Genomic DNA, 72,089 nt, shown 5'->3' with positions numbered 1-72,089 from the left:
GTCTATGATGCTGTGGTACGACAATATATTAAAGGGTTAATTGCAGATGTTCACAGTCAACTGAAAAATAAAAAGACTGCTAATCAATCAATCTGTGGGCTCCGTTTAGTAATATGATGGCCAGATATCGAAGTTTGTAGCTCGTTATGGATGGTAGAAACATGCATAGACCGTGTACGGCAGCTTCGATCGCGGCTTTCAATCTCCTTACCACTTCGTCCCGATGTACTGCAATCTCTTGTAGAAGATAAGTGGAATAAATATTAATAGTAACCCTATACAGTTTGCAGATAATTCACTTATCTATAATAAAGTACCTTCTGAAAGAAGCTGCGTAATTACTTCATCTACATCTGCATCTACATCTACATGGATAATCTGCAATAACATTTAAATATTTAGTCAGATCTTGATAAGATTTCAAAGTGGTGCAAAGACTGGCAACTTCCTTTAAATGCTCAAAAATGTAAAACTGTCCACTTCATAAAACTAAAAAACTATAATATCAATGAGTCATGGTTGGAGGAGGAGGAGGAGGAGATGATTAGGGTTTAACGTCCCATCCACAACGAGGTCAGTAGAGACGGAGTGGAACTACTGATACTATAAAAATATCGGAAATCCAATATATTGATATTTAAAAAAGTGTAAGGTGGCTATAATTTCGCACCTTACAACCACTCATCTACATACTTTGCCATGATCTACAACCACAATCAGATATCATTTCAAATGGCTCTGAGCACTATGGGACTTAACATCTATGGTCATCAGTCCCCTAGAACTTAGAACTACTTAAACCTAACTAACCTAAGGACAGCACACAACACCCAGCCATCACGAGGCAGAGAAAATCCCTGACCCCGCCGGGAATCGAACCCGGGAACCCGGGCGTGGGAAGCGAGAACGCTACCGCACGACCACGAGATGCGGGCTAGATATCATTTGATAAGTTGTACATCGTGTATATGAATATTTAAAGAGACTGACATTGTCACGTACGCCTTGTAAATAATTGTTAACGCTTTTGCATGAAAGGTGACGGAGTGTCTTTATTATCAAAACGGCGTAATGAATGATTGCCTATACTAGTAGAGGTTGGAAGCCCAGTGGAGATGAAACGGCTGGCGGAACTCAAGCCCTGGGTGTAAGGCCGGCACAGGTGTGTTGGTCCTGCTTAAACACAGGAAGTAGCAAGATGGACGTTGGGGCACCTGAGTGCTGGAGCATAATAGCGTCGTGGCCGGCTGTCTTGTAGCTGGACCAGAAGGATAACCAGGAACTCTGCAAATCTTGGACGCAGTTGAGAGGAATGGGGAAGTGTCACCTCGGAAATCACGCAGTCTGTGTTATTTCCAAGGATTTTTACTCAGAAGTGTACCATTGTACGAGTATTGGTATTCCCTCACAAACTTTCCGCACCGGACGACAAAAAACTAAAATATGGTTGGTCAGTGTTCGGAAGAATCTGTAGAGAGGGAGAATATTCTGGGGTTTCGAGAATATGATTCACCTTCTGCAGTTACGAGGGAGAGGAGCCGAGTGTTGCTGGGAAACCAGCAGTGGAGAGGAAGGGTCTTGCGTTTTCGAGCGCCTGTGTGTGACGGTCGCTCAGTATCAGCTTTGTTGGTACAGACGGACTTGCTGTCATTGCTCCCAGGAGAGTTTATAGTTACGACGGTTAGGCACTGTACTGTTGCGAGCTTATACGATTCTGGACTTCGCCGGGTTGGAAGTCGTTGTTGAGTACGCAGCGTTCAGTGATTAAGAGCACCTCTTCTGCCTGTACTTACGTTGAATCGTTGATTGAACTCTGTCCTTGTGGCTGGGTTTTCGCGTTTCTCATCTGTAAAACACAGAGAGGAGAAGACACTGAGGCTCTACACCACCGTAGATCATCTTTCAAAGTAGTGTCTTCTAGTGTTTGGTACGCAGATGATGTCAGTCATTTCGCGTTATTTATGATAGATCGCGTGGCCATAAAAAGGGGCAGAGTTGGGCAATTGATCAGAAATTTTAGTTATGAAATATAGACATTTGTAATAAAAGGTTGTTTTTTAATCTACAATAAATGTATAATAAGAAACAACGTTTATCATTTAGTAGTATTAGTTGCCTTAGTCACTCATTTAAGTTGAGGTTGTAATCTATATGTTAAAGAGCATTAAGAGATCCTGAGATATGTTTCAGGGGGTAGTCACACACGGCCAGATCATCATTTTAACGTTCAATATTTTTCCGTTGACCCCATGCATTTTACACCCGCCTGGAGTAGCATCTTGGAAGGGTTAGTTATCAGCTTTCGGTATATCGAACAAAAGTTTCGATATGTCGATATACAGACGAAATATCGACGTATAGGCCCTATTCACACGGGGATACTTACGTCTCCGAGCGACCGTCAGAGAGTCGCCGTGACTTGGATACTACGGGACACGACGTGCTAGTCGCCGAGTCTCCCAGTCTCTCTTTTGCGTTCATGCCACTGCGTTGCGCAATGTTCGAACAAATGTTTAATTTGAAATCTGTGGCAGAAATGGAGAAATATCCAGAACTATGCAGTTACAAACTGAAGGGGTGTTCAAGGAAGGAGGTGACAGAAAGAGCATGGCACGAAGTAGCCAAGGAGGTTAAGCTATCAGGTAAGTTCATTGTCAGTAATTAAATATTTAACAAAAATTAAATACGCCCTACTCACAATACTTTAAGATCCAATTTATTGAAAAATTAATCAAGATTTGTAAGCACCCACTAAAATGTAGTAAATACATAACTAAAACAATTTTAATTACTTATTAATGTAATGAAATAATAATCAACCAGTTGCAATAAAAGAAGAGTAATTTCTTTTATGCACCTGATTGTTTATTATTTAATTATATACAACTATGGTTGCTAAGGCTGCATAAAATACTATACTTATCAATACGTAAATAAAAACGTACACAGATTCAGTTATAAGTTTTACAGAAATATCCATTATAAACAAAAAATTTTGTAAAGAAAGACAATTGTAGTAGGTACTAATTATTGTTGATGCAGTACTTTTACTGCCATAGGAGGGAGGCACGAGGCGTCAGTAAATAGTTGGCTAAATAATTCCTTTCTTCATAAGCAGCAGAATGAGGATGAAGTGTAATGTCTCTCTTTTTCTGATAGTTGGCTTTTCGGAGTTGTTACAGTGTTGTTCACCACAATTGTATTGGATACCTTCATGTTTTCAAACGAAATTATGCAGAATGCACACGGATTTTATTATGTCAACCACTCTTTCTGCAGTTCGAGAAATAATAGGACTGCTCAGGACTTGGAACTTCTGTGGCATCGTTCCAAATGCGCATTCCACAGATTTTCTTCTTCTGCTTAATCTATAATTATAAATTCTCCGCACGGTAGCGAGTGTTGTTTGTGGGTACAGTAGCATCAAGTAGCGTGATAATGGAAACATTCGTCTACTACAAAGTAATGAGGGAAATCATTTTTGTCATCTGGTTATGTAGAAGGCATTGGCAAGTTTAATCTCTTATTTGTAATCCAGTGTTTGGTTGCGGAAACACGAAATATGCCTCCATCACTATTTCTACCTGCATAACCAGTTTCAGTGATAATGAAGAAACCATCAGCATCACTGCATGCCAATAACACTATGGAGTGGTACTGTTTATAACTGAAGTTAGTTGAACCCGTTCCGGGTAATTTTTCAGTGCGGATATGCTTCCCGTCCAATGCACCCAAGCAATCAGGCAAATTTCATAGTGAATAAAAACGTTGAGCCATAATTTTCCACTGCCCTTCGTTTGGAATAGGCCTGTAGGTTTGATTCAACACTTCCCAAATAATTCTGGTAGTTTCACGGACGATGCATGCAATTGTGCTGTGCCCTCTAGCAAAGTACAGCGACAGCGACGCAAAAGTACATCCCGTTGCCAGATACCTGCAAGAGGTAATACAGTTATAGTACTCTAACATCCATAACATAGGTACGTGTCTGTATGTTTGTATTTGACAAACTATGTGTGTACTACCACATTTTACATTGTTTATTAACTATTATGTTCTTTACTTATAATAGCTTTTTTGTGCAAGAAGAAGTGACGAAATTTACGGTCCGTATTTGTAGGCCATCTGAAGCCGCTGAGCAGTGGTTCCCGTAGAAGTAAGAAACCATATTATTTCTCTGAGGCGATGAAGTTCACACTTTTGTGTATCAAAACAGCGACTACACCTGAGAGAAATTTGTCGGGGGAAGCAGAAATTAGACCTACCATGTCACAGCAGTTGTGTGAACTATCTCACGACGAATATCCGCCAGAGGAGGAAAAAAATATCTCCATTCCCATATCACCGCCGCCGCCGCCGCCACCACTTTCTCACTTTTCTCCTTCTGTACCGGCGGTAATAATACTACTGTATTGTAATATCATCATCACTAGTAGAGTCACTAGACATTGCACTAATCGGGCCACGGTAAACAAAAAAGCGCGCTACATACGTCTTATGCCTACACCCGATGAAATTGATTTAATTTTATGTTCACCCCGCGAATGAGTTGGCAGTACGGGAGACTCGTGTTGTGGCCGTGTGAATATGGTCTTCTACTCGAGTCGTCCAGTCTCCCAGCTTCTCGGTTGTCAGGTAGCTGGAAACGTGATTTGAGTATCCCGGTGTGAATAGGGCGTAAAAGGTGTCCGACGGGTCCGTCGTTCGGTTTCGTCACATATCGGATTTGTTACTTCATGTCGACTTCCTTGTTTTTTTCATTCCTGCGAATGCCAGCGACCTAGCAGCTGTAGTGTCAAAATTGCATGGTGAAGCTAAACGTTGCAGTTTCTAATGGTAGCGCCGAGCGCCTATTACGTCAGCGTTTCCTCTCACATGTCTCCGCCCACCGTAAAGACCAATCATGTCATTTAGATTTTACTTTTTTAACTGCTGTGCCATTTCTTCACACCGGAAATCTAAAATTCACACCACTCCATGTTTTGGCTAATGGTACAGCAAGCTCTTGAGATGTGCAAAAAAGAATAGACAGTCTCTGTTGAAGAATAAGAAACCATTTTGCAACCGCCACACCCCAGTGCAGTTGGACTTATTTTGTGCCACATATACTTGCTTCACACAGTCAAAGAGAAAGACTGAACGTGATGAAAGCTCAAGAAGTTGTAAGACTCCTTCACACAGTGAAAGTAAAATTATGTTCTACTACAATTTAAAAAAAAACTTAAATATTTACCGAAAATTGTGAAAAATAACATATAAAATAAAAATATCGGCACTCGATATAGCCATTTTGATACCGATGTATCGGGGGTAAAATATCGCCCCGGTATACCGATATTTTATCAACAGGCCATAAACTCGAATTAGGGAAGGATCGAGAAGAAAATCGGCCATGCCCTTTCAAAGCAACCACCCCTGAATTTGCCTGAAGTGGTTTATGGATTCATGGAAAACCTAACTGAGGATGGCCCGACGCAGATTTGAACCGTCGTCGTTCCGAATGCGAATCCAGTGCGCCACCTCGCTCGGTCGCTGCTAGACTCGGCTAACGCGTACAAATACCTGGGTGTAACACTTTGTAGCGATATGGAATGGAATGATCACATAGGTTCAGTCATAGGTGAAACAGGGCGTAGACTTCGGTTTATTGGTAGAATACTGGGGAAGTGCAATCAATCTACGATTACTTACAAATTACTCGTGCGACCAGTTCTAGAATTTTGCTCAAGTGTGTGAGACCCGTACCAAGTAGGTTCAACAGGAGCTGTTAAACGCCTACAAAGAGAAGCAGCACGAATGGTCACAGGTTTGCTTGGTGCATGGGAGAGTGTCGCAGAGATACTGAAGAAACTGAACTTCCAGACTCTTGAAGAGAGACGTAAACTATCCCGAAAAAGTTTATTAGCAAAGTTTTCAAGAATCGGCTTTAAATAATGGCTCTAGAAATGTTCTACAACCCCTTATCCTGAGGATAAGATTAGAACAATTACAGCACGCACAGAGCATTCACATAGTCATTCCTCGTGTGCTCCATACATGAATGGAAGGGAAGAAACCTTAATGACTGATACGAAGGGACATTCACTTCATAATGGTTTGCAGAGTATAGATATAGATGTAGATGTAGAATTCATGTTGCCTCACCATCAGTTTCGTGGACCCAGCTTTCATTTTATTCTTCTCGGTATTCCAAGTATTGCTTGTTTACAGCGCGTAATAAAGACGGATAATTATTCTTCTCGATTGTTAACAATTCATTAATCATCTGTCGGTACTAGAGTCCCACTAGAACATGTCTTTATCCGAAATGTAATCGGAATAGCACTTCCCTACAAAGTAAGAAACAATAAACAAAGAATAAATGCATAGGGCTTGGAGGGCATATCAAGCTGGATTGTAGTCACATGTAGTCTTTGTTCCACACAGTAGTGTGTTTCAAAACATATTTAATCACAGACACACTTTTCACACTCAAGACCAATGTCATATCAGTTCGTAAATGTTGTACTACAATCCCATCGACGCACGATGTTGAAGATATCGTTTGGTAAAACACTGTGTCCTGCTGCGTGAAGATGTTCGTAACTGCCTGCTGCACATCCTCGTCCGACAGGAATCGTCGACTCTCCGAGGCCTTCTTCAAAGGTCCGAAGGCGTGATAATCGCACGGGGAGAGATCAGGACTATATGGCTGGGGATAGAGTGTCTTCCACTTCAGTTGGCTTAACTTTCGCGCTAAGACGTTTGCGACATGGAGACGTGCTATATCACAAAGCAGCAGCACCGCTTGGGGCATCATTCTACAACGATGGTTTTCGATTTGGTAATAACGTCGCCACAGTTCATGTTTCCGATTTACCACACGCACGTCGGAAAGGCACAAATACCACAGTAATCTTTTGCCTACACGTCGGTACTTACATAATAGCATCGGAGTCGCTCTTCGTTTCATGTAGGCTGCAGCAACGTCCTCAGACGAAAACTTTTGATCGCCCCTTATATCTTTTCGGGTTTTGCAGTTAAGAGTTCTGTTGGTTGTTCTATCCATTTGGTGGTACTAAAAAAGAATGCTTAAGAGATGGACAGCCGGCTGCGGTGGTCTCGCGGTTCTAGGCGCTCAGTCCGGAACCGCGCGACTGCTACGGTCGCAGGTTCGAATCCTGCCTCGGGCGTGGATGTGTGTGATGTCCTTAGGTTAGTTAGGTTTAACTAGTTCTAAGTTCTAGGGGACTGATGACCACAGATATTAAGTCCCATAGTGCTCAGAGCCAAGAGATGAACAGGTCATGTAACCAATGAGGAGGTAAAGAACAGAATCGGGGACAAAAGCAGTTATGAAACGTCCCCTTTGAACAATTATTCAGGACTGTGCTTAACCTGACACACAATATTTTTTAGCGCAACGCAATCTGACTTTCAAAATTCCCTACAAAAAAATGGCCCTGACTAACATTAAACTATACCTTTCACAAATCACTTACCTCACAAAAATCTTCGCTGCTCAAGCTACTGCAATACAGCGAGTGCCACTACTGCCAGCTAAATAAAAGATTCAAACTACGGAAGGCACTAACTACTGATAGGGATAGTTAGCAAATGAAAGATATTAATAGAGAACAAACAATGTATTTACCTTGATATCATCATATATAAATATAGCAGTTCATGACAAATTTCAAAACTCCGCCATCTCTCTCCCCACATCCACCACTGCTGGCGGCTCACCTTCAACTGCGCAACGCTACGCGCTGTTCACATCCAGCTGCCTAACGCTACAATGGCAGACAACAATGCAAACTAGCCACAGACTGCACACAGCACAACCATTGATTTTTATACAGAGGTGGCGTTACCAATAAAAAAACCTGAACAGCCTACTTACACAGTTTGTGGCGTAACGTGACTAAAAGAAATGATCGGTCTATAGGATACATTCTGAGACATCAAGGGATCGCCAGTTTAATACTGGAGGACAGTAGAGTTCACAAAAACTGTAGAGGAAGACCAAGAGATGATCAGGTTTGATTCCATAGGGTAACAGTTGTGCCCAGCGGCTGTGTTCATTTCAAGTAGTAAAGCGTATAGCAATCACTCGCACTAGATTGCGGCCACTGTGTGGCCATCTTCAGTGCTAAAAATATGTGACCAACCAGTTACAATAAGGCAACATGCAAGCCTTATTAAATGTATATTTGGATAGGCATTAAATGTGAATCAGTCATAAAATACACTCCTGGAAATTGAAATAAGAACACCGTGAATTCATTGTCCCAGGAAGGGGAAACTTTATTGACACATTCCTGGGGTCAGATACATCACATGATCACACTGACAGAACCACAGGCACATAGACACAGGCAACAGAGCATGCACAATGTCGGCACTAGTACAGTGTATATCCACCTTTCGCAGCAATGCAGGCTGCTATTCTCCCATGGAGACGATCGTAGAGATGCTGGATGTAGTCCTGTGGAACGGCTTGCCATGCCATTTCCACCTGGCGCCTCAGTTGGACCAGCGTTCGTGCTGGACGTGCAGACCGCGTGAGACGACGCTTCATCCAGTCCCAAACATGCTCAATGGGGGACAGATCCGGAGATCTTGCTGGCCAGGGTAGTTGACTTACACCTTCTAGAGCACGTTGGGTGGCACGGGATACATGCGGACGTGCATTGTCCTGTTGGAACAGCAAGTTCCCTTGCCGGTCTAGGAATGGTAGAACGATGGGTTCGATGACGGTTTGGATGTACCGTGCACTATTCAGTGTCCCCTCGACGATCACCAGTGGTGTACGGCCAGTGTAGGAGATCGCTCCCAACACCATGTGGCCGGGTGTTGGCCCTGTGTGCCTCGGTCGTATGCAGTCCTGATTGTGGCGCTCACCTGCACGGCGCCAAACACGCATACGACCATCATTGGCACCAAGGCAGAAGCGACTCTCATCGCTGAAGACGACACGTCTCCATTCGTCCCTCCATTCACGCCTGTCGCGACACCACTGGAGGCGGGCTGCACGATGTTGGGGCGTGAGTGGAAGACGGCCTAACGGTGTGCGGGACCGTAGCCCAGCTTCATGGAGACGGTTGCGAATGGTCCTCGCCGATACCCCAGGAGCAACAGTGTCCCTAATTTGCTGGGAAGTGGCGGTGCGGTCCCCTACGGCACTGCGTAGGATCCTACGGTCTTGGCGTGCATCCGTGCGTCGCTGCGGTCCGGTCCCAGGTCGACGGGCACGTGCACCTTCCGCCGACCACTGGCGACAACATCGATGTACTGTGGAGACCTCACGCCCCACGTGTTGAGCAATTCGGCGGTACGTCCACCCGGCCTCCCGCATGCCCACTATACGCCCTCGCTCAAAGTCCGTCAACTGCACATACGGTTCACGTCCACGCTGTCGCGGCATGCTACCAGTGTTAAAGACTGCGATGGAGCTCCGTATGCCACGGCAAACTGGCTGACACTGACGGCGGCGGTGCACAAATGCTGCGCAGCTAGCGCCATTCGACGGCCAACACCGCGGTTCCTGGTGTGTCCGCTGTGCCGTGCGTGTGATCATTGCTTGTACAGCCCTCTCGCAGTGTCCGGAGCAAGTATGGTGGGTCTGACACACCGGTGTCAATGTGTTCTTTTTTCCATTTCCAGGAGTGTACATACTAGTAAATGTAAGTAACAACGTTGAAAACACTTTATATCCACATCCTGCAAACTGGACTATTACGTCAGGGACTGAGTTCACACTGAGACCGCTGTTTACAATTACAACAGTGCACGCCATACCTATCCATGGGGATGGTTCCTTTGAAAGGGCACGGCCAACTTCCTTCGCCATCCTTCCCTAATCCGATGGGAACGACTTCAGAGTGAACTCAGCCTCTGACATGAATTGTCCAGCTGGGACTGTGTGATATACAACTCCTTTAAATGCTTTTACTTGCTTTTACTGGTATGTATTTTATGACTGACTTACATTTAAAGCTTATGCAACTTTACATTTAGTAAGGCATGCATGTTACCTTATTATAACTGGTTTTTCACATAGGATGTCAAATTAAACACCTTCAAACTTATTTTATTTGGCTACCAGTTTCAACGTCTTACTACGCCATCTTCAGGCCCCTGACCGACGTGTAGGAAGATTCTACCCTGGTTCTGATCAAAACAGGGGCGAGCAGTACCGGTATTAGTAGATTTTTGAAAATACCAGTATTGCTGGCCCCTGTTTTGATGAGAACCGAGGTAGAAACTCCCCACACGTCGGTAAGGGGCCTGAAGATGGCGTTGTAAAATGCTGAAGCTGGTAGCCAAATAAAATAAATTTGGGAACTAGGTGGCTGAAAGTTGTTTAATTTGACATCCTGTATCGAGCATCCGAGTCCGCATCTCTAAAAAGATGGACATACAGAGGTTTTTCACATGTCTTTAGCACTCAAGATGGCCACACAGTGACCGAAATCCAGATATGCAATAAATATCATTGTGACTGGTTGCTGTATCCTTTACTGCTTTACCAAGAGATGAATACAATAAGCAAGTTCAAAAGGATGTAGGCTGCAGTAGTTATTCGCAGATGAAGAGAGTGACGCAGAATAGAGTTGCATGGAGAACTGCACCAAGCCAGTCTTCGCACTGACGACCACATCAACACATACTGGAAATTTATGCAGATTTTAATCTGTATCGTTATTATAATTGTAACTCGAGTCGCAGCCTAAATACGAGGTCATGTTGAAAGGTAACACCTCCGAATTTTTTATGTGAAAACTCCCAAGGTCTTTTAAATAAAACAAACGTTGTTACCTTCCTACATCTTTGTTCTTCATGTCTGCATACTTGCAGCCCTCTGCAGAAGAGGCCTCCGAATAGTAGCCCGTAACAGTGCGGTGTGTAAGGTTACAAGTTTCCGGTCTTTCAATTGCAATCATGACTGTAATAAAATGGCAAACGTATTGTTAAACAGAACACTGGGAGGAGTTGTGGTCTAAATAATAATTGATTTATTCATTCTTAATTTCACATGACCAAAGACGGCTAAAGAAACGCCACACAAACATTTATATCTGACAAACGCTTTCAATAATTTGCGGTCTATGGTGAACAAAGTGATCAGCTGGGGATCAGCACACCACATTTACCGGAACTAATCGCTTTATATGACTTCATGAGTGTGAATCTATGGTATAGCCCAAAAACTACGCTACTACCAAGCATCTATACTCTACTATTCCATAAAGAAAAATATGGTTCCAGAGATCAGGGTGCTGAGAAGCATATATTGGAGCCCTACGCCGTAGCAGCAAATACTTTACCCTTCTGCAGGTCAGGCCGGCACACCACGATGCGCTCAGCGGCTGCAGTCATGGACGGCGGCTATCTGTTATAAATGGCGGGCGCCTGGAAAATATGCAAGTTCGCGGTCTCGCGTTCGGCTGATTCGGAACGCAGATACTTCCCTATGAGCCTCTGAAACCCCGGTGGATTCCAGTGTGCAGGTGGATCCGTTTGCTGGTCTGTCAAACCAATTTAACTCCATGACATGACTATGCATGACAGAATATGTCAAACGTTTAGATGGCTGACTCAAAACAAATAAGTACACCCATGCATCACTCACTGTGTGCATGATGCAAGAAGCAGTACCTCTGACGGTTCAGATGGTGACTGGCACAGGTTGTAAGTGGCACACTAGCAAAGGACGAAAGTCTCACTATCTAGGTAGAGATCTTCCGTTCTTCACTGGCGAAGTGCCAGTACAAGTGTGAGTTCTTCTCTTTCTCTCAGCTTTCCTCACCAGCTCGGTACGATAGCACATTTACATGCTTAGGCTAACCCACTTTAGCCCGAGCCAATCACGAGCTGGAGATCGGCATTCGAAGCTGGGAGATCGCCCCCTGTTCTGCATACACAGATTTGACCCAACGACTTTAAAAATTAATTGGGAAAAAAGAACAAAGATTCAGCTTCGCAGCCTCTTTCACACGTGTTTACATCGTGTCTTTGCTAACAGCATGTCCTGGATGGAACCACAGCCCTCCATAAAAAGATCGTTATCTTTCCTGTTGCATCCATTTCGAACTTTCCAAAGAACGGCCATAAAGTCGCTAAAAGCCTCGAGCCTTCACAAATATGTTTTGCAGCACAGTCTGGACGCCTGCACACCACTGCCCTGTCCCACGGAAATTCGCAGAAACTCACAGCCGTCTCATCGACTTCCTACCCGACAAGGGCCCATCCTCTGGTTTATTGCGTGTCATCAGTGCTCTGCTCATAGCTCCAGTGAGTCCTCGGCTCTTGTCAGCCTACCTACCGGCGCCACCCAATGTGTCTGCACAGTGAGACCAAGGGACTTAGCAGTCCGCAAACGCTCTCACCCAGTTCCGCGGAAAAAACGCTCTCCTCAGCCCCCAACCGCCGCACGCTTTTACTGCAGTCAGTTCACTCGGCACCCTCTTCCTTTGAATGCAGGTAAAGCTTACCGCTATTTCTTTACTAGAGCACACAGGCAAGAGCGTAAACTACTGCCAACCGTAGTCAGATCATACCCAGTAGAGCAACCAAGTAATAAAATTCATCTTCCCTAAGAACATTAAGCAGCATGACACCGTATCAAAAGTGAGAGTGCCCTGCAGTCTCTCAAGGCAACTATGTTGGTGCATGAGAAACAGCATGCTGTAATCGAGTTTCGAATTTGAAGAGTTCGTCTACATATGGAGCGCCCTCTCTTTCATTGTAACAATGCCAGACGACACACGAGCGCTTTGCTATCTGTAACAATCCGACACGATGGGTTCACTGCCATCAATCATTCTCCATGCAGTCCTGACTTGGTTCCATTCAAGTTTCATCGGTTTCCAAAACTTAAAGATCACCTTCGAGGACTTCGCTTTGATAGAAGTGATGAGCAGTTGAAACAGAGTTGAGGTTGTGGCTCCATCAACAAAATCATTCTACAGCGACTGTACCAACAAACTGGCCCATCTTTGGGAGGAATGTGTTCATCACCAGTGTGACTCTGTTGAGAAATAAATATGTAGAAGTGAAGATTAAAGATGTAGAATTTTAACAAAGTTCGTTTCATTTGAAAAGTTTTAAGTATTTATACAGAAAAAATTCGGTGGTATTACATTTCAGCACGCACTCTTATTTAAAATGTGATACCTGTTCAGTTATGTCGTTGATAATTACTACTGTCGACCATGTTCCTTATTTATGTTGGAAGGTAGGTCTCGAATGACATGTCCAGTCTAGATTTACGCATGAGCCGGATAATAACGCCAAATGGCTCAACAGGCTGGTGCAAGTCTTTCAGATAGGCGCCATTTCAGCGGCTTGCGTGTCCCCATCCCATCCCAGTAATCCTTATGTGAAAGTGAATCTATAGTTTAACGTGGAAGCCGAAGCACGCCTTGTTCTTCGTGAAACTTTACAGCGTTGAACAGTAAAAGCTAGGGTAAAACGCAGACTGAAGTGTTCCTTAGTGCGACTGGCATTCGACCTATCGATATTTAGATTTCCAGGTGCACACTTTGCCACTAGACCACCATTTTTAAATTCTTTTCCTTTTTTTCTTATTGCCCTTGAGGGTCCATTCTCCCTTATAGCCCATTTCGCTAGCCAAAATCGCCTTCGTCTGTGTCGGCTACTTCTACCACTATAGAGTTTTCATTATGAATCTATGTAAGTTGTTGAAGAGTAAATACGTCATCCACCCTGGACCCCCTGTAGACACGATTTGTGGGTCTTGAAATGAAATGAGTTTTCTCTTAAAATGAAAGAGAGTAACACATGGCTTCCTTAGCTGTTTTTTTTGTTTTTGTTTTTAATATTCGTTGCATTTCCATTGCTGCTTGAGTCACTGGTCTCCCTCACAAACGAGAAACATGCTGTTACGAAACTTATTATAAAACAAAATTCTAAGTCGCTAATTCCCTTCTGTAGTTTGTGGAAAGGGGGCTAAGGAATTGGGTGTACGGAAGGGAACGTATCCCTCCCGTTCAAAACAGCGGCGAGACTGGATTAATAAAAAGTAGACAATAGCCCCCCCCCCCCTCCACTTGAGTACAATCCACAGAACGTTCATACAACCACGCGAATGTGCGAGAAAAGTCCTTCTTCGGGATGTTGTTCAACTCGCGCTTCACACTCCCACCTTCTTCGGTAGTAGCGAACCATCAGATTCCCATTCTGCGCTTTGTCGCCTTGTGGTAATTTCGTATTGATATGCGTAGGTCTTGTCACACGTCATGATTTTTTCCAGAAAGAATTTTCCACGTTTTTCATCTCAATCAATTCGTGGCAGGCGTCGACACATCGTTGTTTTGGTTTGGGAGTCAAGTTGTGCCGGACATTACACACACTTTTCTCTTCATCAAAACATTCTGGAAAATTAAATATTTTAATGCAGTAAAAGCAATCTGGACCGCATAAAATAATTTTATTTTATAAACAGTGACCGGTTTCATCCAGGGTTTTATCATCTTCAGACCCTTACTTTGTAAACGAAGTAACATAAAAGTTATCAGAGGACACGTTAAAAATAGACAAGAGAAGAAAATGGTATAACTGCAACGTAAGTAGGAGAAGAAATACCCTTGCTGACTACTGGAGATGGTGGCACGGAGCATGAACCTCCACGCGTGACGTTCGGTTGCCATCATATAAATAACGAGAATCTGCCCACCGTTTGCAACAGACGTTAACGTAACCTCTGGCGTGCCACAGGGGAGTGTTATGGGACCATTGCTTTTCACGATATACATAAATGACCTATTAGATAGTGTCGGAAGTTCCATGCGACATCTCGCGGATGATGCTGTAGTATACAGAGAAGTTGCAGCATTAGAAAGTTGCAGCGAAATGCAGGAAGATCTGCAGGGAGTGGCAACTGACCCTTAACATAGACAAATGTAATTTATTGCGAATACATAGAAAGAAGGATCCTTTATTGTATGATTATATGATAGCGGAACAAACACTGGTAGCAGTTACTTCTGTAAAATATCTGGGAGTATGCGTGCGGAACTATTTGAAGTGGAATGATCATATAAAATTAATTGTTGGTAAGGCAGGTGGCAGGTTGAGATTCATTGGGAGCGTCCTTAGAAAATGTAGTCCATCAACAAATGAGGTGGCTTACAAAACACTCATTCGACCTATACTTGAGTATTGCTCATCAGTGTGCGATACTTACCAGGTCGGGTTGACAGAGGAGATAGAGAAGATCCAAAGAAGAGCGGCGCGTTTCGTCACAGGGTTATTTGGTAAGCGTGATAGCGTTACGGTGATGTTTAGCAAACTCAAGTGGCAGACTCTGCAAGAGAGGCGCTCTGCATCGCGGTGTAGCTTGCTGTCCAGGTTTCGAGAGGGTGCGTTTCTGGATGAAGTATCGAATATATTGCTTCACCCTATTTATACCTCCCGGGGAGATCACGAATGTAAAATTAGAGAGATTCGAGCGGGCATGGAGGCTTTCCGGCAGTCGTTCTTCCCGCGAACCAGACGCGACTGGAACAGGAAAGGGAGGTAATGACAGTGGAACGTAAAGTGCCCTCCGCCACACACCGTTGGGTGGCTTGCGGAGTATAAATGTAGATTTACGTCAGTGCTAGATTAGTTACCGGTAGGTTCGAGCAGCACGTAATTTTTACGCAGATGCTTCGGGAAATGAAATGGGAATCACTGGAGAGAAGGCGACGTACTTATCGAGGAGCACTACTGAGAAAATTAAGAGAATCCGCATTTGAGGCTCTCTGCCGCGAACGTACATTTCGCGAAGGTAAGATTAGAGAGATTAGGGCTCGCACGGAGGCATATACAGAGTCGTTTTTTCATCGCTGCGTTTGCGAGTGGGACAGAAAGAAAATGCCTAGTACTGATACAGGAAAATACTGTCTCTTGCGTAGTATATATGTAGATGCAGATGTAGAAGTAAAAATGTAGATGTAGGCAGCCAATGACAGTGAAATCCTTGAGCGGTTCATGCTCCGTGCCACCAATTCCAGCAGTCAGCATGGATATTTCTTCTTCTATTAAAACTGTAATTATATCATTTTATTGTTGTGCCTATTTTTTAAGTGTCCTCTAATAACTTTCATGTTACTCCATTCACAGAGTAACGATCTGAAGATGATCTAAAACTGATCGAAATCGGTCACCGTTATTAAAATAAAATTAGTTTATGCAGACTTGCTTGCTTTTATTATACGAAAATTTTAATAGTATTTTATGATCGCTGTTATTTCCAAGACATTTTTTAAGTTTCATCAAAATTCTAAGAAACATCACTTAGCAGTAACTTCAAAATCCGCTTATATCAATCGACCATTATACCTGTGATGTTATATGAATGTGAAACATTAATATTTAGAAAGAAAGTTGAAGAAGAACTGTTAATATTCGAAAGAAAAGTACGAAGGAAAATTTTTGGACCTGTATACGACGAAAATAACATGGAATGGAGAATAAGAACGCCGTAACATCGTCGAAGTGCTCAAGAGAAGGTTGAATTGAGCAGGCCATATAGCAAGAATGACAGAACAGACTACCTAGAATGGCATTCAGCAGAACAATAGATGGAACGAGGGGAAGAGGGAGACCCCGAATCAGATGGCGGGATAACATTCGGGAGGACACAACTAGGATGAACAGCAACAGCAACTGGACAAACAGCGTATTGGACAGGCAGAAGTGGAATAGGCTCATAGAGCAGGCGTATGGTCGATAAGGCCCTTGCCACATGTAAAGTAAAGTAAGTGATTTCCAAGAATTATATCTCAAAATATTCTGCAGAATATCTTGAACACTTAATGTAGAGATTTTGCTCCATTGAAATTTCCGACACAACGTGAACGCATTGGTACACTACTTAACGCTGCCTGCTTTAAAGTGACAGGTCGAATGCACATCTGTTGTTTTCAATTGCTAGTTCAAGTTGCCACCGTAGTTACGGCAATGACGTCACTTTATGCCAGGAGTAAAACGAGTCTCAGAACGTTTTGGGCGGATGGCGGTGGTAGGCTTGGGGCTATGACGCCGAGTAGAAAGCGGGCGAAAGAAAGATAACTCTTTAAGAGCGGAATCCAGTTTATGTTCCGTCTAAAAAATTTAGTTATTGATTACAATGTTTGTACAAAATTGTTAAGGCTTTCGTGGCCACTTGTTGACGAACTGCCTATTGGCTTCTGTCTCGGGTTCTTCGGCCGACGTTCATGTAATGATTTTTCTGACGTTTCGCCAGCACGAGTGGCTGGCGTTGTCAAAGCTTCACCCTCCATTGCCGGTGGTGAAATGGAGGCGAGCTCGCGGCCGCAGACTATATGTACCTGGCGCGCCAACGTCCGAGGGCTTCTCCGCGGTCATTTCCGGTGCGGTTCTCCTCTTGCTACATGCGACGGTCGTTCGCTGCAGTACGGGAAGCCAGGATCCGTTGACCTTAAGGCTTTCCTCTTTCTTGTTCAAACCGTTCGCGTGTTTTTGTATTTCCACAGCTTCTCTGAACAAGCGCGTGTGATAGTGCTTCTCTACAGCCAGAACTTCCGTGTCGGCGAATTTTATTACGTGGTCGGTCTCATTCAGTGCGTGCTCTGCCACGGCCGATTTCTCCACCTGCTCCAACCTGCAATGTCGCTTATGCTCTTTGATCCTGGTGTTGATGGATCGTCCAGTCATTCCGACATAAACGATCCATCAACACCAGGATCAACGAGCATAAGCGACATTGTAGGTTGGGGCAGGTGGAGAAATCGGCCGTGGCAGAGCACGCACTGAATGAGACCGACCACGTAATAAAATTCGCCGACACGGAAGTTCTGGCTGTAGAGAAGCACTATCACACGCGCTTGTTCAGAGAAGCTGTGGAAATACAAAAACACACGTAGAGATTTTGCTCCATTGAAATTTCCGACACAACGTGAACGCATTGGTACACTACTTAACGCTGCCTGCTTTAAAGTGACAGGTCGAATGCACATCTGTTGTTTTCAATTGCTAGTTCAAGTTGCCACCGTAGTTACGGCAATGACGTCACTTTATGCCAGGAGTAAAACGAGTCTCAGAACGTTTTGGGCGGATGGCGGTGGTAGGCTTGGGGCTATGACGCCGAGTAGAAAGCGGGCGAAAGAAAGATAACTCTTTAAGAGCGGAATCCAGTTTATGTTCCGTCTAAAAAATTTAGTTATTGATTACAATGTTTGTACAAAATTGTTAAGGCTTTCGTGGCCACTTGTTGACGAACTGCCTATTGGCTTCTGTCTCGGGTTCTTCGGCCGACGTTCATGTAATGATTTTTCTGACGTTTCGCCAGCACGAGTGGCTGGCGTTGTCAAAGCTTCACCCTCCATTGCCGGTGGTGAAATGGAGGCGAGCTCGCGGCCGCAGACTATATGTACCTGGCGCGCCAACGTCCGAGGGCTTCTCCGCGGTCATTTCCGGTGCGGTTCTCCTCTTGCTACATGCGACGGTCGTTCGCTGCAGTACGGGAAGCCAGGATCCGTTGACCTTAAGGCTTTCCTCTTTCTTGTTCAAACCGTTCGCGTGTTTTTGTATTTCCACAGCTTCTCTGAACAAGCGCGTGTGATAGTGCTTCTCTACAGCCAGAACTTCCGTGTCGGCGAATTTTATTACGTGGTCGGTCTCATTCAGTGCGTGCTCTGCCACGGCCGATTTCTCCACCTGCTCCAACCTGCAATGTCGCTTATGCTCTTTGATCCTGGTGTTGATGGATCGTCCAGTCATTCCGACATAAACGATCCATCAACACCAGGATCAACGAGCATAAGCGACATTGTAGGTTGGGGCAGGTGGAGAAATCGGCCGTGGCAGAGCACGCACTGAATGAGACCGACCACGTAATAAAATTCGCCGACACGGAAGTTCTGGCTGTAGAGAAGCACTATCACACGCGCTTGTTCAGAGAAGCTGTGGAAATACAAAAACACGCGAACGGTTTGAACAAGAAAGAGGAAAGCCTTAAGGTCAACGGATCCTGGCTTCCCGTACTGCAGCGAACGACCGTCGCAGGTAGCAAGAGGAGAACCGCACCGGAAATGACCGCGGAGAAGCCCTCGGACGTTGGCGCGCCAGGTACATATAGTCTGCGGCCGCGAGCTCGCCTCCAGTTCACCACCGGCAATGGAGGGTGAAGCTTTGACAATGCCAGCCACTCGTGCTGGCGAAACGTCAGAAAAATCATTAGATGAACGTCGGCCGAAGAACCCGAGACAGAAGCCAATAGGCTGTTTGTCTACAATGTTTGTGATATGAAATCTTAATATTATTAATAAACGAAAAAGGATGAAAACTAAGAACCGCGAAACTCGAAGACAAAACAAGAGATGGACTGGGGAGAGGGTGAGGGGGTGTCTGGAGAGAGCCGAGAAGTCTCTAGCCTAGGGCGCACAGTCTGTAAGCCCGGTGCTGTACACGGTGTTAAGTAACCTTATCGCCGAGATTTCGGGGGAGTGGGCTGGCAGCATTTGCACTTTTGCACGGGCGGCGGCTAGCGGGCGGTGGGGGCGGAAAGCGCGTCGCGTGTAATCTGGCTGGCGTCCAATTAGCGGGAGGAGGGGGCGCTGCCACTCAATTAGCCGCTCATTAGGAGGCCGCGGGCGGGGAGGGGCAGGAGGGGAGGCGGCGGTGGAGGGGAGCGCAGCTGGCAACGGTGCGGAGCGCCCTTGGGCGCGCGCCGATTATGTCAGCGGTGATCTAACTGCGGCCTTGGCCAGCCTGCCACCGGCTGTTCAACTCGCAGTCCTTGCCTGCGGCGCGCCCGCCGCGTACACACACGCGCGCCTCGCTTGCCACACGCCGACGTTTTCATCTGTATCGCGGCGCGCGCGCGCTTGTTGTGTTTGTTTATTTACAACATGCTCCATCACACACTATTTGTAATATTAGAAGCACGTATTTTGTGTACATTAGTCCTGTCGGTTCGCACTCTCTTGCAAATTTATGGTGTGCACTCAGAAATTATAAATTTTTGACATGTATACTACAACAGACTTTTAAGATGCTTCTGTTATTGTTTATTTTAACTGACATATAAACCGTGAGCTTTCGAACTCTCACTTTGAAAATATTGGCAAGAATAATACACGAGACTCATTAAGAACAAACCTGAAGACAATTTAGCTGAAGACAAATTTGGCTTCCAAGAAGGCAGAAGCACAAGAGACGCTATCCTACGCCTTCGCAATATAATTTGTAATTAGGCTGTTTAGGTTTTTATGTTGGTAACGCCACGTAGCGCTCTGTATGAAAATCACTGGCTGTGCTGTGTGCAGTCTGTGGCTGGTTTGCATTGTTGGAATTTTTGCTATTGTAGTGTTGGGCAGTTGGATGTGAACAGCGCGTAGCGTTGCGCAGTTGGAGGTGAGCCGCCAGCAGTGGTGGATGTGGGAAGAGAGATGCCAGAGTTTTGAGAGCGGACGATCTGGCCGTGTGTCGGTCAGAAAAACGAAATTGAACATTATTAAGGTAAATACATTGTTTGTTCTCTATCAAAATCTTTCATTTGCTAACTATGCCTATCAGTAGTTAGTGCCTTCAGTAGTTAGAATCTTTTATTCAGCTGGCAGTACTGGCGCACGCTGTATTGCAGTAGTTTGAGTAACGAAGATTTTTGTGAGGTAAGTGATTCATGAAAGGTATAGGTTATTGTTAGTCAGGCCATTCTTTTGTAGGGATTATTGAAAGTCAGATTGCGTTGCGCTAAAAAAATATAGTGTGTCAGTTTAGTGATGATCAGAATAAGTAAAGAGAGAAATGTCTCAGTACGTTCAGTTTTGCTCAACTGTTTGAAAATCAAATAACGTAGATTTTTCCAGCACTGTCATTTATAAAAATTTTCTAAGTGGATGTTTCAAATTGACGAAAGTTTTAGGATCAACGGAAAAAATTACATATCTTTCGTGGACTTCACGAAAGCATTCGACACTGTTAACAAGAACGAACTGATGGAAATTCTACTAGGCGTATTCGGAAAGTAAAGCCGATTAAGCGCGAAATGGAAACCACTGTGAAAATCCGATGGAATTTTACACAGGTGTGTTGGGCAGTGTCTTTAGTGTGCCTGTCGACCGCTTCACGTCGCTCTTTTCAGTTCAGAGCGCAAAGTGATCACGTAGAAATGACTAAAGCAACAGTGACTCCCGCCAAGTACAGTAGAGCGTCGATTATCCGAAGTAATTGGGGGACATGGGTGTTCGGAAATCTGGTTTGTTCGGATAATCGAACTGTACATGTTTATTTGCCAAAAAGAAGTACTGTACAGTAAATTTATTCATAAAAACAGGCATCTCTTTTAGTATTACAAAGTAACATACAAAGGCAACTTCAGTAGGAATATATAGTATGTGGCACAGTTTATTAAACAAAAATATATACATATTACATACGCATTTTGCATGAACAATACACACAGTATACAAAATTAACGTTTAAAAAAATCCTTTATTTTGGTCTGTCTAAGCAAACCTACACGCTTACGAGCAGCTAAGTCACGTGCTTTTTTCATTACAGATATCTGAAACTGGTCACTTTCATCTTGGGCTTCAAACAATCGCAAGGCAGTATCTAAACAAGTGAGCGCCTCAGAAGCTGTTGGTATACTTTCATCTTCACTTTGTGGAGCACTGATTGATGAGATGCTGGCGGCGTCATCTTTATCAGTGACGACGTTTACAATCTCGCTGTCCTGCATGATTTGGAGTCCTGGATCTGCATCACCGATATTCATCCATTCATGAACGTCTTCTTCATCACATTCGTGCAATCTATTTCTTTTAGCATACCGAGAATTTCGGACATATCATTCTGTTCGTCATTTTCATTCATACCTTGTGAATTTTCTTCTGTGTCCAAAATTTTATTCCAGGCTTTCTTCAAATTATCTTCCTTTACACTACTCCATGATGCGCTGATCATGTAGGACGCGTCTTTCAAGTCAATATTCTTATGATTTCTTAAGAGACTTTCTTCTCCATCCTCTTCCCTTTCTAACAATAACTTACGCAACAATTCTGGGAAACTGTGGGAAACTTGGTTTGGGAGTGAGGGGGATGATGGACGGTAGGGTGGGAGAGTAACAGTTGCGAGCGAGTACACAGTTCGGTTAAGCGGCCGTTCGGTTGACCGACGTTCGGATAATCGACGCTCTACTGTATGTGGATATGGTGAGAGATTTCGCGTCAAGCTATGCCGTCCACGTAAGATAAATGTCATGCGTTTCTTTCTTCAAGATAATTGTCAGCCACATTCTGCAGGGGCAATGAAGACGCCCCTGCAGCGTTTTCGATGGGAAGTGTTTGATCACACACAATACAGTCCTTAATTGGCTCCCTCCGTTGTTCATCTCTGCTCGCGTGAACCGCTCCCTACAAAGACAACATTTTTGCACAAACAACGAAAGGCAGACCAGCGTAGAGAACTGGCGGAAAGCACAGATGGCTGGTTTCTGTGCCGAGAGTACCGGCAAGTTTGTACAACGCGACGACAAATGTCTAAGTCGGAGCGGCGACTATTTAGAGAGGTAGCTGGAAGGTGTGGCTAACTGTTGCGAATAAAAATTTTTTGGTTTTCACTGTGGTTTTCATTTCGCGACCGATCGGACTTAACTCTCCGAACAGCCCTCGTAAAAGTGGTTCTGTAGACGAGAGGAGAGGAGAGGAAGGAGAGAGAGGAGAGAGAGAGATAGAGAGAGAGAGAGAGAGAGAGAGAGAGAGAGAGGAACAGCTAAAACATTGTACAAAGAACAAACATCGAGAATAAAGATAAAAAATGCACTAAAACAAGCTAGAATTCAAGGCGTTAAACGAGGATGCAGTCGGTCCCTATACCTACCCAACATGTACATATAAAAAGCAATAAATGAGTTCAAAGAACACGTCAAAGATATCAGAATCAATGGAGAAATAATAAAATGCTTAGGTTTGCGGACGAAGTAGCTGTGAAAGCTACGAGTAAAACAAATCTCCAAAGCATCTTAGAAATTATGGACACAGTACTGAGGGATGCGTAAAAAATGGAAATTCACTCAAAAAAAGACAGAAATACTCGTGTGTTCCAAGAAATCAGAAGAAATAAACATCAAAATAGAAGGAAACCAAATCGTACAGATATCCAGGAAGCAAAAACAATGTTACGAAAAATTATTCAAACAAGATAAGCACTGAAGTAAAGAAAAAAGGTAGTCAAGAGCTGCTTTTGGACCAAAGGACTTTATGGCTGTGAAACAGTAACAACAAGTGAAAACGAAATGTAATCTCTTGTAGCATCTGAGGAACAGTTGTACAGCCGTCTGTTAAAGTGGACAGACAAAACAACTGACTAGTAAATCCTGCAAAGAATTGGCGGAAACAGTTCGTTAACTTCCGAACGCAACTGATTCAATTTCTGAGGGTTGCTGTGGGCACTGCTCCAATAATTGTTTTTTAGAATTTCTTGTTAAATTTTAGATGAAGTATGCTTTCATATTAGTAAATACGGGTTACAGACATAATGGCCTTTAATTCTATGTGAACAGATAGTTGCTTGTTTTAAATTATAACTTCAGTCCTTAATGGGACCTCATTGGACATGAAGTAAAAGATGTAAAATGAAATTTTCTATGAAAGTGATACCTGGCATCCTTTTGTACATGGGTAGTCCTTTGGAAAATTCGGATCTGTGTAACGAACTGATGATAAACTGATGACCTTTTGGTTAGGTAGTGTCTTAAGTATTAACTTCATTTACTTACGACCAGCAAGCAACTTCGTTTCCTATTCGATTGGCTGGATAGGTGAGTCAGAGTTTCCGTATGCAACACATGTATCAAAGAGGTTATTTCATTTAACTTGCTTCAAAGTCAAATGCAGGTTAAACACACGCTACATATAGTTTATATTAAAGTAAATATTTTCTAGAACGTTTCTCTCTGTTCTTTTGCAGTAGTTGTGGATTACAATTAACTCCTACAAATTTCTTTATTTTTCTATACTGGATAGATATTGCGTGCTAAACGCTGTATTAAACCACACCAGGACTGATCATAAATTGAATTTTCCAAATAGCGTCTTCTCATTGTGAATGTCACGCAACTAATCATCTGGGACTACAGCATTTAAATCTGTGTGTTACAGTCGCTACTGAAAGTCAATTTATATCAAAAACGTTCATTCACAGGAACCAGGGGTTATTTCGTTTCTGCCTGTAGCTGCTACACACTAACAGTTGGACGTTATTTCGTAGTTACTGGACATATTATCGACTTCTGTCCCACATCACACACATTTGTTTTGGCAACATAAAATACGGCATAATGTCGTTTAATTTGCTTCACCGTCTTCGCGGTTTTGCCTCTCTATTGGAAGTGTCTCGCACCAGGACGCACTCGGGTACGGACCATGTGGCGTATGCAGGTCTTCGAGTTGTAGCGACCGTCTCCATGTGGGAGCACTGGACTCGCATTCGGGAGGACGATGGTTCAATCCCGCGTCCCGCCATCCTGATTTAGGTTTTCCGTGATTACCCTAAATCGCTCCAGGCAAATGCCGGGATGGTTCCGTTGAAAGGGCACGGCCGACTTCCTTCCCCGTCCTTCCCTAATCCGATGAGACCGATGACCTCGTTGCCTGGTCTCCTTCCCCAAACAACCCCACCCCAACCCTCCATATGGGAGCGAGTTAATAACTGACAGCACTTGGATACTTCGCAGCTGCGCGTTTAAATAGTCTCACACTCTCGATAACACATGACAAAGTTACGGACTTTGTTTGGTGCCTTTTTCACTGTCATACTGATTTCCCACCTGGCCCCAGAAGTAGCCGAGCGTTCGCGATGTATGTCGGGCAGGGCAGCTAGTGCGACGTCACAAGGTCGTTGCGTGGGCCCCGACTCAGATGAGGTGACTTTTAATGACCGGAAACTGATGTCACGTGACCCATTTATCCGTTAGTAGACGCGACGCTGTGTATTTCGTTATTTTAACCTTCCATTTTGTTCCTTGTCGCCCCACTGTGCTCTTCGTTTACACGCTTCCGTTGTTGTTTTCTTCCTTTGCTGTTATTCAATTGTTGCTGCTTGGTTTTGTTGATTTTCCATCGTTACTGCCGAGTTTACTTGGTTTTGGGTGAACATGAGTACCACGTTCACGAGTAATTCAGACGAAGTGCTGTGTCAGGAATGCAGTTGCGACTTTAAAATATGAAGAAACTTTATGCTGATGTGAGGACGTTTGAGAAATAAATCGAAATTAAGACTTCTTCATTTTGCAGGTTTATAAATAAACTAGATGAGAACCTGGCATTGCTCGGGTACGTATTTGTCTATTCTAGTGGTCCACTCGTCCTTCCCCTTCTCTCTGTCCCTCTCTTCTCGCCCTTCTCTCTGCCCATTTGCTACTCCCTTCTCTCTTTGGTCATCTCCTCCTCCCCCTCTCTCTCTCTCCATCTCGCCTTTCCTGTCTCTGTCCATCGGTTTTTCCCCCTCTCCCTGTCCGTCTTCACCCCTTCCCCTTCTCTGTGCATCTGCTCCTCCCCTCTCTGTGTGTGCTACAATTACAGAATTTTGTAGGTTCATTCAGCGGAATATGTGGATACTGTCTCTGTGGTGTAACCGCCAGACACCACACTTGCTAGGTGGTAGCCTTTAAATCGGCCGCGGTCCATTAGTATACGCCGGACTCGCGTGTCGCCACTGTCAGTAATTGCAGACCGAGCGCCACCACACGGCGGGTCTAGAGAGACGTCCTGGCACTCGCCCCAGTTGTACAGCCGACGTTCATAGCAATGGTTCACTGACAAATACGCTCTCATTTGCCGAGACGATAGTTAGCATAGCCTTCAGCTACATTTGCTACGACCTAGCAAGGCGCCGTATTCAATTGATAATTAATATTATGAAGCATGTACCGTAACGAGAGATGTTCTACAATTGTGGATTAAAGTTAAGTATTATATCAACTACGTACTTTATTTGCAATTTTCAAGATATTGTCCTGTTCCAGACCTCACGCCAGTCAGCGTGTAATTAAACGCGTGCATTTCGGCCTCCTCTAGAAAAACAGTGTTGGCTCTTCTGCCAACACTACAGTCTCCTAAATGTGTTGCCAGTAGAGTTAGTAGCAAATGAGTAATAAATTTAAACGTCATGACTGATGCGATAGTTTTACTGCACGAACAGCGGAAATGCAGCAAGTGAAAAAACTTTTTCCTTTCATCATTTTGTCGGGGCTACGACGGAGAAAAAGTTTCTGAAAGGTTGGAAATTATGTGCAAAGTTTGTTGCGTATTACTAAGTGTCCTCGTTTTCAAATACTGGATATCCTGCATAGTAGCTATACATCATGCAACGCGTACATTGTGTAACAAATAGTGTGAACGTGTGGATTAAACACATTAAAGATCGTATGAGCATTGTATTAATTACATTTAGTCATACTACACAATACATAAAGTACATATCAAACAATAAAAGCATTTTCACAAATATGATAAAGTTCAAAAGTCAAAGAGCAAATAGCTTCTTCAGACTGTAATTGTTTATATCCTAATTCGAGTAATATTCGTCAAATTAATAAATATCTTACACTACACACTTTCTAAAGTAGCGTATGTTCTTCCTGAGAGTTCAAGCAATCTCGTTACTAACTGTTATCGAAATCGGTTTAGTGGGTTAATAATAATAAATTCATGAGCCATGCATGATGCGGTAATTTTTCACGCATCTCAGTGTTTATGACATATATCCTGAACTATTTGTCGTACATGCTATAATGTCGCAGGTATATTCAGTGGTATATGTGAACACCGTCTGCAAAATGTGTCGGGAGTATTGTTTAGTAGCAAAGAAATAATAAATTAAAACGTCATGCGTGATGCGAAAATGAACAGCGAAAATATTGTAAGCGATAAACGTTTTTCCTTTCATCATTTTGTGTAGGGTGTCAGCGAGAAACTGTTTCGTAAAAGTTTGAAATTACGTGTAAAGTTTGTTAAAAGTCACTATACGCTCTCTCGTCAAATACTAGATGTATAGAATCTCACGATTCGCGCATCATGGCCTACACTTCTTTTTCACCCCTATTCCCACCCGCTTGATAGGTGGGTGTTTCTTACCTCCACAGCGACTGTTTCCAGACGGTAAGTGATATGTGTACCAAGTTCGGTTGAAGTCAGTCCAGTGGGAGATGTGCATATACGTACATAAATTTTTATAATATTTATGGCTATCTTTTTTCCGTAATCCGATTTTTGTATGAAATAAAGCTATACGATGCCCAAAGCTATACTTAAGTTGCCTGCGGGAACCAAATGAAAATTGTTCCGGTAGTTTTGGAGATTTGCGTGTTCAGACAGACGGAAAAGAAAGTTTTACTAAAACTTTAAGTTACAATATATTTTTTGTATCCGATTCTGATGAAGTAAAGACTGTAAGTTGCCCCAACCTATGCTGAAGTTACCAGTGAAAACTCCATAGAAATCCGTCTAGCAGTTTTGGAGATTAGCGTATTCAAAGACAGACATACTACGGTTTTATAGTTTCATTGTTAGCATAGAAACATTGTAGGAGACTAAAATAATGCCCCACAACTTACTTCCATTCAAGAAATTTGAATCCCTACCCGAGGAGCAAATATTTTTGACACGAAATTACATCACGTAATAAAATAAATTATCACTACTTCACATCATTTATGTTTACAAATCGTTAATGTTTACAATTGCCATGAAATAGAAAGCTGGAAGTTTGAGAAAAGATCTCTATGAACAGAAGTCGAATAAACAGTTATGAAAATTATGTCATGTCACATTTACAGCTGTTCATGGAAGTTGAAAACGAAAAACTCACATTTTTATTTTCCCTATAAAATCTGAATGAGTCGTCCTGACGTACGAATATGTATGACAGCCGAGATTCCTGTCACGATCTATATCCTTAACACAGATAGTGCACGGTATTTGTTATCTTGATTCGTGTTTTCCACGTATCTGAAATCTTGATGTTCAGGAGATGAACTAATTCGCATTTGAAATGCCGCCTTTTTGTTAGGAAAATAGCAATTAACAGGACTTACATGAAGTCGAAGACCTCGGGCACAACTGAAAATAAGAAAAATATTTTACTACTTAATCAGCACAGGGATCGGCCTGTTTTGTTTACTGTACATGAAGGGCTAAAGTATCGGATGTAAATGAGGGGCAAGTATAAACCTGCGACATTCCTGTTCATCGCACGTCTTCAGTGGTTCTTTAAACTGGCGTCAATGGTTGGTTGATTGAGTTGGGAGAGGGGACCGAACAACGAAATCATCGGTCCCATCGGATTAGGTAAGGAAGTCGGCTGTACCATTTGCAGGGATCCATCCCGGCATTTACCTGAAGCGATTTAGGGTAATCACAGAAAGCCTAATTTAGGATGGGCAGACGCGGGTTTGAACTGTCGTCCTCCCGAATGCGAGTCCAGTGTGTCAACCACTTCGCCACCTCACTTGGCGCCGCCAATGGTTCAAATGGCTCTGAGCACTATGCGACTTAACTTCTGAGGTCATCAGTCGCCTAGAACTTAGAACTAATTAAACCTAACTAACCTAAGGACATCACACACATCCATGCCTGAGGCAGGATTCGAACCTGCGACCGTAGCGGTCGCTCGGTTCCAGACTGTAGCGCCGAGAACCGCTCGGCCACTCCGGCCAGCGCCGCCAATGGTGAGAGCGTAGGGTAACCTGTCATTGCACCTAAGTGCGGACCGTAGGTGCAGTCAAGTGATGTCAGTTTCCGAGTACCGAATGTCAAAGCAGTGAAGTACGTACTGTCGCAAGGCATTCGCGCTCTTTGTGGCATTATCTGTCTTTGTTTATAGCGCCTATGACGAAACCAACATGTAAGTAACGTAACGGAAGGACAGTCACGCACTATATGAAGAGGAGACGTCAATTACGGTTTTTCTCGTTTGTAGCTAAAATTAAACATTGGTTTTACAAAATGGCTCTGAGCACTATGGGACTAAACTTCTAAGGTCATCAGTCGCCTAGAACTTAGAACTACTTAAACCTAACTAACCTACGGACATCACATACATCCATGCCCGAGGCAGGATTCGAACCTGCGACCGTAGCGGTCGCGCGGTTCCAGACTGTAGCGCCTAGAACCGCTCGGCCACCTCGACCGGCTATTGATTTTACAACTGAGCGACTTTATGTTTAGTATTTCACATGTAATAGTACAGTTTAAGTAAATTTCTGTGAAATGTTCAATATTACGTTTTAGTTTCTATTTTTGACTAGATGAAACGATGAAAAACAGTTTGAGAAATATATTAATAGCTTTTCTTATTTTTACAAACCACAGAATTACAATTATTCTGTTAATTTCCGTTTTTATTGCACTGTGAATCATTTCATTTGGAGCTTCCACAGGAGCATAAGACGATATTTCAGTTTGCCTAGAAACATATATTTTGGTGGCCTAATCTTAACAATACGTGTGAAATATTTTATTGCACTTTTGTAAAAACGACATCCATCTGTATCCATAATATCTGGTTTTTACACAAAACAAGCGTTTACATTTCATGATTGTGTCTTAATACTTCCCAGATACTTTTTTTTTTTTTTTTTTTTTGCTACTGCATTGTGCGCAGGGTCGGCAGGGTTAAGTACGGAACTGGCATGGTTAATTTTTAGGGGTGGCGGGATGCCCTTCCTGCCGCCACCCGCTACCCCCCCGGATGGAATGAGTGTACCCTAGGTGTCTGCGTCAAGTGTAAATCATGAAATATTGTGAATGTGTTACAAATGTCTGGGAGTCGTGTAACTGAGGCGGGACGTTGGGACCAGCCCGGTATTCACCTAGTAGGTTGTGGAAAACCACGACCAGGCTGGCTGGCACACCGGCCGTCGTTGTCAATCCGCCAGGCGGATTCGATCCGGGGCCGGCGGGCCTACCCGAGTCCAGAAATCAGCGCGTTGGCGCTCTCGGCTATCCTGGCGGGTTTATTCTTTCCCAGATGCTAAAGAACTGTAGTAGGAAATGTTGATGACAGAGAAAAATCTTGTAGCAATTATTTCGTCTCGAAATCTTTGTTATTCATCGAGTTTTAGATCTGAGGAGTGACATGAATCTAACTTTCAGAAATTTATGTCGCAATTTTTTTTTGTACTCGTAAAATGAATTTACCTCGGGAAAAAAAATTACTTCCTTTCACGTGACTTTCGATGCAGCCAAACGTTACGCTTAATTTTACCGTTTTATAATGAATATTTTAGTGAAAATACTGAAGTTAAGATGAAGGATCTGCTCGTATAGTGTTACGCTAGTTTGTGAGACAGAGAAGTGAACCAGACCACGAATAAATTCGCATGGAAGATTAAGGACCGTGGACCGGTACAGCGGCCAACCTGAGACAGGTTTTTAGTCGGTTTCCCACACTGGTTTAGATAAATACTGGGCTGGTCCAGAAATTACTTCTCAGAGAACAAGACACACAGACAGTTGAAATACAGTAACACAGAACAAAGACGATTCACGACAGCTAGCGCTCACGATTCCCTTCTTCAAGTTATCTTGATAACATTCACTCACAGTATTAAGTAAAAAAATAAATTTGCCAGATCCTGAAAAAGTTGACCCCCAAAGTTGCCAGACTTTCACCCCACACCACTGCAGTTCCTGTTTGCAGTGAATGAGCTTCAGTTGCATTGAGCTTCCTGTCCCATGTGATCGTAGCACCCTGCCACGTTTTGTTTGTTAGTTTTTACAGTTGTAGGATTCATTCTTTTATTTGCTGTTATTGGCATTCCTTGTTAGCGTTATTCATTGCAACTGTTATTCATTGTGTGTGGTACTGAACAATGTCAGCGAAAAGTCGGAAGTTATATATAAAAAGTTCGACGTCGTTCTCTCGGCCAGGGGAGTATTTTCTGTACTGGTTTCGGAACTCTCAGAACCGAGGTGATGCAAGATGTTTTTTGATGTGTGTAATTTCATCCTCTCTGTAGCCGAAGCACTCTGAAGAGAAGCTTTCGGGAATGTCATGTCCGAAGATTTGGAAGAAAGCTGTGAAACATCATGGAAATAGCATGGCAGAAAGAAGCTGTTTTGGAAAATTCAGTGGAGGAGCTGATAATTTCATTAAATGATAACAGTGACAGTGATACGTCAAGAATCCGTCTCAGCGACAAGAGTGATATCAGTGGAACTTTTCCATTATCCCAGTAGAAATGGAGCATAGGCGGATACAGCTACATGTTTGGCGTGCTAATTTTGCATCTGTAAGTACCCACATTACAAAATTATAGCACCGTAGGTTTTGGAATTTTAATAATAAGGCCTTAATAACAATTAATTCCAAAGGAAATTTATCTCAGGAATTCAGTCTGGGTCACACAAAATATATATTACTGTTGTAAGACGTCATGGTCTCCTGACCTTCATTGCTTACATATTCCGCCCTCACAATCATATTCCGCACATCAAGACGCTTCATTCGAACCCAAACCCGATAAGATAAAGTCAATGTTGTATGAATTCATGTAAACGATATGCAAATAACTAGTAAATCGCAAGTGCGCACCAAGATTGAAATACTCGAGGCTGGCATACACACACACATTCAAAACACAACGGTCGCAGGGGCTTTTAGTTCGGGAGAAGCAAACCGCTCGGCAGGAGGCCGGTCCCTTCAGAGGACAACTCAACCTATCTACGTCGGCAGCGACTGCCCGAAGAGCAGACAACGTTTGCCCAAGTGAAAGGAAGAATGACCCCGTGTTCGGCTTAAAAGCAAATTCCGCTACATTGTGTGGGAGCACCCAGCCTACGCATTCTTTGCAAACATAGCATGCAGTTTCAGAGGTTTTCACAGGGAGACAGCAAACGCCAAATGCCGATGCTACAGATTTCTGGATTGGTCACCTTAAACGAAACGTCATTCTCCCGTTTTAGAAGAGCAATGCCGATTGGCAGACGATATTCCTGACGCCTTGAGCTGAAGGAGTAATGGAACAGACCAAAAGATATGCCCCTTCGCGTCTGGCATGGAGAGGGGCCGTTCCGTTGTCACTCTTGGAGCGAGAACATGTAACGAGAGCGTGTGCGCTAATTCATGTACTCAAAGAGCGAGGAACAAGCCTCTCCTCAGTACTTCACTGGGAGAGCACCTCTGTTGAGAGTGAATAGGAGTGCAACTCTATACTGAGTCCTTGCGATTAAGCGTTGTTCACTGTGTTGGCCGCCAAACTTATTGTGTGGTGTGAACGGACAGAGTTATAGTTAAACACCGGCGAGCGAATTTTTGAGTGGCATTGCGGTGGACTGGTTATCTGACCAGTGTACCACGCCAATAGCTAGACTAGGGGCGAATATGAGTCCTTGACTTCATCAAGGTGTAGGGAGAGTTTGATTGGCGAAGGTCAATCCAGATAGAATGAGAGTTATCTTATTTGTCAGCAGTGAGCGGCGCAGACAGCAGCTTACGGTATTGTGTGGTACAGCTCTTGCGAGTCCCATATTTCCTCCACAACAGTACACTTCACTGCATTTCACATGCGACAGCCTCGACCGTACCTAGCAACATTCTAACGGATAATTATCCAAGTTGAGTAGGCGCGGCTCTCAGCCATTCTGCCAAGTCAATAGTAATCTTAAACTTTGTATGGAAATTTCGTTAGCGAATCCTATCCTTAAGAGGTAACGTCACGTTCCGAAAAGAACCCGGAAATAACTTGTTCAGTTCATAACCAAAAGTGCCATTGTGATTTCTCAGAATTTTTGCAAAATAAATAATAGTTTTCGTTAGTTTCATGTTTTTCTTACACTAACTAGCACTACTCCAGTACCCAAGTATCCCACTAGTTACGTAAGAAATTTTGTGAATTTTTGTGTCATTTCCTTACAGCAGACGACTCCAGTTGAAAGTTTTTCAGGCATTTCTCTTTAGAACGTTAGTAGCGTCTGTCTGACTTCTGTAGTAGTGTGGGGGTGGAAATTGCATCTTGCAGGAGCCAGATTAATCCTTTGCGCAGAATGGCAGAATAGCACGCATACGCTCACACTGTTCATAATACAACTGCTGTAATACAAAGGCCCTGTTGTTTGTATGTCTTTTGTTCCTTCTAAACAACAGAGTTTGGCCTATTTATAATAGTTTTCCCACCTTGATAAACACGCTTAATCTTATTCTTTGTTGTATTAGAATTAAATAGGCGGATCAGAAAAATTAATAACAGTTTCATTACAAACTTATGGCGATGGGTTGCTGGTGTCGAAACTCTATGGGTACCCGACTAGTATTTGATGAGCAAGTAAAATTGTCTTTGGTCATAGATCTCCGACATAATTCTGGTTTCGAACGCATGAAAGTATGATTTATTCTTACGATTTCATTCGCGTAATGTATTCATCTAACTTCAACAACAAAAAAGTCCCCCGCATGTCGAATTTGGTAACTTCGCGAGAAAATACATTTTCGTAAGCTGTCCGTATATCGTCTTAATAATTAGTTACCGCAGATAAACGTAAATAAAAACGTAGTGTAACCCTTTCAGAACACACTGATGAAATTTCCATATTTATAAAGCAAATAATTTGCCTGTTTGAATGTGTTGAGTTAAATGTGAAATTACACATGTGTTCCGTGCGGGATGTGGCAACGCCTCCGCTTGCTCCTGCCGAAGTGTCAATGCTAAGGTAATTGTGGACAGAGTATAGCACGGCAGATGCACTAGAGGGCGAGGCTGTGCCGGCGGCAGTACTCGTAGGGCGGTGGAGGCGCTGCCACGGAATCAAGTAGGCGCCCTCCTCTTGCCTTGTCGCGGCAGGCGCCGAATACAGACTAGGCGGTCTGGGTGGCGGCGTATGTGGGCGCACTGCCACACACTTTGTATCCACGCGCAATATACGCAGTACGTAACAATACTCCACTCCCAGCACTTACTGCCTTCAGCTAGCCCTTCTTTGCACACCTGCAGCACCGCCCGCTCGTGTGAACTGCCCAATTGATTCTCTCGCGGCCCATAGCAGTGCGGCTAACGCCGGGTGCTTTCCATCTCGCTATTAGTCCACTCAACGAAAGAAAGTTAGGGAAAAATCGTGTTATTGCAGATTTTTTTGCAATACTGGGACGGAGTGTCAGAAGTAACGTACTAAAAACCCAGATCGATGGTGTGTGTCTGTTGTCGTCTGAAGAATGACGTCTGATGCAAAAGTTAATACATCACGACGACACCACAAGTAAAAACAGTCGCTGCCAGACGCAGCAACAAATCGGGGACGTCGGCGTAGAAACGTCCCAGTGCGCCTTCTTACCCCACCGTAGCCGGAAACTTATTTATGGCCGAGCGCAGTACCGCTCAGCCAGTCTCTATGTAATAAGCGACCACTTGTAATCGTCGCTTACGACGACACTATGTTCTTAGCGCAGATCTGACTGCGTGCTAATAGACCTGTTATTTAGAACTTTATAACAAGTTACAGGCAATTGTACTCTGATGTGAAGCTAACATTCTGCAATGAACGAAGTGCCACCACACACTGAGTTGACAGAAGTCGAGCGATGACTCCTAATATCGTGTCGAGCCTACTGTTGACCAGCGTAGTGCAGCAACTCGAAGTGACATGGACTCCACAAGTCATTGTAAGTCCCCTGCAGAAATATTGACCTAGTGATGTGGAACAGTAGTTAGCACACTGGACTCGCGTTTGGGAGGACGACGGTTGAAACCCGTGTCCGACCATTCTGATTTAGGTTTTCCGTAATTTCCCTAAATCGCTTCAGACAAATGCCAGGATGGCTCCTTTGAAAGGTTCAAATGGTTCAAATGGCTCTGAGCACTATGGGACTTAACATCTATGGTCATCAGTCCCCTAGAACTTAGAACTACTTAAACCTAACTAACCTAAGGACATCACACAACACCCAGCCATCACGAGGCAGAGAAAATCCCTGACCCCGCCGGGAATCGAACCCGGGAACCCGGGCGTGGGAAGCGAGAACGCTACCGCACGACCACGAGATGCGGGCTCCTTTGAAAGGGCACGGCCGACTTTCCTCCCCATCCTTCCCTAATCCTATGGGACAGATGACCTCGTAGTTAGGTTCCCTACCCTCAAATCAACCAACTGACCAGAAATATTGAGTCATGCAGCCCCTATAGCTGTCCATAATTGAGAAAGTGTTGCCGGTGCAGAGGTATGAGCACTAACTGACCTCTCGATTACGTTCTATAAATGTTCGCCGAGATTCATGCACAGCGATCCTGGTGGTCATTTCATTCATTCGAATTGTTCAGAGCGTCCTTTAAACCAATCGCTAACAACTGTCGCCAGGCGATATGGCGCACTGTCATCCATAAAAGGTTCAACGTTTTTTTGGGGCTGTGAAATTCATAAATGGCTGCAACTCGTCTCCATGTAGCCGAACATAACCCCTCTATTCCATGTAAACACAGTCCACACAATTACGGAGCTTGCACAGTGTTTTGTTGACGACCTAGCTCCATGGCTCGAACCCTACCATCAGCTCTTACCAACTGCAGTCGGGACTCAGCTGACTAGGTCATGGTTTTCCAGTCATCTAGGGTCCAAGCGATATGGTCACGAGGCCAGGAGAGGCACTGCAGGCCACGTCGTGCTGTTAGCAAAGGCACTCGCGTCGGTCGTCTGCTGCCATAGCCCATTAACGCCAAATTTCGCAGCACTGTCCCAACGGATGCGTTCGTCGTAGCTCATACATTAATTTCTGCAGTTATTTCGTGCAGTGTTGCTTGCCTGTTAGCAGTAACAACTCTACGCAAACGCCGCTGCCTTCGGTCGTTAAGTGAAGATCGTCGGCTACTGCGTTCCCCGTGGTGAGAGGTAATGCCTGAAATTTGGTATTCTCGGCACTCTCTTGAGACTGTGGGTCTCGGAATATTGAATTCTCTAACGATTTCCAAAACGAAACGTCCCGTGCGTCTAGCTCCAATTGCAATTCTGCTTTCAAAGTCTGTTAAGCGCAGCTCCCCCGTCGGAAGTTCGAGTTTTCCCTCGGGCGTGTGTGTGTGTGTCGTCCTTAGCGTAAGTTAGTCTAACAAGGGGAGGCCGCCAATTGTGAAATTCAGATTCGTTTCATACTGCGCATAATAAAAGCTCATGGCCAGAGGTGTAATGTGGCAAAGCACCAAGATGCACTTCTCAACCGTTGTCGAGAAAATCGACAGTTAAAAGAAACCGTTGCGGTGAAATATTCTCTACGCTTAATGATTTTCTACAGCGTCATAGAGCAGCGGTAAGCGCTGGGGTTCGTAATCCGAAGGTCGCCGGATCGAATCTCCCGCCATGCAATATTTTTTTATTATTAGTTTTTTGCAATTCATATATATATATATATATATATATATATATATATATATATATATATATATATATATATAAACTATTAATGAATTGCTTCTGCAAGTTGGTGAAGGCGGATCGCTCTCCAATTGTACCGCCTCCATTTTTCCGTTAGTTTAACAGGGTGTACCAAAGCTGTCCCGTCCGCACTGATTTTCGACGATGTTATAAGTTGCGCTAGGGACCGCATCTACCTTCTTTCCAAGTTAGCAGGCAACTACGCTGTTATGGGGCGGCTCGTTTCGGCCCATTCAACATCTGTCCTTCAAGTGTAACGAGCGAGTAACGGAGTTTATATTTCATACCTGCCACAGCAAGTTTGTGTTCGTGGGGTCTCTATTCTAATTCGAACGTTTGACTTACGCTATACGTATTCGTTTCTACGTCTTCCGTTAACTATACGTGGTTAAAATCATGAAGACAATTAATAACATTTGTGAAATACAACTTTGTTTGCGGAAAACATAATGATGTTCGAAGTCGCCAGTTTTTCCACGACAAACGACTTTCAACAACTTATTATATGCTTAATTGTTGCAACTGATTGCATATGAATTACAAAAAAGAAATACTAAAAAAAAGTTGCATGGAGCGAGATTCGATCCGGCGACCTTCGGATTACGAACGCGAGCGCTTACCGCTGCACCACCACGCTGTAGAAAATTACTAAGCGTAGAGAGTATTTCACCGCAACGGTTTCTTTTAACTGTCGATTTTCTCGACAACGGCTGAGAAGTGCATCTTGGTGCTTTGCCACATTACACCTCTGGCCATGAGCTTTAGTTATGCGCAGTATGAATCGAATCTGAATTTCACAATTGGCGGCCTCCCCTTGTAAGTCAGATTAAGCAGTGTGTAAGCCTAGGGACCGAGGCCTCAGCAATTTGGTCCCGTAAGACGTTAGCACACATTTTCAAATTCCGAAAGTCTGTTAATTCCCGTCGTGCAGCCATAATCGCGTCGTGCAACACTTATATCGATTAGAAGTACGTTTATATTATGTAACTTTGTAACAGGCAGCAGGTGTTGACAGATGTGAAAATTACCGAACTATCAGTTTAGCAAGTCACAGCTGCAAAATAGTAACTCGAATTCCTTACAGACGAATGGAAAAACTGGTAGAAGCGGACCTCAGGGAAGATCAGTTTGGATTCCGTAGAAATATTGGAACACGTGAGGCAATATTTACTCTACGACTTATCTTAGAAGACAGATTACGGAAAGGCAAACCTACGTTTCTAGCATCTTGGAGAAAGCTTTTGACAATGTTGACTGGAATACTCTCTTTCAAATTCTGAAGGTGGCAGGGGTGAAATACGGGGAGCGAAAGGCTATTTACAATTTGTACAGAAACCAGATGGCAGTTATAAGAGTCGAGGGGCATGAAAGGGAAGCAGTGGTTGGGAAGGGAGTGAGACAGGGTTGTAGCCTATCCCCGATGTTATTCAATGTGTATATTGAGCAAGCAGTAAAGGAAACAAAAGAAAAATTCGGAGTAGGAATTAAAATCCATGGAGAAGAAATAAAAACTTTGAGGTTCGCCGATGACATTGTAATTCTGTCAGAGACAGCAAAGGACCTGAAAGAGCAGTTGAACGGAATGGACAGTGTCTTGAAAGGAGGATATAAGATGAACATCAACAAAAGCAAAACGAGGATGATGGAATGTAGTCGAACTAAGTCGGATGATGCTGAGGGAATTAGATTACGAAATGAGACGTTTAAAGTAGTAAATGAGTTTTGCTATTTCGGGAGCAAAATAACTAATGATGGTCGAAGTAGAGAGGATATAAAATGTAGACTGGCAATGGCAAGGAAAGCGTTTCTGAAGAAAAGAAATTTGTTAACATCGAGTGTAGATTTAAGTGTCAGGAAGTCGTTTCTGAAAGTATTTGTATTGAGTGTAGCCATGAATGGAAGTGAAACATGGACGATAAATAGTTTGGACAAGAAGAGAAAGAAGCTTTCGAAATGCGGTGCTACAGAAAAATGCTGAAGATTAGATGGATAGATCACGTAAGTAATGAGATGGTACTGAATAGAATTGGGGAGAAAAGGAATTTGTGGCACAACTTGACTAGAAGAAGGGATCGGTTGGTATGGCATGTTCTGAGGCATCAAGGGATCACCAATTTAATATTGGAGGGCAGCGTGGAGGGTAAAAATCGTAGAGGGAGCCCAAGAGATGAATACACTAAGCAGATTCAGAAGGATGTAGGTTGCAGTAGGTACTGGAAGATGAAGAAGCTTGCACAGGATAGAGTAACACAGAGAGCTGAATCAAACCAGTCTCTGGACTGAAGACCACAACAGCAACAACTTTGTATCTGTAATTGTGCAGTGTTTATTCTTTGTTAGTCAACGTCACTGATTTGTGACAGGAAATTTCAAGTTTGTAATCTTACATATGGAAAAGGATAAATGATTGTTTAAAATAATGAAATATGTGTAATTTTATAAGATAAGCAGTGTGTATTGAAAGCTGGTTCATGCTACGGGCACTGGTATTGTAAAATGTAAAAGATGTAGTGAAGTCCCTCCACAACGGAAGTGGCATGGCGCAATGTAATTGGTGGTTTTGTCGGTCGAACTTGGTGTGAACGATACGCAGTCAATGGCTATCCGTTGCACAGTACACATCGACGGTGCCAAGGGAGGCAATTGGAGGCAGCTTTGAATGGAAGTTTGCCTCGGATTCGGATTTGGCTGTTGCTTGGTACTCTCGGCAATAAGGAATGGCTCCAACAAGTTAAATAACCGTGCCAAGAACAAATTTTATAGAGCATTCAAACGTCAAGAGCCGTGAGTACAGTTAGCCGCCACGTCGCTTGCCACCACAATTTCGCCACTGCTCCACCAACTTCATGCATACAGATATGTGTGAGAGCATGGAACAGTTAATTTGTGTGAGTGATTTTAATAATAATCCAAATGCTATAAATCTGTATTTGGGACCGTACCTTCTATCCTGATCATGAACCTATGCACGGTCCCCTCCGAAGTGTTTATGAAACCGAGTATCCTGTTTCAAATGAACTAGTGATTTATTTATGTTTGTCAAATGTGCAAGGGTCAACAAAAGTGAAGTTAGTTAGAATTCTGGTAAAGTACTCTCAGCTTATTGCAAAGTATCGTTTTGCAAAATTACTGTGCCAGGTTGTGTATATGTTACTGTCTAAAATACCTGCTTCACTGGTGATGAAAAAGGCAAATAAGTTAAACTCGTTTGAAACGTGATTTAACCTTGTTTACTATCATGAAAGATTTTTTTAAGTTAATTGAGCTCAGTGTTGAATAATTTGCCTTGATTTGCCTTGAAAAGTAAAAAATAAACTATGCCAAGTGAAGATAGGAAGTGACTGTTTAAATTAAAGTTTGCTACTGACATAACCATAGAGTTTGACGAGTGATACTGTATCAGTTTATGGGTCCCCACCATATTCTTCTCATATTAGAAACACAATTCGAATATTATTGCTACTAAGGGAAAACAATTATAAGCAAAGGGATATGAACAGTGTAATTGTGGTATCATTTATCTTTATTTCTGCCGGCCGAAGTGGCCGTGCGGTTAAAGGCGCTGCAGTCTGGAACCGCAAGACCGCTACGGTCGCAGGTTCGAATCCTGCCTCGGGCATGGATGTTTGTGATGTCCTTAGGTTAGTTAGGTTTAACTAGTTCTAAGTTCTAGGGGACTAATGACCTCAGCAGTTGAGTCCCATAGTGCTCAGAGCCATTTGAACCATTTTTATCTTTATTTCTGGTTTTTACATGCTAGTTAAGGCAGAGGCCCCTCAGGTCCATCTTTAGTCCTGCGCTTCTCGCAGTAACTTTCAGTACTGGTTCAAGTAACGATCTTGAGTGTAACTGTTATTAGTATAAGTTTGGTACAATTTTTCCTTTCTATGATTACTAGTTTGTGTATTATTGGTAACTGCTGCCACCCACAGCTCAGAGTGCCCTGTGTCCGCTTGTATCCCGTGAGCTATGCAAAGGGAAATATTAATGAAATTAACTTCAATAACTAACATTCAATTTTCTTAAACATATATTTCCAAATTCATGTGCCTAATTGGGCTGGCAACCGTTCATTTTTTTATTCGTATATGAATTTTCCTACTTTCATTAACCCCCAAAGTTTAAAGTCTGTTTAGTTTTTCTGTTAATAGCACCATATTCCAAATTATAGCCCGATATCTTCATCCATTAGGCACACGCGCGGTCAAAATTCTCAAATCCTCTCAGAAGGTAACAGTAGCTTGTGTCACGGCAGGTTAGTGTTATACTTGGCTTTTCCTGTGATAGGACTTAATGTTCGGTAGTTAGGGAAGAGTGGCGTATAATGTATAACAAGCTAGTCTTACAGTCGGAAACCTTTTCACATGGATCACCTGACTAAAATGGCAGCTCCGTAAATGCACTGCCCTTTTGTATCTTGTTACGCGATACTACCGCCATCTGCATATGTTCATATCGCTATCCTATGACTTTTGACACATCAATAGATGTTATAAGTGTCAGCGACAGTATCCAATACATGTCACCTGTAGCGATGATAATTGTTTCCAAAGTTAAATATTTGCCATGTGCAAGTTTTAATAAATACTAATAATTGGTGTGTGTTGTAGTCTCTGCTCGACCTACTCCTGAATTAATCCTGACTTGCTACAATACAGCACAGCCTGAGCACTGGGGTGTGGGTGGGGGGGGGGGGGGAGACCTTCAAATGTAAGTTGTTTATGTATTCTCGAATAACGCCAAGCCCACGTGTTCTAGGGAAAATTTTCCCCAGTACAAAATTAAACTAAATTAAATTGCCTACAAAAAAGATCCTATTCGCTTTTTTCTTTAGGACTAATAGTTTCCGCGGTTCAAGGAACGGAAGAGTCGCATATTAATAAAGATATTTATCTGACGGTATAAAATTAATGTTTATCTTTAAGTGAAGTGAAATAAAAACAATTATAACGCAGTAGAACGGTACTGAGGGATAAATTGTGTTCCGTGGCTGTAACAGAGTGGAGGGAGGGGTAGTGGATATGTGGGGTAGAAGCGCGGGGAAAGTGAGTCCCGCATTGTGTACACGCATTTCCCTCATTCATAGAGCGGAACTGAAGACCGAGCGGTGCGCAGACAAGCACAAAGAGTGTTTCTTTTGCACGAAATGCGTTAACACTACATGGAATGCAGATATGTGTTACTAATAACAGTAACGCGCGAAATACACTACTGGCCATTAAAATTGCTACGCCACGAAGATGACGTGCTACAGACGCGAAATTTAACCGACAGGAAGAAGATGCTGTGATGTGCAAATGTTTAGCTTTCCAGAGCATTCACCCAACGTTGGCGCCGGTGGCGACACCTACAGCGTGCTGACATTAGGAAAGTTTCCAACCGATTTCTCATACACAAACAGCAGTCGACCGGCGTTGCCCGGTGAAACGTTGTTGTGATGCCTCGTGTAAGGAGGAGAAATGCGTACCATCACGTTTCCGACTTATATAAAGGTCGGATTGTAGCCTATCGCGATTGCGGTTTATCGTATCGCGACATTGCTGCTCTCGTTGGTCGAGATCCAATGACTGTTAGCAGAATATGGAATCGGTGGGTTTGTAAGTAGGTGTTTAGGTTTTTATATTCGTAACGCCACGTAGCGCTCTGTATGAAAATCACTGGCTGTGCTGTGTGTAGTCTGTGGCTGGGTGGCATTGTTGTTTGCTATTGTAGCGTGGGGCAGCTGGATGTTAACAGCGCGTAGCGTTGCGCAGTTGGAGGTGAGCCGCCAGCAGTGGTGGATGTGGGGAGAGAGATGGCGGAATTTTGAGAGCGGACGATCTGGACGTGTGTCCATCAGAAAGAGTAAATTTGTAATATTGGATATCATGGACTGATATATATATATATAATGACTTTTGGACACTATTAAGGTAAACACATTGTTTGTTCTCTATCAAAATCTTTCATTTGCTAACTATGCCTATCAGTAGTTAATGCCTTCAGTAGTTTGAAACCTTTATTTAGCTGGCAGTAGTGGCGCTCGCTGTATTGCAGTAGCTTGAGTAACGAAGATTTTTGTGAGGTAAGTGATTTGTGAAAGGTATAGGTTAATGTTAGTTAAGGCCATTCTCTTGTAGGGCTTATTGAAAGTCAGATTGCGTTGCGCTAAAAAATATTGTGTGTCAGTTTAAGCACAGTCATGTATAATTTTTCGAAGGGGATGTTTCAGGTTCAGTAGGGTAATACGGAACGCCGTGCTGGATCCCAACGGCCTCGTATCACTAGCAGTCGAGATGACAGGCATCTTATCCGCATGGCTGTAACGGATCGTGCAGCCACGTCTCGATCCCTGAGTGAACAGGTGGGGACGTTTGCAAGACAACAACCATCTGCACGAACAGTTCGACGACCTATGCAGCAGCACTGACTATCAGCTCGGAGACCATGGCTGCGGTTACCCTTGACGCTGCAACACAGACAGGAGCGCCTGCGATGGTGTACTCAACGACGAACCTGGGTGCACGAATGGCAGAACGTCATTTTTTCGGATGAATCCAGGTTCTGTTTACAGCATCATGACGGTCGCATCCGTGTTTGGCGACATCGCGGTGAACGCACATTGGAAGTGTGTATTTGTCATCGCCATACTGGCGTATCACTCGGCGTGAAGGTATGGGGTGCCATTGGTTACACGTCTCGGTCACCTTTTGTTCGCATTGACGGCACTTCGAACAGTGGACGTTGCATTTCAGATGTGTTACGACCCGTGGCTCTACCCTTCATTCGATCCCTGTGAAACCTTACATTTCAGCAGGATAATGCACGACCGCATGTTGCAGGTCCTGTACGGGCCTTTCTGAATACAGAAAATGTTCGACTGCTGCCCTGGCCAGCACATTCTCCAGATCTCTCACCAATTGAAAACTTCTGGTCAATGGTGGCCGAGTAACTGGCCCGTCACAATACGCCAGTCACTACTCTTGATTCCCGCGTCCGGCCATCCTGATTTAGGTTTTCCGTGATTTCCCTAAATCACTCCAGGCAAATGCCGGGATGGTTCCTCTGAAAGGGGACGGCCGACTTCCTTCCCCATCCTTCCCTAATCCGATGAGACCGATGACCACGCTGTCTTGTCTCCTTCCCCAAAAAACAACAACAACAACTACTACTACTACTCTTGATGAACTGTTGTATCGTGTTGTAGCTGCATGGGCAGCTGTACCTGTACACGCCATCCAAGCTCTGTTTGACTCAATGCCCAGGCGTATCAAGGCCGTTATTACGGCCAGAGGTGGTTGTTCTGGGTACTGATTTCTTAGGATCTATGCACCCAAATTGGGTGAAAATGTAATCACATGTCAGTTCTAGTATAATATATTTGCCCAATGAATATCCGTTTATCATCTGCGTTTCTTCTTGGTGTAGCAATTTTAATGGCCAGTAGTGTATATACGAACAGAATCTACGTAAATCTCTCCGCACTGTTCTGCACTGCGTGAGGAGAGACTGATTACTAGTCATACAGTATGGCAGCTGTAGTATTCTTGCGGGCAAGGCAACTTCCCGCATCAGAGCGGTGCTCGCTTTTCAGTTTTTCCTGTACAATTCTCTTATGTGAGTAGACAAAAAAACATCAGTGAGCTCGTGGTTATTTATTTTCAGTTTATTAAATGAGTCCTTATGTGAAGTTGTTACGTGGACTATTTCGGAAGAAAAAGAAGTCAATTTGGAGCTGTCAGATGCCTACCATGCTGAAGAGCCTTCTCCAAGTAAAACATGCTGTCATGCTGTCATTATACACCATTGTGACCACCTGCTTAATACCTTGTTTGTCCGTGTTTGGAACGAAATACATCATTGATTCCGCGTATCAGGCATCCGGCAATTTGTTGGTAGCTTTGTGGAGGTATGTGCCATTAGATGTCTACACACAGGTCATGTAATTCGCTCAAATAATTGGCCACTGATTAGCGTACGCTGTGATGGAACCCCGATAGCGACCCATATGGGTTCCATAGGATTTGCATCAAGGGGGTTTGGTCGCCAAGACATAAATGTGAGTTCACTATAATGTTCCTCACACCTCCCGAGCACGGTTCTGGATACAAGACACGGACAGTTACACTGCTGAAAGATGATGTCGCCGTCGGGGAAAGACATCAAGCATGAAGGGATGCGGGTGGTTCAGATCTGTCAGCGTGTCTTCGAGTACTACCACAGGTCCCATGCAGGCGCAGGAGAATATCTCCCATAGCATAATACTGCTCCCACCAGCCATCGTCCGTGGCACGATGCACGTTTCGAGCCGCCGTTAACTTTGATGACGGCGTTTGTGGAGACGATAAGCGACCTACTGTAGCAAACATGTGATTCAGCAGAAGAGCCGACGCGTTTCCATTAATCGACGGTTCAATCCCGATGGTCCCGTGCTCACTGCAATCGCAATTAACGAAGTCGTTGGTCTGCTGCGGAGTTCCATGTTCAACAACATACGATGAACAGTGTGCTCCAAAACGTTTCCGCGTGCTCCAGCACTGTGCTCTTCCGGCAGAGATGACACAAATCACCATCTATCCTACTTTACAGAGCAGACAAAGCTCCGAACCCCAAGTTCTGTGAAGAGTCGTGGACGTCCAACCATTTAGAGCCTAGTGGTAGTTTCACTGTCATTCTACCTCACTCCATAGATTTTCACAACAATAGCACGTGAACATTCGACTAGCTTCGCCGTTTCGAGATACTCGTTCACAGGTTGTACATAATACTAGTCTGTAGTTTGTTAAAGTCGCTCATCTCAGTGGATTTCCCCATTTGCAGCCCACATCCTCGCGTAGGATGATCCACCGTCTGTGTCTGCTCCGCTTACATACTTTTGACACCGCGTCACGTGCCCGCAACGCCACCAGGCGGCATCCAACGTCGCGGTTGGTCGTGGAGATAATTTTTTGGCTGTAAATTGTATATTCGATAATGTCGATTTCATTGTCCTCATTACACGAATAGCCCCGGCCTCAGCTAGCACAGATTCTGAAGAGGCTGAGAGGCTTAAATTATTGTCTTCCTCTGCAACAGAGTAGGCCACCCAGGTGCTATAGAACTTCAGTTATTTGAACATAAGTCAGGCACTGCATTACAACAGATTACTGCTCTAGACTTGAACATGGTCAATCCCATTCTAGCAGACATAGCCACACCCATGTTGGAAGACATGCTGTGGGTGTGTGACAAGTGGCTCCAATCAGTGCAGCCCACACTACAAGTACCAGCAATTCCCGAATGGAAAAGATTTATGCAGTCTACCAGTAACACCGTTAATGGTAAGAGAAGTGCTGTAACTTCCTTGTCATTGATTCATTCACCACCAAGCGACGAAAACACAATCACACAGTTTTACAATACGCTATCAATCACAGAAGTCAGCAGGTTGCCACGTTTACCATTCCAGTCCCTTTCCCACAGCCGGCCGGTGTGGCCGTGCGGTTCTAGGCGCTTCCGTCTGGAACGGAGTGACCGCTACGGTCGCAGGTTCGAATCCTGCCTCAGGCATGGATGTGTGTGATTTTCTTAGGTTAGTTAGGTTTAAGTAGTTCTAAGTTCTAGGGGACTGATAACCTTAGCAGTTAAGTCCCATCGTGCTCAGAGCCATTAAGTAGCCATTTGAACCAATCTCACCTCTAGCAGTGTAGAACAGTTTGCAGAGTTTTGCGTAGATTAAGTCCATAAGTGTTACTTGCGATAGTATTATTAGGAAATCATATCTGCTTTCCATGTAGCGTTAATGCACTCTGTGGAATATAAACGAGTCCCCTCACCCCCACCCCTCCCACCCACGGGCATGTCAGCAAACTGTGTCGCCAGTGGTTCATAAGGCACGTTGTGGAGGGTCCGTGAAACATCGTGAAACAACGCATAGTTGCTTCTTGTGAAATAGTGGGGTAGATAGAGTGGGGAATCACCCGCTAGACCTTCGGTTTGGACACATGTGAAGATCGGAAGTGCGTGAACACAATCCGGCGACCTACCTGCCCTCACGCTCCTACCCCCTGCAATCTATTGCACCCCTGCAACACTATTTATCCCTTAATACGGCTTTACTGCGTTTAGATGTGGTCCACAGATTTAACATTTGTTTTTAACGCACTTCATTTAAAAATAAACATTTATACCGTTGAAACAATATTTTAATAATCTTCGATTTCCCATCCTCTGCCATGCAGACTATTAGTCGTAGAGGGAAAATGAATAAGACCTTTTTCGTAGGAAATTTCATGTAGTTCAATTTTGTAGTGGAAAACATTTTTGCTAGAAGCTTCGCTTTTCGTGTTATTCGAAAAAACATAAAAAAGTTACCTTCAAACGCCCCCTCTTCCGACCCGACGTCCACACACACGCGCACCCCAACGCTCAACCCCCAACCCCAAACAGTTAAGGTTTTTAGTATTATGATATTCCCTCCGAAGTCTGTGCAAAAGTTTGCAACTGCACGATTTTTTCCTCTAGTCGACCTTTTTGGTCTTGATTGACTGCGCTATATGGGCGACGCGACTGGTAAACGGCGAAATTCCGCAGCCGCGTATGTTCCGCTCCTTGCGGATTGTTGCATCTACCCCGTGCGCCCGCGCGTCATTGCAGTGCGTCCATTTACCGTGCAGCTGACGTTCCGCAAATATTCCGGCCGTGTGAACCCAGCCTAACGGATCCCCTGCCCGCCACCCTTCAGAAAACACCCCATCCCACTCCCAGCCTCTTCGCCCAGAGCTGCGTCGCTCTTGCAGCAAAAGCCGATTCGCAGGACAAATGTTACTGCCTCCTCAGCAATAATGAGCTGCTTGGCTGGCGGCTTTGCCGCACCTATTAGTGTAAGCGTTCATCTCTCACAACCGGAAACGGGGCTGACGGTTCGGTGGAGGGCCGATGTTTCTTCCTTATAGACGACGTGAAATTTTGTGACAATACGAGTCACAACCTCCACTTAAATGTGTTAAGCAGTCAAATATGTCGTCAGACACATTTTAAGTTGCAATAGGGGAATGAACACATTCTTTGTGGCAGACGGATGTGACGTCATGAAGTGGACGGGCACAGTAAACCAAGTAACATGCCATTCTGTATTTCGCGGCTATGAGAGGAACATCTGTTGTGTAGGATAGTAATCGATGTCTTTCAGTCCATGTATTTAGTTAAAATACCTATGAGAGGTATTCAAGTACACTACTGGCCATTAAAATTGCTACACCAAGAAGAAATGCAGATGATAAGCGGGTATTCATTGGACAAATATATTACACTAGAACTGACATGTGACTACATTTTCACCCCATTTGGGTGCATACATCCTGAGAAATCAGTACCCACAACGACCACCTCTGGCCGTAATAACGCCCTTGATACGCCTGGGCATTGAGTCAAACAGAGCTTGGATGGCGTGTACAGGTACAGTTGCCCATGCAGCTTCAACACGATACCACAGACTAGTGACTGGCGTATTGTGACGAGCCAGTTGCTCGGCCACCACTGACCAGACGTTTTCAGTTGGTGAGAGATCTGGAGAATGTGCTGGCCAGGGCAGCAGTCGAACATTTTCTGTATCCAGAAAGGCCCGTACAGGACCAGCAACATGCGGTCGTGCATTATCCTGCTGAAATGTAAGGTTTCACAGGAATCGAATGAAGGGTAGTGCCACGGGTCGTAACACATCTGAAATGTAACGTCCACTGTTCGAAGTGCCGTCAATGCGAACAAGAGGTGATTGAGACGTGTAACTAGTGATACGCCAGTATGGCGATGACGAATACACGCTTCCAATGTGCGTTCACCGCGATGTCGCCAAACACAGATGCGACCATCATGATGCTGTAAACAGAACCTAGATTCATCCGAAAAAGTGACGTTTTGCCATTCGTGCACCCAGGTTCGTCGTTGAGTAAACCATCTCAGGCACTCCTGTTTGTGATACAGCGTCAAGGGTAACCGCAGCCATGGTCTCCGAGCTGATAGTCAGTGCTGCTACAAACGTCGACGAACTGTTCGTGCAGATGGTTGTTGTCTTGCAAACGTCCCCATCTGTTGACTCAGGGATCGAGACGTGGCTGCACGTCCGTTACAGCTATGCGGATAAGATGTCTGTCATCTCGACTGCTAGTGATACGAGGTCGTTGGGATCCAGCACGGCGTTCCGTGTTACCCTCCTGAAACCACCGATTCCGTATTCTGCTAACAGTCATTGGATCTCGACCAACGAGAGCAGCAACGTCGCGATACGATAAACCGCAATCGCTATAGGCTACAATCCGACCTTTATCGAAGTCGGAAACGTGATGGTACGCATTTCTCCTCCTTACACGAGGCATCACAACAACGTTTCACCAGGCAACGCCGGTCAACTGCTGTTTGTGTATGAGAAATCGGTTGGAAACATTCCTCATGTCAGCACGTCTTAGGTGTCACCACCGGCGCCAACCTTGTGTGAATGCTCTGAAAAGCTAATCATTTGCATATCACAGCATCTTCTTCCTGTCGGTTAAATTTCGTGTCTGTAGCACGTCATCTTCGTGGTGTAGCAATTTTAATGGCCAGTAGTGTATTTAAAAATATTTTCCAGTCATTATTTTAAAAGTTTACTAGATTATTTTCATAAGCTGATGGCATTAATACAAGCTGAGATCGAAGAACGAACTGATATCAGAAGGAAGGAGCATATATGTTTTTGGAGTGGAGTTCAACCAGCGCCACCCAAGGGGACTTTCCGCTACCCATAGTGTGACTGTTAAAGTTCTCGCGGAATTGTGTGAAACTGGTTCTGTGGCAGACAAACCGGAAGTTGGACAACTGGAAAATGCTGCAGATAAAGCAACATGAGTTGCTGTTCTGACATTGTTCACTAAGGGTCCAGAGCGCAGCACTCGAAGCATCTCGCAGGAATGAGATCGGCCGTTCATTAATAATGAGAATTTTGCTCACACATAATGGCACCTTTTAAAAAACAAATATTAAAAAGTTTTGCCGAGGACGAGCCAGATTGTCGGAATTAGTTTGCAAAATGGTTAATACGCAAGCTGGACGAAAACATTCATTTCCTATATGATGTACTATTTATGGATGAAGTTAATTTCTGAGTGAATGTTGAGCTAAGTATATAGAATCAAAGGTAATGGTCAAACGCGATACCTCACTGGCTAGGTACATCGAAGATACCTGGTGCATCGGAAGTGGTGGTTTTGGATGGTGTATGGAATTCTATTACTGTTGGACCCTTCTTCATTCAGGATACAGTATCAACAACGTGTTATCTGTTGTTAGAATTATATATTAATACCTTCAGCTGCTGACGGGCGTTGATATATGTCAACGGGGACAGGTGAAAATGTGTGCCCCGACCGGAAATCGAATGCGAGATCTCCTGCTTGCATGGCAGACGCTCTAACGATCTTTTTTTTTTTTATTATCAGATTGACTTGGAATTTTCATGAAAATCAGACAACCATAATCAAATCATTATTTAATATCAGCTGCAAAAGAAAATCAACAAATTAGTCAAGCACAAACAGTTATTAAATTCTGAACGCGAAGAATAACCCATTTTTTCACGCTGCTTGTCAATATTTCTTTTTATATACATGTGGAAGAGAAAAAGCGACAAAACAAAGCTACAAGGGAGGGGAAAGCATATTCGCAAAAAGCGTTAGGTATCGTGGCAACCGTTGCAACCGTTGCTATTTCCAATGCGCAGGTGTCAGGTAATGGTGAAAAACGTGGGGATCTGTGTCATTCCCGCCTTCAACGGCATAGTGAACACAGTAACTCAAGAGCCAGACAATCGTGTTCGGTTTCGTCTGAGGAAAAAGGATATATCCGGATGTAGGAAAATGTCGTCTGGGAAAGCGGTTTCAGGGCCTCGAGTGAGGAAAGATAATTGACAGCGGACCCAGAGCCAATGATCCCGTCCGCAAGCAACAAGCCTGTGAGGTAAGGTGTCAGTCTGATGACATTCTTCACACTGATCAGTCGGACGAAGGCCAATACGAAAAAGACGATCACCAGTAGGCATCAAACGGTGAATGACTTATACCACGTTGAAACAACCTCCATCGGCAATATAGGAAGACTAAGACGAAACCAGACCGTTTTCCAAGACATTAACGGGGAAGCAAGTTCAACACAAAGCGGACATGGTGCACCCCAACTGGGTATAGCATGTTGGTAGTAATATGCGTCATAAAAATTATATCAGCACCTAGGACACCGATAATTAGAAAGTATTCACGAATGTGCCGCAATTTGGGATTAATCCGTCCAACATCTACAGGAGGGTCAGACAGACCGGTCGGAGGCGGATAAGTAAACGAGAGGTAACTGAAAGCGGACCCCGCGTACAGGTTATAAAGCATTGCGGCGGGCAAATAAGATGGACGTCTTCACTTTGATATCAGAAAGACCCAATCCCCCAAGCTTTCGAGGCTTGGCCACGACTTCATACCGGACATTAAAGATATGGCGGCGCCACAGGAATTGACCAGTCAACTGTTTCAGTCTGCGGGCCATCATCGCGGGAAGCGGGAAGACCTGCGCAACGTAATATACTTTACTGAAGACATAAGTCTCTAAAACCCGTACCTTGTGAAGGAGGCTAAGGGAACGGCGTTCGTGTTCAAGGATAGCCCCGTGAACACGACTCATAACCTCACGCCAATTTAGTGTCGCCATTTTGATCGGATTGCGATCCACTAAGATCCCTAAGGTCTTATGGCGATTGGCATCCGTCGCCCAAGGAATGACGACATGATCGAAGGCTCTGAGCGGCAGGAAAGTGCATTTACGATCATTAGTGCGAGTACCAGCAAGACGACAAAATGAATCCAAGGTATCCTTAAGCCTCGGTATGTCCTCGAAACGTCGTACTAAAACCATGACGTCATCGGCGAATGCACGGACCGAAAAAAGTTACCCCAATATGGTCCAGCCACGTAACTGCATGGCGAGGCCGCGAAGTAAGGGCTGTAAGAACAAGACAAAGAGGGACATGGATAAGGGGCTTCCCTGCGGTAAACCCCGTCTGATCGATATCCGGGTGACCGTTCACAATCACCGGGACACTGATACCGGTAGAAAGGCGAGTTAAGACCTGTGGAGCATCATTATTAAAGGCGACAGCGGTGAGCACTCTCGTTAAAAAATCATGGCTGACACGATCAAACGCTTTTTGGAAATCATGAAAAAGCAAAGCCCCCTGGGTTGGCTGGTTGTTTGGGGGAAGAGACAAAACGGCGAGGTCAGCGGTCTCATCGGATTAGGGAAGGACATCGGCCGTGCCCTTTCAAAGGAACCATCCCGGCATTTGCCTGGAGCCATTTAGGGAAATCACGGAAAACCTAAATCAGGATGACCTGACGCGGGATTGAACCGTCGTCCTCCGGAATGAGAGTCCAGTGTGCTAGCCACTGCGCCACCTCGCTCGGTAAAGCCCCCTGGGATATTAGCGGCAGCCGCCATCGAAATTAAATCGCGACATTCGAGTACAGAAGTCAGTATCGTGCGTCCAGGCACACAGCTTTGGTCGGCGGCAATAATGATATCGAGCAGCTTAGAGAGGCGGATATTAATTGCTCGAGCGACAATTTTATAATCGACGTCAAGGAGGGTAATAGGACGGAGGGAATCAATCTCCGGTTGACCTGTGGATTTCGGGAGGAGGACCAGTTTACCTTCCTGAAACAGAACAGGAAGTGAGACTCCCTTCATCACTTCATTTACCATTGACGTTAAGGTGTCACCAATGAGTGGCCAAAATTGAACATAAAACACCTTAGGAATACCGTCTAACCCAGGCGACTTGCGGGACTGAGATCCTGTAACAACAACATAAATATCATCCTTGTGAAAGGGGCGCAGAAAGGCGTCATTTAATCGAGGAGTGACGACGCGATTCAGCAAGGATGTAAAGTCGTCGAGAGAGTTTTCAGCCGGGACATGGGTATCGCACAGATGAGTAAAATGGGTGTAAATAAAGTCGGAAATGTCACGGTGAGAGGTGAACATGCGGCCGTCAGTGGTTGTGAGGGAGGCAAGGCACACACGTTTCCGGCGCGCCCGTAAACGGACTAGATGGTGTAAGGACGTCAATTCGTCTTGTAAAAGGGAACGTGGCTGAGACCTCGTCCGCAGTCCCTCCCTTTGAATGTGTTTGAGCTGTAGCAATTTGGCTTTGATGTGCTGTAGCACTGTCGTACAGTTGACGTAATACTGAGTAGTAAAATTCTTGCGTTCGTCGATCGTCTGCCACCATCGCAACTCCAAAACGCATGAGAGCCCTACGGGTTTGTGGTTTAGCATGCAGTATCCACCATGCCACAATAGACGAGTACCGGTCCGTAGTACGAGAACAACGAACCCATTCGTCCTCCAGGATGACACCAAGAGAGGTGTCGTGCAAATAGGCTATATTGAGCATCCAGGGAGGACTAAACAATTTTACCGGTTGCTGCTCGTAATTAAACGTGACGGCTACAGTGCAATGATCAGTAAAACAGACTGGTATCACATCAACATCCAGAAGTTGCCCACACAAGGAATCGGGAAGGTAAAAGTGATCAAGGCGACTGCTAAACGTGGGAGTAAAGTATTTATGTCGCACTAGTGTAGGATAGCAAGAAATCCACACGTCAGGCAGGCGCAAGGAGCGCACCAAGTCGTCGAGTTCTTTAATGAAAAAAAAAAAGTTCAAATGTGTGAAAAATCTTATGGGACTTAACTGCTAAGGTCATCAGCCCCTAAGCTTACACACTACTTAATCTAAATTATGCTAGGGACAAACACACACACCCATGCCCGAGGGAGGACTCGAACCTCCGCTGGGATCAGCCGCTCAGAACAAAACTGCAGCGCCTTAGACCGCTCGGCTAATCTCGCGCGGCTTTTTTAATAAAATTAAAATTAGGAGACTGATCCACCGGCCGTAGAACACAATTAAAGTCCCAACCTAAGATGATCTTTGTCGGGGATTTACGAAGCAGGTAAATTGTTTCTTCTTTATAGAAACTCGAACGTGCGGTAGTACGACCTGTGCCAGAAGCGGCATAAAGAAGGAGTAAAGTGAAACCACAAAACGTGCACCAGATCCCCCTTCCGCTGTCGATTACTTCAAAATCCGTAAACGGAATGCCTTCCCTATAAAACAAAGCAGGGCCGTAGAAAGTTCGGAAGCTACATTAAAAAAGATTGAGAATCCAGGAATGGAAAATTGGTCGAATAAGACTTCCTGTAAAAAAAAAAAAAAAAAAAATCCACCATCTGCCCCAGATTGATATACGGGGTGTTACAAAAAGGTACGGCCAAACTTTCAGTAAACATTCCTCACACCCAAAGAAAGAAAATATGTTATGTGGACATGTGTCCGGAAACGCTTACTTTCCATGTTAGAGCTCATTTTATTACTTCTCTTCAAATCACATTAATCATGGAATGGAAACACACAGCAACAGAACGTACCAGCGTGACTTCAAACACTTTGTTACAGGAAATGTTCAAAATGTCCTCCGTTAGCGAGGATACATGCATACACCCTCCGTCGCGTGGAATCCCTGATGCGCTGGTGCAGCCCTGGAGAATGGCGTATTGTATCACAGCCGTCCACAATACGAGCACGAAGAGTCTCTACATTTGGTACCGGGATTGCGTAGACAAGAGCTTTCAATTGCCCCCATAAATGAAAGTCAAGAGGGTTGAGGTCAGGAGAGCGTGGAGGCCATGGAATTGGTCCGCCTCTACCAATCCATCGGTCACCGAATCTGTTGTTGAGAAGCGTACGAACACTTCGACTGAAATGTGCAGGATCTCCATCGTCCATGAACCACATGTTGTGTCGTACTTGTAAAGGCACAAGTTCTAGCAGCACAGGTAGAGTATCCCGTATGAAATCATGATAACGTGCTCCATTGAGCGTAGGTGGAAGGACATGGGGCCCAATCAAGACATCACCAACAATGCCTGCCCAAACGCTCACAGAAAATCTCTGTTGATGACGTGATTGCACAATTGCGTGCGGATTCTCGTCAGCCAACACATGCTGATTGTGAAAATTTACAATTTGATCACGTTGGAATGAAGCCTCATCCGTAAAGAGAACATTTGCACTGAAATGAGAATTGACACATTGTTGGATGAACCATTCGCAGAAGTGTACCCGAGGAGACCAATCAGCTGCTGATAGCGCCTGCACACGCTGTACATGGTACGGAAACAACTGGTTCTCCCGTAGCTTGCTTCATACAGTGACGTGGTCAACGTTACCTTGTACAGCAGCAAGTTCTCTGACGCTGACATTAGGGTTATCGTCAACTGCACGAAGAATTGCCTCGTCCATTGCAGGTGACCTCGTCGTTCTAGGTCTTCCCCAGTCGCTAGTCATAGGCTGGAATGTTCCGTGCTCCCTAAGACGCCGATCAATTGCTTCGAACGACTTCCTGTCGGGACACCTTTGTTCTGGAAATCTGTCTCGATACAAACGTACCGCGCCACGGCTATTGCCCCGTACTAATCCATACATCAAATGGGCATCTGCCAACTCCGCATTTGTAACATTGCACTGACTGCAAAACCCCGTTCGTGATGAACACTAACCTGTTGATGCTACGTACTGATGTGCTTGATGCTAGTACTGTAGAGCAATGAGTCACATGTCAACACAAGCAACGAAGTCAACACTACCTTCCTTCAATTGGGCCAACTGGCGGTGAATCGAAGAAGTACAGTACATACTGAAGAAACTAAAATGGAAATTAAGCGTTTCCGGACACATGTCCACATAACATCTTTTCTTTATTTGTGTGTGAGGAATGTTTCCTGAAAGTTTCGCCCTATATAAACTGTCGCAAAGCGTCGAGCCGAAGCTCAGAACATATTCTGTTAATATTGAGAGTAAGAAATGTGTATGCTTGCATGGAACTCCAACCCAGAAAGAAGAACAAAGAACGGTAGAGATCCGTCAGTTGACGGAGCAACATACAAGTAACCATACCAAAATCAATCGCTGAACCAGAGAGAGAAGAACTTCGGAACAGGACCCTCATCTTCCCACTGCTTTTTCTTCGGCCGGGATGCGGTTCTCTGTGGCTGTTCACGGAGTCTTCTCCGGCTCCGCAGCGCCGCGTTCGGTCGCGTGGGAGCATCATGTAGGTATTCCGTTTCAGATTGCGAGGGAGAGGCCTCTACATCCCACTCGTCCGCAGACATGAGTTCACGGAGGGACGGTTGGTGAATAACAACGGGATCCACTGGCTCTTGAGAATCCATCAGTTGTTTTATGGGAAAAGGCTGTCACCCAGGGGCGACAGAAGTAGCAGGAGAGGGGATGGGAAACAGAGTCGACAGGAGAAGTGTCCGAGAGAATCGGAGAAGACACGTGGAAATCGGAAGCAGGTTCCTGCACTGGAATTTCCGAAGAGGCGGCCTCGACAACAGGAACAACGCCAGATAAGGTGTCAGGAATCTTCTGCACAGGCGTGAAAGAACCCGTGACGTCCTCATCCACGATTTCAGACTGAGAAGGAGGGGCCTTTACTGGAGGCACATCGGAAGGGCGAGCCAATATGGAACGAACAACAGCCGCATCATCCTGTGTTCGGCGAGGCTTGTTGTGAGAAATCATGGCGGGCACATAGGAAGTAACGGCATCAATATCCCTACGCTAGGACAGCGGGGGAAATCACGGGCTTTGTCGGTCATCGGATCACTGCGTCCCTCAGAAACAGAGAGCGATTCAGTCTGAGATCCCTGCGGGAGAAGATCAGCTAAAGTCAATTTTTTACGCTGTTCGGATGTAGGTTTTAATACCACCACACGCCGCGGACAATTAGTACAGAAATAACCGGTTTGATTACAATAATAACATGTTCCTTCTTGACCACTGTACGTAACATGGACCCTATAACCACATACCTGTAGATGAGAAGGAATATGTTTTTTGACCACCATTTCCACCTACCGAACACCACTACAGACCTGTAAGCGGTGCTGAGCAGAGCATTGTTCCTTTCGAATATGACGTATTTCCCATAAGGAAGCAAAACGGGCCTCACAAAACAGTCGTCTACCTCGGGCGGAAGGTTAAACACCCGGACATTCGTATATATCACTTCTGCATACGCCAAGAGAACCATACTAGTGGAACCATCACGGTGCGTGAAGGGTACCTGACAACCGTGACGAGAAAGTATCCTATCAGCTTGGAGCGGGTCAAGAAACTTAACAAAAAACACACACAATTCGCTGTCAAAATATGCAGTATGCGCCTGATCAGTAGTGACTTTCATTGTATCGACTAACCAGTCATGTATCTCCAAAGAACCGGGCTGGACGTGACGCATGGATTTGTCGAAGGTGAAGCTGACAGTACCTGTACGAGGAATTTTCGTGGCAACCACGGTGGACATCGCGGCGCCAGACGACGCAGCGACAGGAAGGGCCGCACCAACACCAAACTCTAGCCGACAACCAGCGATGCGACGCGCACGGAGACCATCACCACACTAAACTGACACGAGGAAAATACACAGCGCTACGGTAGAGGCGGAACTAATAGCACAACCTAGTCACCCGACGCGCGAAGCGGGGGAATGATCCGAGCCACCGAGGGCACAGAGTATAGTGCGACTGCAGGAACTATGTCGCGTACGCCTCCTGCGAGACCCACTTTCTCACCTTAAATGTTCACACGCTACATTCGTAGTGTCACTACCCAACACACGCATTACTCGTGAAAGGCATCCTGACCAAGTCCCGTAAGAGTTCGGGTAATTTGCGTGCATCCGCACAGAAGAGGAAGGTCATGGCCGGTATTGCCAGAAATATATACTTATATGGATATGGTGTCTGTTCTTTCGGACATGTCCGAAAGAACAGACACCAGTGATGACCTGCAGACGTCTATAACGAAATTAGAATTATATATTAACACCTTCAACTGCTGACGGGCGTTGATATATGTCAACGGGGACAGGTGAAAATGTGTGCCCCGACCGGGGGCTCGAACCCGGGATCTCCTGCTTACATGGCAGGCGCTCTATCCATCTGAGCCACAGAGCGCACAGAGGATAGTGCGACTGCAGGGACTATCTCGCAGTTACGGGTTCGAGTCCCGGTCGGGGCACACATTTTCACCTGTCCCCGTTGATATATATCAACGCCCGTCAGCAGCTGAAGGTATTAATTAATATATAATTCTAATTTCGTTATAGACGGCTGCAGGTCATCAATGGTTTCTGTTCTTTTGGATATGTCCAAAAGAACAGACACCATATCCATATAAGTATATGTTATAAGTTGTTGTTAGACGAAGGCATGCTGCAGTCACTGCTGTGTAAAGACGGACATCGCAAACTTTCTTTCAGCACGATAGTGTCCCACCTCATAACGTGGTGGCTATCCGGGCATACCTAGATGTACACTTTTACCAGAGATAGGTAATTCGTAGAAGGCCGGTGGAATGACCGCCACGTTCCCTGGATTTCTGTTTCTGGTGACGTGCGAAGGCAATTTGTATGTGGTGATAATAAGAAGCCTATCACACCTGAGGGACGAGACTGACGCATATGCTCACATCCCGGTGCATTCGCTGGCTTAAGTCAGTGAAGTATGGGTGAAGTGGATTACTACTTTACAACGTGCTGGACAACGTGTACACATTCTATATCGTTCATGTGTTATTGCCGGAATTTGCACTGTTCTGTACAAAATGTGACATAACTCAAGAATGAATAAAACTATGTGCAAAGGAAAGACACCATTGTTTTTGTAGCGCAGTCCTCTCTCTGCCTGATAAGCCACATGTCCCACTTTTCATTTGAAAATTACGAATGGTACCGAAAACGGTCGCCATGATGGTAGTATAGCCTCTCAGAGTTTCCTCCTCTCCCAGCTCGTACTACTGGACTTTAAATTTCTATTTAGCCGCATGTTTTTGTTTTAGAGGTGTGGATCGACACCTATTAGACTACCCTGTACATAGCTTTTTAATAACTGACTCCAAGCTGCGATTTAGTAATATTTTCGATTTAGAAATGGTGCAATACGAGCAGTGGCGTTCTAATGCTACAAAAAGAGGTTCGAATGGTTCAAATGGCTCTGAGCCCAATGCGACTCAACTTCTGAGGTCATCAGTCCCCTAGAACTTAGAACTACTTAAACCTAACTAACCTAAGGACATCACACACATCCATGCCCGAGGCAGGATTCGAACCTGCGACCGTAGCGGTCTCGCGGTTCCAGACTGTAGCGCCTAGAACCGCACGGCCACTCCGGCTGGCACAAAAAGAGGAACAGGAATGGAGTAAGTACTGAAATGTGAAGTCGACCCAACGTATATTGCAGTTTTGTGTTATTCACATTCTTATTGCTTTCAGTCGTTTCGTTTATCATATTTTCATACCATCTTTTCACATCCTCTCATAGAGATTTCGAAACAGTTTTATTTCATTCAGCGTATCTGTAACGATCGTGGTACCGTCTGTTTCAAACTTTCGCCTTGTATTTACTGATTCTTGCCTTCTTTTCGTTTATTTTTATCGTGCTTGAAACGTCGTTCATGTTTGCCTCAGTATTTGTGTTAAATATTTCCACATTTAAATACATCAGTATGTTACTCATTGTCTAAGACACAGAACTTTTCTTTTAATTTGAAGAGGTATGCCCCTTTATTCTGAAATAAATTTGCATTATTGTTATTGTTGTTGTTGTGGTCTTCAGTCCGAAGAATTTTTTTTTTTTTTTTTTTTTTTTTTGCAGTAGGCCACCCCAGCTTGTTTCTTCATCTCGGCGTACCTATTGCAAACTGTATCCATCTGAAAGTGATTGCTGTATTCGAGCCTTGGTCTCTACAGTTACTGCCTTCCCCCAACCACACACACACACACACACACACACACACACACACAAACACTTGCTTTCATTATAAAATTGAAGATTCCTTGATTTAGCTTTAGGATGTGTCCTTTCAATCCGTCCCGAGTCGTGCAATAAATTACTTTTTTCCTTTAGGTCGGTTCAGTACCACTTCATTAATTGAAGGGCTTATCCCAATGGCGGTGCAAGTACATTTTTGTTCATTCTGAGATACCGAGCTCCAAAGTTAAATGAGCGCAGAAAAATCTGCAGATGAGATACCAGAAATATTCACGTATATATACTTGAATATTTCTGGCATGCGTACCATCACGTTTCCGACTACGATAAAGGTCGGATTGTGGCGTATCGCGATTGCGGTTTATCGTATTTATCGACATTGCTGCTCGTGTTGGTCGAGATCCAATGACCGTTAGCAGAATATGGAATCAGTGGGTTCAGGAGGGTAATACGGAACGCCGTGCTGGATCCCAACGGCCTCGTATCACTAGCAGTCGAGATGACAGGCATCTTATCCGCATGGCTGTAACGGATCGTGCAGCCACGTCTCGATCCCTGAGTTAACAGATGGGGACGTTTGCAAGACAACAACCATCTGCACGAACAGTTCCACGACGTTTGTAGCAGCCTGGACTATCAGCTCGGAGACCATGGCTGTGGTTACTTTTGACGCTGCATCACAGTCAGGAGCGCCTGCGATGGTGTACTCAACGACGAACCTGGGTGCACGAATGGCAACACGTCATTTTTTCAGATGAATCCAGGTTCTGTTTACAGCATCATGATGGTCGCATCCTTGTTTGGCGACATCGCGGTGAACGCACATTGGTAGCGTGTATTCGTCATCGCCATACTGGCGTATCACCCGCCCTGATGGTATGGGGTGCCATTGGTTACACGTCTCGGTTACCTCTTGTTCGCATTGATGGCAGTGTGAACAGTGGACGTTACATTTCAGATGTGTTACGACGCGTGGCTCTACCCTTCATTCGGTCCCTATGAATCCCTACATTTCAGCAGGATAATGCACGACTGTATGTTGCAGGTCTTATACGGGCCTTTCTGGATACAGAAAATGTTCGACTGCTGCCCTGGCCAGCACATTCTCTAGATCTCTCACCAATTGAAAACGTCTGGTCAATGGTGGCCGAGCAACTGGCTCGTCACAATACGCCAGTCTCTACTCTTGATGAACTGTGATATCGTGTGAAGATACATGGGCAGCTGTAGCTGTACACGCCATCCAAGCTCTGTTTGACTCAATGCCCAGGCGTATCAAGGCGGTTATTACGGCCAGAGGTGGTTGTTCTGGGAATTGATTTCTCAGGATCTATGCACCCAAACTGCGTGAAAATTTAATCACATGTCAGTTATAGTATAATATCTTTGTCCAATGAATACCCGTTTATTATCTGCATTTCTTCTTGGTGTAGCAATTTTAATGGCCAGTAGTGTAAAACACTCACTTTGTTTTGTGGTGTGTCAGTCTTCTTGTGATGTGCTAAGGTATCGCTATATCCATGGCTCTCTTGGACGTCTTCACCATCGTTCACAAACTTCACAGGGGTGACTTTAAAACACGCTAACACAAAACAAGTCAGCAGTACAAAAAACAAGATGGTGTTTGTAAAGGAATGTCAGTTCTCACATACTTGTAGCGTGCATATTGTTGGGCTATTGGTCCCAGAGAATGATTTTAGGTAACTGGAAACATCAGAAATGTAGCTTCTTGGATTAAGTTTGCAGCAGAGAGGATGAAAGCAGGAGCATCTAAGTAGGGGTGAAATAAGGTGTGAAATCTATAGTAGAGAAAGTTGTAATGACACAAATGGACGGAAGGAATATGTTCTTCGTATGTCAGAGGCCGGGATCCAAAAGCGTTCGGTACCTTATAAATTTCTGGAGAGAACGACCAGCGAGGAGACTCAGGAAAAGTTGGTGAAGTCGGAACAGGTTTATTTGAGCCTACCGCTGGAAAACCAAAAGAACAAGAACAGAGAGGAATTACTCATATTGATGCATAAATCAGAGGGATAGCAAGTGGAGAGTTGTTTTCTATTGGCACACGACAGGAAGTTATTTCACATCTCACTGGCACAATATGTTGACTCGTTCCCGCACTTCCATATTTCGATCACTTTTCTCTGACAGATGGGAGTAAGGAGGCTTAGTAATTAAGATTCTATTGGAGTAGCTTATATTTGACGGTCTATTCATCTGCATTCGCGTTTTGCCTAGTTTCTCCTGTACATTTTCGGCGAATGCCAGATTGGTTCCTTAGAAAAAGGCGACAGCCAGTTTTCTCTCATATCCTCGTTGAGTCCCACCTTGTGCTTTGTGTCGAATGAAATCGTCCTCCGAGGAACGTTAAACCTTAATCTTCCTTTCTTTCACAAACATGCACGAATAATTTGCTAGCGAATCTGAAATTGTACTGCCGATGCTTGGGCTATCAGAAGGGTCTGCTCCAAGCAAGTTGTGGTGCTTGCCATTTCCGTCACGGTATTCTAATAGTAAAAGAAATGGCATGGCTGCGAAAAAGGAAAGAAACTTTATTAAGAGCAATATTTAAGACGACGCTCAAGGCGTAGCATCAGGCGGACATCAGGAAGTGGACTAGCGGTTCGTATGCTGTCAGACTTACCGACAACCTACCGAGGAAGCGGCGGTGCTGTAATGACTGGACAAGGACACCACCGGGCACCTAGCAGACGCTGACATGTAGCCAGACTGTTGGAGAACTTTCAGGAAAGGTATGGAAGAATCTGTATGAAGGCCTCCGGAAGAGTCGGGAAAAACGTCTCTATGGGAGAAATTCGCACAAAAGTCCCTGGAAAAACAGTATATGAACAGTCAGTGCAGGGGGCCAACACAGATTATCACGGAGCAGCTAGAAGCACTATATCAGCCAAGTCGTCAGGAACAGTCACTCGTTGACAAGTCTGGTGTCGCAGTAGAAGATAGCTAAGGGAAAATCGACGTTTTAAATTTCACATTTAAGAAATCATTCACGCAGGAGACTCGTACAAATATACCGTCGTTTGACCATCGCACAGATTCCTGTACGAAGGACATAGTAATTCGAGGTCTGTTCAAATAATTCCGGAACTTTGTAGACTAAATTTTTCAGTGCGTACCGTTTGCTTATTGTGCATTGTCTCCTTCGAGATACTGCCCTCCACAACTGATACAGCGCTCCCAACGCCGCTTCGACTTCCGGAAGCAGCTTGGTACTCCTCTTGCTGGATCGCATGAAGTGTCGTCTGGAAATTTTCTTTAATCTCGGCCATCGTTGCAAATCTTCGTCCTTTCAACGCTGTTTTCAACTTTGGAAATAAAAACAAGTCCTCAGTGCCGGGTCAGAAGAGGACGGAGGATGAGGCACCACAGTGATTTCGATTTTTGTGCAATAGTCACACATCAACAGGGATGAATGGCTGGCGTGTTATCGTGACGCAAGAGCCATGATCTGTCTCGCCACATTTCAGGTCGTTTCCTTCTCACATTTTCTCGCAGACGTCGCGACACATCTCGATAGGACCATCGATTAACAGTTTGCTCCTGTAGCACGAATTCATGATGAACTAATCCTTCAAAATCAAAGAAAACTATCAGCATGGCTTTGACATTTGACCTGACCTGGCGATTTTTTTTTTTTCTTGGAGAACCTTTCCCGACCCATTGTGAAGATTGAATCTCGGTCTCAACATCATAACAGTAGACCCACGTCTCTTCTCTTCATTTGCGCGATCCAAAAGCTCTTCACGATTATGAGGCGACGGTCTTTCTGGTCTTGACTCATGAGCCGTGGGACGAACTTGCCGGCAACACGATGCATTCCGAGATGTTACGTCAGGATTTCATGACATGATCCAACTGAAATGTTACATTCTTCTGTAACCTCTCGGACAGTCAATCTTCGACTGGCACCACCAGTTTCGTTGAAGTTCCTGATATGAGTGTCGTCGGTAGACGTCGAAGGACGTTCTGAACTAGGTCATCTTTAACCTCCGTCCGGCCATTTTTAAACCATGTGTACCATTCATAACACGTAGTACGACTCAAGCACTCATCACCGTAGGCTTCCTGCATTATTTGCTGTGTATCTATAGAGGTTTCGTTGAGTATCACGCAAAATTTAATACAGGCACATTGCTTCTCTAGCTCTGCCATCTCGAAATCCGCAAACTCCACGACACAACGTTCTACACAATACGGCGTTGAACAATAACTAACAGACATACATCAATGAAATTTCCAGCAGTTACACATTAATCACAGGCATGTGCAGGGATGCCAACCGTATTTAGCTTCAACATACCATTGGTTGGCGTAAAATTACGAATGTTCCGGAATTCTTTGAACAGAACTCGTAAGCTTCCCTGGCGTAGAGAAATAACTGAAAGAGTTGAAAGCAAATAAATCAGCTAGTTTGTATGGAACCCAAATTAGGTTTTACGAGAATTACCCTATTGCACTGGCTCCTTACTCAGCTAATCACGAATATCTCTCCCAGCGCAAAATCGCAAGAGACTGGAAGAAACCGCAGGTGATTGCTGTATATAAAAGGGTAAAAGAACGGACTCTCAGAATTACAGAATAATATCCTTAGCATTGCTAGTCTGCAGAATTTTTGAACATATTTTCAGTTCTAATACACGGGAGCGCCAAAGAAGCTGATATAGGCCTGCGTATTCAAAAACAGTGATATGTAAACAGGCAGAATACGGCGCTGCGGTCAGCAACGTCTATATAAGACAACACATGTCTGGCGCAGTTGTTAGATCGGTTACTGCTGCTACAATGGCAGGTATCAAGATTTAAGTGAGTTTCAACATGGTGTTATAGTCGGCGCACGAGTTATGGGACACAGCATCTCCGAGGTAGCGATGAAGTTTGGAACTTCCTGTGCGACCATTTCACTAGCGTACCGTGAATATCGGGTATCCCTTCAACATCAAATCTCCGACATCGCTGCGTCCGAAAAAAGATCCTGGAAGAACGGGACCAACGACGACTGAAGACTACCGTTCAACGTGACACAAGTGCAACATTTCCGCAAATTGCTGCAGATTTCAATGCTGGGCCATCAACAAGAGTCAGCGTGCGAACCATTCAACGAAACATCATCGATATGGGCTTTCGGAACCGAAGGCCTACTCGTGTACCCTTGATGACTGCACGACACAAAGCTTTACGCCTCACGTGAGCCCGTCAACACCGCCATTGGACTGTTGATGGCTGGAAACATATTGCCTCGTCGGACGAGTCTCGTTTCAAATTGTATCGAGCGGATGGATGTACACGGATATGGAGACAACTTCATGAATCCATGCACTCTGGTGTCAGCAGGGGACTTTCATGCTGGTGGAGGCTCTGTAATCGTGTGGGGAGCGTGCAGTTGATGTGATACGGGACCCCTGATACGTCTAGATACGACTCTAACACGTGACACGTACATAAGCATCCTGTCTGATCACCTGCATCCATTCATGTCCGTAGTGCATTCCGACGGACGTGGGTAATTCCAGCAGGTCACTGTGACACCCCACACGTTCAGAATTGCTACAGAGTGGCCCCAGGAACACTCTTCTGAATTTAAACACTTCCGCTGGCCGCCAGACTTCCCAGACATTAACACTGCTGACCGTATCTGGGATGCCTTGCCACGTGCTGTTCAGAAGAAATCTCCACCCTCTCGTACTCTTATGGATTTATGGACAGCTCTGCAGGATTCATGGTGTCAGTTCCCTCCAGCACTACCTTAGACATTAGTTGAGTCCATGCCACGTCGTGCTGCGACACTTCTACTTGGTCGCGGGGGTCCTACACGATATTAGGCAGGTGTATCAGTTACTTTGGCTCTTCAGTGTATAATAAATTTTCTCGGGACAGAAAAGCTAGTGTCCACGAATCAGCGTGGTTTCAGGAAGCATTGTTCGTGCGAAACTCAGCTTGCTTTTTCTCGTATTACATCCTGAAAACCATGGATGAAGAACAAAAGGTAAATTCCATATTCATTGATTTCCGAAAAACACTGAACGCTGTGCTCCACAGCAGACTGTTAACGAAGGTACGAGCATATGGAATAGGTTGCCAGATATGTGAATTTCCCGAAGACGTCTTAAGCAACAGAACCCAGTACGTTGTCCTCGATGATGAGTGTTCACCAGAGGCAAGGGTATCGTCAGGAGTGCCCTACGGATGTCTGATAGGACCGCTGTTATTTTCTTTATGCATAAATGATGTAGCGGGCAGAGTGAGCAGCAATTTGCGGCTGATTGCTGATGATGCTGTGGTGTCAGGGAAGCTTTTGTCGTTAACTGACTGTAAGTGTATACAAGATGTCTTAGACAAAATTTGTAGTTGGTGTGATGAATGGCAGCTAGCTCTGAATGAAGAAAAATGCAAGTTAATGCAGGTGAGTAGGAAAATATACCTGTAATTTTCGAGTACAATATTAGCAGTGTGCACTTCGATTAAATATCTAGGCGAAAGGTTGCAGTGCGATATGGAATGGAATGAGCCGTAGGGCTTGCAGTAGGAAAGTGTGGTTCATCTGTAACGGAGACCGAATGTAGGAGGCCAGTGCGACATAATCTAGAGTACTGTTCTGTAAGGTGGCTATAATTTCGCACCTTACAAGCACTCATCCACATACTTAGCCGTGATCTACAACCACATTAGGTATTATTTGATATGTAATACATCGTATAAATGAATATTTAAAGGAGACTGACATTGTCACATACGCCTTGTATATAAATGTTAACGTTTATTGCATGAAAGGTGACGGAGTGTCTTTATTATCATACTAGCAGAGATTGGAACGACAGTGAAGATGAAACGGCAGATGGAACTCAAGCCCTGGGTGGAAGGCCCACACAGGTGTGTTGGTCCTGCTTAAAAACAGGAAATAGCAAGACGGACGTCGTAGCACCTAAGCGCTGGAGCACAATAGAGTCGTGACCGGCCGATATTGTAGCCGAACCGGAGGGATTATACTTCGGAAACTACGAAAATCTTGGACGCAGGTGAGATGAACGAAGAAGCGGCACCTCGGAAACCACTCAGGCTGGGTTATTTCCAAGGATTCTTACTCACAAGCGTACCATTGTACGAGTATAGGTTTTTCCTTGCAAACGTTCCGCGCTGGACGATAAAAGACTATGATATGGTTAATCGGCGTTCGGAAGATTCTGTAGAGAGGGAGAATATTCCGTGGTTTCGGAAATATGATTCGCTTTCGGAATTACGATGGTGGGAAGCCAAGCCTTGCTCGGAAGCCAGTGCTGGAGAGACGGAGTCTTCCATTGTGAGCGCCCGTGTGTGACGGTCGCTCGATGTCAGCTTTTGTTGGTACAGGCGGACTTGCTGTCTTTGCTCTCAGGAGAGTTTATAGTTAGAACAGTCAGGCACTGTACTGTTGCGAACTTATACGATTCTGGACTTCACCTCCGGGTTGGAAGTCGTCGTTGAGCACGCAGCGCTCAGTAATTGAGGGCACTCCTTCTGCCTATACTTACGTTGAGACGTTATCTGAACTCCGTCCTTGTGGCTGGGAGTTCGCCTTTGTCGTCTGTAGAACACAGACAGGAGAAGACAGTATTGGAGTATATTAGTCAGAGAACCGCCTTCTGCCGTACTAGTGTTTGAAAGAGTTTTATTTTGTGGCTCGCATTCTTCCATCGTTGCAGACGAGTACGAGGACCAGCACGCCAACGCACCAGACGCAGTACATACGGTGATAACGCAAATTGCTCCGGATTATTAGGGCTATAAAGCTAAACAGCTGTGATCACGTTAGTGTATTCCCACTGAGGTTCCAGCCGACCGTAGATCATCTATGAAAGTAGTGTCTTCTAGTGTGTGGTACGTAGATGATGTCAGTCATTTCACGTTATTGATACTAGATCGCGCTGTCATAATACGGGGCAGAGTTGGGCAACTGATTAGTAATTTTACTAAGGAACTGTAAACTTTGTAATATAAAGTTTTTTTAAAAAATGTACAGTAAAATATAAGCAGGAACAACATTTATCATTTAGTAGTTTTAGTTGTCTTCATCATTCATTTATGTTTAGATTGTAATTTATAGAATAGACTGCTTCAGGAGGTAGTCAGACAGGGCCAAATCTTCATTTCTGCGCTTATTATTTTCCGTTGCGCACATTCATTTTACACCCGCCTGGAGTAGCATCTTGGAGTTCGAGTACTTGGGATCCGCAGTAGGTTTCACTATAGGAAAGCATCGAAGGAATTCAGAGGCGGGCTGTTAGATTTGTTATCGGTAGGTTCGAACAACAAGCAGGTCCTCTCTGCCGTGACAAGAGTGGAGCGGGGTGTGCGGCGTCGAACGCTGTTTCCTCGGCAGCGTGCAGCACAAATCTTTTCCGACGATACGGAAGTGTCCTGACGGCAAGCGTTTCGGGAGGCGAGTGCAGCCGGCTGGAACAGCGTGTAGCAGGTCGCGCACGTGCCACACAAACGAGTTTGTGTTTCTGGAGCGTGCAGCGAGAGGCGAGCCGTGGCCTTTGAAGAAATTATCATAGCCTACTGAAAGGAGGATGCGGAGCGAAATAGCGATGAAGCTTAAAATTGACGGCAAACATATATTATCATTGTGTCATACTCTTCTGACAAAATTAATTCTTTAACATGTCTCGCAATTTTCTTGCCACTAGTGATGTTACATGTAATTGTTTGCCGGCCGAGGTGCTACGGCCTGAAAGCGCGCTGCCGCTAAGGTCGCAGGTTCGAATCCTGCCTCGGGCATGGATGTGTCTGATGTCCTTAGGTTAGTTAGGTTTAATTAGTTCTAAGTTCTAGGGGACTGATGACCTTAGAAGTTAAGTCCCATAGTGCTCAGAGCCATTTGAACCATTTGTAATTGTTTGAATTGTGTGATGCTGTTTTTGTTTAAAATACAGTTTTAAAAATCAAAGTGCGCAGCTCGTGGTCGTGAGGTAGCGTTCTCGCTTCCCGGGCCCGGGTTCCCAAGTTCATTCCCGGCGGGGTCAGGGATTTTCTCTGCCTCGTGATGACTGGGTGTTGTGTGATGTCCTTAGGTTAGTTAGGTTTAAGTAGTTCTAAGTTCTAGGGGACTGATGACCTCAAATGTAAAGTCCCATAGTGCTCAGAGCCATTTGAACCATACATGAAGGTAAATACCAGTTTTCCCTTTGGAAATTGGTGTAGGGTATTCTCAAGCGTGCATCGATCTTTTTCAAAACGTAATCAAATTTAGGCACAGACTTTCTTGCGCATTCATGAAATTTATCAGGATGTAGTCGCAAACTGTCACACAGACTGTTAAACTCTCCAAACAATTCTCTCTGTTTTATTAAAATAGTTCGACCTTTCTTTACCATGAATAAGCCGACTTTCAGAAATTTATGCCATTCCAGTATCAAATCGGGTAGTAATGCATCCGATTCTATTGTTTCTCTGCACGAACAAGAACTACCTCTCAACCCTGTTTTTGCGGTTTTATAAAGAAACAGTTTCGAAAAAGTATTTGTAGCCTCACTGTGTAGTTTTATAATAAACTGTCGTTCCATTCTCACCTATAATCATTAATTTTCTACAATTTCTGTTTTGGTTTGCCAAAAGAAGCAAAATTTGGCATCGCATCTAGATGGGAACTCTAAGCGTTACTCAAAATTCGTCACTAATGACACTTATGAAGAAAAAAAGTTAAGTTTCAAAAGGCAGATGGAAATAAATCGTCAATTCTGCTAGAATTCCAGGGGACTCCTGTAACCAAGTGTATCATTAATAATTAACAGCTGGGACTGAAACTTACAAAACGATTTTAACTATAAACTTCATTTATCTTTCACATGTGAAGAAGTACAGCAAACAGCGTACCATCTTTCCGTTCCTACCCTGTACAGAGTGAGAGAGTAATTCTTCTTAGCAGAAATATTTTTTTAATTCTCTAATGATATTGACGTTGACGAATAGTTGGCAAGGTTACGAAAGAATTTTATTGGATCAGTTGTACTCTGCAGCAAAAATACAGCATTGTTCTATTAGAAAAAAATCAAATTTGATGCCCGTTTATTTGTGGATAACAAGGTTACGAAAGAATGATAGTCATTACAAATTGAACCGCTTGAGACTACTCATTAAGGGTAAAATCATCACGATATCGACCTTTTCCGCAATTGGTAAACTGTCCATTTTAACATGGGTAATGTATCACGAAGCAAATACCGTCCGCACTGGCGGAATGTTACGTGATACCACGTACTTATACGTTTGTGACTATTACATTGCCATCTATCACAAAGCGAAAAAACATTCATATTTCTTTACCTACTACACGAATATGTAATAAAAATGGGGGTTCCTATTTTAAAAAACCGCAGTTGATATCCGTTTGACCTATGGCAGCGGCCGGCTGCTCAGCTCTAGTTGACGCCGCGCGTTATTAGCCGAGCGGTCTCAGGCGATGCAGTCATGGACTGTACGGTGGTCCTGGCGGAGGTTCGAGTCCTCCCTCGGGGATGGGTGTGTGTGTTTGTCCTTAGGATAATTTAGTTTAAGTAGTGTGTAAGCTTAGCGACTGATGACCTTAGGAGTTAAGTCGCATAAGATTTCACACACATTTTGAACCTTTTTTTTTTTTTTTGATCTATGGCAGCGCCATCTAGCGGGCCAACAATAGCGCCATCTGGTTTCCCCCTTCAAGCTAGACGAGTTTCGTTCTTTGTAGTTTTTTCGTTTGATGTTTATTTCGTGAGACATTTGGCCCGGTTACTATCAATGACCACCCTGTATATTCAAGAGAAAGAGGTTTCCATGATATGTAGAGTTGTTGGATGCCCTCCTGAGTGGTATCGTGCCAAATTTTGTCCGACTGTGGCGCTCGAGCGTCAAAATCTCGTTTTGGTTGGAGGGCCCTGCCTATAATGCTCCAAACGGTTTCAATTGAGGAGAAATCCGGCGACCTTTCTGGCCACGGTAGAGTTTGGCAGGCACGAAGACGAGCAGTAGGAACTCTCGCAGTGTGCGGGCGGCCATTACTTCGCTGAACCATCCTGGGATTTCAACAATCTAATGCGCCAATTGGAAAGAATTTGGAACGATATTCCTTAGGAGAACATCCAACAACTCTTTCAAATTGCATAAGGGCCAGAGGTGGAACAAAGGGTCATTTGCTTGCTCAATTTGCGAAGCTCCTTCTCTTGAATAAATCATCCAGTTTTTCTGAAATTGTTATTAGTTGTTTGTCTGTAAATGTACATCACAATACCGATTTCCGTCCCATTCGGATAACTCCTTCGTGGTGTGTCGTCTTTCTTTGTCTCAAAGTGTATTACGGAGAGTCATCAGGAACACGAACGGGAATTCCTGGAGCGAAGCCGACGTTCTTTTCGAGGAAGACTGTTGAGAAAATATAGAGAACCGGCACTTGAAGCTGATTGCAGAACAATTCTACTGCCACCAACTTACATTTCACGTAAGGACCACGAAGATAAGATAAAGTAGGGCTCATACAGAGGCGCATAGACACTCGTTTTTCCTTCGCACTGTTTACGAATGGAAAAGGAAAGTAAATGGTTGGTAGTGGTATAGGACACCATCCGCAATGCACCGTACGGTGGCCTGCGGAGTATGTATGTAGATACGTAGATAGAGTGACACTTTGATGATGATCCAGCAATAACTGCGGGAAGTCTGTCCACACTCGAGGGAGGAAACTGAGCTTCTATCCAGCTACAGTTATCATCTTGAGTGTGAAACGTCCCATTATAAAAATTATAAATGACTGTGCTGATAAACCTCTTACGTTTATCTGGTATTCAAACAGCTGAGCAAAACTGAACGTACTCAGACATTCCGCTCTTTACTTATTCTGATCATCACTAAACTGACACACAATACTTTTTTTTATTGCAACGCAACCTGACTTTCAATAATCCCTACACAGGAATGGCCCTGACTGACAATAACCTTTACCTTTCATGAATCACTTACCTCACAAAAATCTTTGTTACTCGAACTACTGCAATACAGCGAGTGCCAATACTGCCAGCTAAATAAAAGATTCTAACTACTGAAGGCACCAACTACCTAGTTAGCAAATGAAAGATTTTGATAGAGAACAAACAATGTATTTACCTTAATAGTGTTCAAAAGTCATAATATATATATCAGTTCTGACATCCAGTCTTGCAAATTTCCTTTTTCTGACGGACACACGTCAAGATTGTCCGCTCTCAAAACTCTGCCATCTCTCTCCCCACATCCACCACTGCTGGCGGCTAACCTCCGACTGCGCAACGCTACGCGCTGTTCACATCCAACTTCGCAACACTACAATAGTGAATATTCCAACAATGCCAACCAGCCACAGACTGCACACAGCACAGTCAGTGATTTTCATACAGAGCGCTACGTGGCGTTACCAATATAAAAACCTTAACAGCCTACTTACAAGTGTTCTCCATCTTAGTAAAGAAAAAGTTCTGTAGAGTTTGTCTCTAGTAGTAGCAACGAGTAATAGTTCATATTTTGTGTGTGTCAGAATATAAAGAGGAACAAGCGCTTCCTCACACTTGTCCCCTTATTGTGCATAAATGCTTATAGACGCAACAAGTAATAGCTGATATTTTTTGTGTGTCAGCATATAAAGAGGACTGCCACGCGCTCAAGATCCAGGAGTTGCTGGAAGGACTAACACACAGTGTGGTAGGGTGTACACAATGATCTGCAAAGATACAAAGCCACTGTAAGACACCTCTCAACTACTGGGAATAATTATTATTATTAATTGTATAGCAATTACTCGTCACTCTACGAATACAAATTTATTGGCAATGAAATTGTTCTTAAATT

This window comes from Schistocerca piceifrons, chromosome X, assembly GCF_021461385.2.
Source record: "Schistocerca piceifrons isolate TAMUIC-IGC-003096 chromosome X, iqSchPice1.1, whole genome shotgun sequence".
Lineage (NCBI taxonomy): Eukaryota > Metazoa > Arthropoda > Insecta > Orthoptera > Acrididae > Schistocerca > Schistocerca piceifrons.
Note: the sequence above shows the minus strand (reverse complement) of the source record.